This window comes from Candoia aspera, chromosome 4 (genome assembly GCF_035149785.1).
Source record: "Candoia aspera isolate rCanAsp1 chromosome 4, rCanAsp1.hap2, whole genome shotgun sequence".
Lineage (NCBI taxonomy): Eukaryota > Metazoa > Chordata > Lepidosauria > Squamata > Boidae > Candoia > Candoia aspera.
The window spans coordinates 103456587-103527071 of NC_086156.1; the positions used below are offsets into that span (position 1 = coordinate 103456587).

The 70485-nt window shown below is 47.2% G+C and overlaps 3 protein-coding genes across 5 annotated transcripts in view; 1 reads left to right on the plus strand and 2 right to left on the minus strand.

Annotated features, from left to right (window-relative positions):
* ORAI3 (ORAI calcium release-activated calcium modulator 3) overlaps positions 1 to 1917 on the minus strand; it is a 14704-nt gene extending 12787 nt beyond the window's left edge. Inside the window, exon 1 of the mRNA XM_063301433.1 lies at positions 1655 to 1917. Coding sequence (XP_063157503.1) covers positions 1655 to 1903 — 249 coding nt within the window. The 5' untranslated portion in view covers positions 1904 to 1917. The remainder of the gene's footprint in view (positions 1 to 1654) is intronic.
* A 6925-nt stretch (positions 1918 to 8842) lies between these two features.
* Positions 8843 to 40248, minus strand: FBXL19 (F-box and leucine rich repeat protein 19). Of its 3 annotated transcripts, XM_063301434.1 has the most exons (13): positions 39485 to 40248; positions 39262 to 39312; positions 32629 to 32833; positions 31245 to 31388; positions 31048 to 31134; positions 30255 to 30464; positions 28281 to 28313; positions 27396 to 27536; positions 24234 to 24946; positions 21271 to 21434; positions 19234 to 19395; positions 16326 to 16544; positions 8843 to 13809 (listed from the first exon to the last, which is right to left on the minus strand). In XM_063301434.1, exons 3-13 carry the CDS (start codon positions 32800 to 32802, stop codon positions 13592 to 13594), a joined length of 2265 nt encoding a protein of 754 aa, XP_063157504.1. In that variant the 5' UTR covers positions 32803 to 32833; positions 39262 to 39312; positions 39485 to 40248; the 3' UTR covers positions 8843 to 13591. The 3 variants fall into 3 exon arrangements, with proteins under 3 accessions (XP_063157504.1, XP_063157506.1, XP_063157507.1); XM_063301436.1 differs by lacking the exons at positions 39262 to 39312; positions 39485 to 40248 and adding an exon at positions 38129 to 38331; XM_063301437.1 differs by lacking the exons at positions 31048 to 31134; positions 31245 to 31388.
* Positions 40249 to 49901: 9653 nt separating this feature from the next.
* LOC134495787 (zinc finger protein 629-like) lies at positions 49902 to 54633 on the plus strand. Its single transcript, XM_063301439.1, has 2 exons — positions 49902 to 50200; positions 52458 to 54633. Exons 1-2 carry the CDS (start codon positions 50101 to 50103, stop codon positions 53369 to 53371), a joined length of 1014 nt encoding a protein of 337 aa, XP_063157509.1. The 5' UTR covers positions 49902 to 50100; the 3' UTR covers positions 53372 to 54633.
* The last annotated feature ends 15852 nt before the right edge of the window (positions 54634 to 70485 follow it).

Below are 70485 nucleotides of genomic sequence, written 5' to 3' on the forward strand. Positions count from 1 at the left end.
CAATTTCCTTTTCTGCAGTTTTGTTGCTGCGATGGCCTATTTGGTGGCAACAGGCAAGCAGTCTCCCCTCTTGCCATAATTGCCACTCATCTGAATATTTATTTTTTAAAAAATCCATTTTCGATCAGGATTTTTTTCTCCGTCTTGTCAAAGCAGCTTCTGATTCTCTAGACCAGTGTTTTCAAACGTGGCCACTTTAAGCAGTATGGACTTCAGCTCCCAGAATTTCCCCAGCCAGCAGTCTACAACTCTTAAAGTTGCCAACTTTGAAAAACACTGGTCTAGATAGATGGAAGATGCATTCCTTGCTGTTAAAAGAAAATCAACAGCAAGTGTACTAAAAAACAAAAATCAAAGGTGCTCGTGGGAAAAAATGACATTGGAGGCTGTTGTGTTCTAGCCAGCCCTGTTCTTTTAGAGCTAAAACTGGTACGTAGGAGAATAAATAGGATAACTGGGAAGCCATTCTTAAGCACTTATCAATAACTAGGGACCTGAGAAAGTTTTCTAGCACTCTGAAGCAATCTTTCCACATTTTGGTTCATAACAGACATGCCAGGCAAATAAGGAACCGAAAAGCCAGATTCACTTCCTCCATCTGCCGCTCAGCTCAGTGATTGTAATCAGGGCTGGCCCTGTCACTAAGAACACAGTGAAGAGCCGGCCCTTCCTTTTGACTGGAACCAAAGCCCTACAATTCATTGGTCCATCCAGACGGCTGCTCTCAGCACACCTGGACTGGGGAAGAGAACATCTCATTTTTGCTTCAGGCAACCCTCTGTAAATAAATAATTTTCCACCTGACCAACCTTATAGGACTGTTGTGACAATCAAAGGAGTGGGTGGAAAACCTTATCAGTGAACCTGAGTCCTCCCCATGAAGCGTGCCACAAATGTAATTTAAAATATACCCCCAAATTATGAAATTATGCCAAAAGAGCCCTCTATGTTCTCCACAGGCATGAGAGCAAAAGGTCCATAGAGGCTCTCGGAAGGAGGCACAGTTCAGCCATTCCTGGAGTGCAGAGCGGTGGTGTGGACAGTTGGAGGGGGAGGCTCTCTGTACATGCTCAGAGGCCTCCTATGCTTACTACATTAGCAGAAGCCTGGCACTCCAGAATTAACCCCACCCCCCCAGCCCCAAGTCAAGCACAGCACAACCACAGAGAAACAAGTTCCAGGAGACCCATTTTCAAGTCACCAAGGTTGAGAAACACTGGGTTAGCCAGCCTTGGATGGATCTGCTCCAGAGTCATTTTAAGCTCAAAAAAATAAACTGGCTCCTAAAAAATTAGACTGGGATCACCCGGGGTCTCCACAGCCCGGCCTCCGTCTGGAAGCTCAGGAAAGATGTCCAGCCACTCCAGTAACAACTGCGGGAAGAGCAACGGGGGGATGACCTGGGGTGGGAAACAAGCTGCAGGGAGTTTTCCCCCTTTACCTTGCAGGAACAAGGCGAGGCTCCCTTGCCAGGCGTGAAACACGAGCCTGGCGGCTGCCTGCATTTTCAAGACGCGATCCTTCGGACTAACCACATCCAGTTCTCTAGAATGCGCCCACCCCTGAAAGGCTTGTGGGCAAGCAAGGGCAGCGCAGACCGACGGGTAGAGCCCAGCCTTCCACCCGCCGGGCAATCTGGAAGGTGCCCACTTACCATGGCAAAGCCGGAGAGCAGAGCCGAGGTGCGGCTGGAGGCTTTCAGCTTCGCCCGGCTGAGATAAAGCCTCCGCCAGTTGAGGGCGTGCAGCGAGTGCTGGTTGGCGCTCATCAGCTCCAGGTAACTTCGCCGGACGAACTCCCGGTAGGTGGCGGAGACGCCCAGCGGCTCCGAGGACTCCGGGTTCAGGGGATCGCGCTCCCCTTCCTCGCCCTCCGGCGCCTCGGCTCCCCCGCCGGGTTTCATCGGAGCTGCAGGGAAGGGCGGGCGGCGGCTGGCGAGCTGCGCGGGGCTGCAGGCACGGGCGCCCCCGCCTCTGCCCGCCGCGGGGAAGCGAGCGCCGCGGGGCTGGGGGCGGACGAGGAGAGACGCGGGGTTCCCGGGCGGCGGGCGCCAGCCGGGCGAGGCCAGAAGCGAGCGCGGGGAGGGGCGGCGGGGCGGGCAGCCGAGGGCGAATGGGGGAGACCCCGGGGGATCGGGGCCGGCGGAGAGCGCTCGAGGACCGGCGGGGAGAGCGGGGAGGCTCCGCCAAGGGAAGCGCAGCCCGGGAGAGCCCGGACGCGGCGCGGCGCCGGAGCAAAAGTTGCGATTCGCGCACGGGCGGCTGCGCTGCTGGGAGGGGCGTGGGAGGGAGGCAGGGCGGACTGACAGACGGGGCGGGCGGGGAGAAGCAGCGAGAAGTGCTTTGTGGCTTAAAGGGGAAGCGGCGGCGGCGAGCCTCGAAGGCCGCTTCTCCGCTGCGACGTGGGGATCCTTTGCCCCAGTCCAGCGCTAGCTGGAAATGGCCAACGTGCAGGCGATGAGCAACCCTGGGCTGGGAGGCTGAGCAGGCCGGAGCCTGGTGGGGACTCGGATGGGAGGCCACCAGGTGATCCCAGGGATCCACCAGGCTGTAGGCCAACCCAGGAAGTAAACCCGAAGCCAACCAAAAAACACACCATCCGGATGTAGGCAGTGCCCCCCCACCCCTATTTCTGAAGAGCTTTACCAGTTTCACACCTTGACTAAATGCAAGCAGAAAATCAGCGGGATCCATGTGGGAAGTACTGCACTATGGCATCAGCCCTGGGTGGTGCCTCCTCCAACCTGGTGACTGTGCTGGGAATTAGGGGAGCTGTTGCCCCCCAAATTCCAAAGGTGCCCAGCCCACAGATGTGAACTACGTATGCAGATCTACTCAGAAGTAGGGCACTTGAGTCCAAAGAGGATTACTCCCAGATGATAATAGGAGTGCAGACCTGATTTTCAACATGCATATTTCAGAGCTAGCAAAACATTTTTTTTTCATCCATTCAGTTGTGTCCAATTCTAGCTAACCAAATAAAAGATTTATTCAGAAGCGGGTGCAATGTTGATTTTAAATGGCGAAACACCTGGTTGAGTTCTTGGTGGGAATAGTGCAGTGTTTTGTCAACCCTGGCAAGTTTAAGATGTGTGGATGTCAACTCCCAGAATTCCCCAGAATTCCCCAACCTTGGCATCTGAAACTTGCCAAGGTTAAAAAACACTGGTATAGTGCATTTAAACCAGTCAAATGTCTAGAAATATACAGCATGACTTTGGGAATTCTCTGTGATTAGATTAATATTGTTTGAATTATTTTACCATGATTTTGGGGTCAAGCCATTCACTGAACTCTGGTTAGAGGAAAAGGCCACATCTCTGAGTTGAGTTTGGCTCTTAGCAACTTCATGGCTACAACCATGTAGGTGTTTTGGGCAGCAACAGGGAAGTGGTTTGTCTTTTTCTTGGATATTTCAATGAAATATTTCAATATTTCAGTGATTCCTTGGTGGTCTCCCATCCGAGTGTTAGCTACATCGGCCCTATGTAGCTTCTGAGCCTAAACAGACCATCATTAGTCATGGCCACCTGTTGAGACCTCTTAAAACTAGAAGCGTGTACAGCATTTCAAGATGAAAAACCTAAGCAGGCGGTGGTCCTTCTGTTCTTCCAAGGTTGCAGTGAGAGCGAACTCCAGTTTGGGACTGAAATGCATCAACTTGGAAACCTCTTGCCCACCCCTAAGTAAAATCTTTCCTTCTTCTCTGCGGATGCTTTTGACTGCTGTTAGAATTCTCAAATGCTTCTTTCACATTTGGCTGTTTTTGTTTCAATAGCTGGAGATGAGCTCACAGAATCCTGCATCTCTTCTCTGGCCAGGGGTGTCCACGGGAAGGAGTCAAAAAAGTCAAAAGGGCAGCCACAACCATGTGACCAAAGCCCCCACCACTCCTTTTACGTCCATCACGTGACGTGTAAACAGGGATGGGGCTTTGATCATGTGATTGCAGCCATCATCTTGACTTTTCTGACCCTCTCCCTGTGGATAGTGCAACCAAGCTGGCCGAAGATTCTGGGTGTGGCAGTTGAACACTTTTAGGGCATCTGGCTGGGGAGGTTGCAGTAGAAACAGTTTTCCATTGGCAGGGAGTTTCTCACATGGGGGAGCCTTAAAACCGTGGAAATCCACCCTCTGGGTCCAATAAAGCACCTTTCTCTGCCATTTCAGTGTTTTATCAGGCTTTCATTTGTAATCTAAACCAGGCCAATGGGGGAATCCTATCTGGGAGAGGAGGAGGAGGAAAAAAAGGGGAGAAAATTAGAAAACACAAATGAATGGGGGGGGGAACAAATTGAAGAAATCAAGTTCAGTGGAAGGGAGGAATGTCTCTGTGCATGGACTGAAATGAGGTAAATCAAGAGCTTTCAAAATCTCAGGTCTGAATTAAACTTGAAACAACAGATCAATTTCAAACTGTGACTGCTCCCCTGTGGCAAAAATGGGAACTGCAGGGAACTTAGAAGAAGCTGCCTTCTACAGGTAGTCCTCGCTTAACAACCATTTGTTTAGTGATGGTTCATACTTATGATAGTGCTTACGACTGATCCTCACACTTACGACTGTTCCTGCATGCCCAGAGTCACGTGATCACGATTCAGGCGCTTGGCAACCAGTTTGCATTTATGACCATCCCAGCATCATGTGGTCATGCGATCACCAGTTTTGACCTTCCCAGCTGGCTCCTGGTAAGTAAAATCAATGGGGAACCCCATGATTCACTTAACAACCATGTGGTTCACTTAACACCTGCAGTGATTCATTTAATGACCACCGCAAAAAAGTAAAATTGGGTCAGATTCGCTTAATGACTGCTTCACTTAGCAATCAAAAGTCTGTTCCCAATTGTGGTCATTAAGCAAGGACTACCTATACAGGCTCAGGAAGGTCAGTTAATACTTGCCAATGTCCCCCCCCAGCAATGAATTTCTAATGAATTGCACATCTCACTTTGTACCTTTAATAGAAACAGGCATGAGCAGTCTATCAGAATGGTAGATACACCTTCCCTAAGCTGTCAGAGCAGAGAGATACAGATGTTACATTATGTCATGTCCCCACGTACAAGGTTATACATGACTTCCATCTTGGAGTGGGGTGGATAGTGAAATTTCTCTATTTTTCATACAGCATACATCCTGTGTGGGCTTTTTTTTTGACTTATAAGAAAACCAGGAGGCAGTATGTAACCAGTTTCCTACTGGGACTTATCAGACGTATATAGCCAGATTTGAGCCTCAGAGAAAGATCTGGCTACGTGAGTCTGATGAGTCCCAATATAAAATAGAACTAGTTACTTACTATCCCCTGGTGGTCTTTTTAGGCATGAGACATGTATTTATGTCAGCTCTCATCCAAATGGGCACCACCCCCCACCTTCTTGATCAATCTGTAACCCCACCTTTTATTCAAAAGCCTAAAGCAGCAGACATACAGCTCCCTCCTCCTGTTTTCTCCCAGAACAACCACCAGAGAAGGTGGTTGGACTGAGAGTGACTGGCCCATGGCTGAGGGTGGACTTGGGTTGGACTTGGTCCAACCCTTTCACCCCTCTACCGTACTGGCTTTCATCTGGCCCCAGTGGCAGCTAGATCCAGAGAGCTCCTGGATCTTTCCTGCATCTATTAGTCATCTTGGTTGCTCAGCCTTGCTGAAGACCAATGTTTCTTGGAGACCTGGGTTGAGGAGAAGGGAGTCAACACAGAAGAAAACCAGTGGCTACCTTAGAGGGATCTGAATTTGGTTAAAGCAACCAGGAATCTTGCAGACTCCTTATATAAGACTAACAAATTCATTCTGATATAATACTTCACTGATTGCCATCTACTTAACCAGAAATCTAGGATGGGATCCTGAGAGAAGATCTCAGTCAGGCCAATATTCATGCAATTGATGGGATGGACAGCCTTCCATGAAGATTAGGCCTTCATAAGTGTGTTTGCCTTGAGAGGCCCACATGACTCTTGGTGGTTTTTCCTACCACTTGGAAACTTCACAGAAAATGTGGGAAGAAAGAACTAGACTTGGGGCACAAGTTCAACCATTACTCATGAAAATAGGTGCATGATGGAGACTTCAGGAAGAGTAAGCTGCCTCCAAGACAACCAGACCTTCTTGTCCGTTAGGCTCAGTATTGTCGAGACAGGGAGGTGGCATCTCAGCAAGGTTTCAGAAAGAACTCTTCTCCATCCGACCTGGGCATTAACAGAAACTGAACCTAGGACCTTTTGCTGCAAAGTATGCCCTCTTCTACAAAGCTACATTAGTTCATACCTCATTTGAGCAGGCTCCTAGAACCTCATCCTACAAAGTCAGGTCTCCCAGACACCACCATTGGCTTGTAGCTTGTCACCAAAAGACCCTTGTCTTGTTCTGATAGGGCACCAATCTGATGTAGCAAAGGAAACAAGTGCCTCTGACAATTAGAAAGCTATGCCACCTCTGACTTTTTTTTTAGTTTTCCTTCCTAGCCCCCCCGCCCCCCAAAAGACCTTCTGCCTCTACTTCCTCCTTGAGGGATGAAGAAACTCCTCTGCGATAATTCTCCATTTGAGTTGTTCTCATCACCACCACCACCAAGGCATTCAATTGCCATCAGAATCCTTCTCAGCCAGTGGCAGGACCGAGGGAAAGGGTTAAACAGATTGACTCTATGCTGGCTCTAGCATTAGGCAGAGTGAGGCAGCCAGCTCGGGAGCTGATTCTGAGTTTCGTGAAATGGTAGCAAATTGTTCTATAGGAATTGTATTGCCAAGTAGAGGGAGCATTGCCCTGTGCTGAGCCAGATTGTGGTTCCTTTGTTACCAGGGCAGCATTACAAACCAGAATAGAAGGGTTCTCACATCCTCCTCTTTGGCTAAGTCTTAAGTGGGCCCAGCTTAACTAGCTTTGAGTCCTATGTGCCTTAACTTGGGGGAGAAGCAAATACTGTACTTTGAACACATCTGATCCAGCCCTGTTCAAAATTAGCACCAGAACAGGTATCCACATCTCCAGATTGACTTGAGAAGGATCGCTGCTTATAAGTTATGCATTAGAGCCACACAAATCTCTCCCAAGAAGTGCTGTGCAATGGATTGGAAACAAGTCTTTGGACACACATGCAGAGGAGCATCTTACAAAGCAGGACCATGAGCTGGGAAAAGGCGGTAGCTGCTTTAATAATTCAAGGAAAGGTACTTTGTACATGCTCCTACCCATCGCGGAACACTTCTTTGGAAGGATTGACACAGATCTACTGACAATGTGGGGCACTGGATGTTCCTTTTATTTTGCCTAATACCGCCCTCCAGCCTTCTGGCGGGATAAATTAAATACTTTTTCTTGTACCTATCATCCTACCCGTATCTTGAACATGATGCTCTCCATCTCAAACGTTAAGGACGATTGAAAATGATAGTAATAAAGCCAGCCTCGCCAAAGCATGGCATAACTAATAATGAGAAATTAAAATCGGATTATTGCTATAACGTGCTTTTTTGATCCCTTTCAACTGGAATCTCGGGTTTTAGCACAGTTGCAGCCATTACCATCTGGTTGGCCTGAACAGCACCACCTGTTCTCAGTCTTGATCAATACAGGCTGCAGTTAGGGTGGGTGGCAGTGAAACAGCTCAAACCAGGCTTTGCTAATTCAAATTTCAGGTGAGCTCCAAACATTCTTAGTGAATCTGGGCAAGTGGCACTCAGCCTCAAGGCCCTTTCGTTAATCCTCTGGACTCTCTCAGTGCTGGGACAAAGATGAAAGCGATCAGAAACTGGCCTCACCATGAACATGCAAGGGCTTTTCATTTTCCAGTAAGGGCTTGGCTAATTCAAAGGGCGGGGAGCGGAGAAGAGTGAAAATGTCAGTAAAATAGTCCTGTGTCCTTTGGGGAACCTAATCAGGTCTTTGGATCTCAGACACTTTATTTATGGGATCAGATCACGAACTAAGTGCAGGGCGTTGCTGCGCACAATCTAACCAAGTCTGTGATACTGGTTAAATTTTCTCACCTCGAACTAATCACAGCCTAGGGTAGAGCAAATCCTGCTGTTACTGCTTTTTGATTCACTGTTATGCCAATCCAGAAAATCAGGTTTGACTAATGGTTAACACATGGATGGGCTACTCATGTGAACTCATCCAGCATGTAGAATTGAGAGAGGCGTGCTTGGGTGCCAATGAATTGAGCTACGTTGCAGTAGCAACCCTCACCCCAATCTACCTCCGAGGGCTGTGGTGAGAAAATGGACAATGGAAGGAGACTCTGTCCATCATCCTTGGCTCTTTTCAAGATGAAAATTTAGTCCAAAACAAGGGCTGGTATCTTCTTGTCCTCTTCTTTCGAACTTCCCTTGGGAAGTGCCTGATTTGGGTGCAAATACAGTATGAAGAATGCTAGAATCATTTAATCTCAGATTTTGACCCTTCCTGCAAATGGCCACTACTACAGAAATCTAACAGAAGCGCTCCTTGAAGAGTCAGGTTGCTGATTCACACCTAAGGCTTTCCTCCCATTTTAATTCTGATCAAAGGCACCCCCTGCTCCATTGCTCCAGGACCAGAACCCTCAGGGCAGCATGCTAACAGTAACAGAAAAGAAAAACAAAATAAAACCTTTGAAAAAACCAAAAGAAGAGTTTATAAAAAAATATTTCCAGAAAATATAAAATAGAACCCATCAAAAAGTAAAAAAAAAAAAAAAAAAATTAACATCCCCCCTGAAACATTTTTTTATTCACAACATTTCTTTTGCAAGGAGATAAAACTGAAGATACGCTTGAATGTGCATGGGGTGTGTGTGTGTAAAGTGGGGGGGGGGAGAGGGAATAATGAAAAACAGGCTTTTAAGATCAAAACACATTTCCTTTTTTTGATTTTTTTTGTTTATATAGCAAACAGTTATTATACAATAATAGAACCCCTGAAATTCAGATTGGAACCTGGTCTCACGTCCCCCCCCCTCCCCACCTGAAGAGTCCCAAGGGGCCAGGATGGAGATGTGCAGGACCAACATCGCGAAGACACATCGCTCCAAACTGGATTTTTACATTTAAATTGTTTCACCCCCTTGCTTTCTCCCCCATCCCCAGCTGTCTTTGTCTCAATTTATAGGCGAGGAGGAGAAATGTGGGCATATGCAAGATTAAAGTTGTAGCCAAAGGATGAAGAATTGGGTCGGTGGGAGATGGTGGTGGTGGAAATACAGCTTTGGTCCACTAAATTGGGGAGATGTCTGTGCGTGTTTGTGCGTGTGTTTCTGTGGGTCAGGGAGACCTATGGCCTAGCTTAGCCTTACCCAACTGGATCTTCTCTAGGGATGGTGGACCACAATGCCTATCACTTGCAGCCAACAAACATGCTGGTTGAGGATACTGAGATGTAGACTTCAACACATCTGAGGCTCAAGGTTGAAGGTGGTCTTGGAATATTTTATAGGAGGCTACATCTTGGGGTGGGGTGGGGGGACACTGAAGATGTTTCTCCATGTTCCTTTTCCATGCTCCATTGGGATTGAGAGACAGGCCTGCACAGGGACGCAAGCATCTGTCTTTGGAGTGATAATGGGTGAGGAAAACTGAGTTGAGGGTTAGGGCGATGGAAGGGAGGGCAATCACTTGTATCTATCTCCACCCAAATCTAGCACCAAGCCATGGATGCCTCTCCACACTGGTCCAGTGGGCTTCCTGCCCCACATGTACAGACCCTAAAGCAGCAGTCTAGAGCAGCGTTTCTCAACCTTGGCAGCTTTAAGATGGGTGGACTTCAACTCCCAGAATTCCCCAGCCAGCTCTGCTTTGGGTCTCTACTCTTCATTTCTCCTTCCTGTAAAAGGAGATGTATACACTAAGAGGGAAGAGGGTTAGGGTTAGGGTGACCAGCTGTGCTAGCTGGGGAATTCTGGGAGTTCAAGTCCACCCATCTTAAAGTTGCCAAGGTTGAGAAATGCTGCTCTAGAGTAATGCAACCCTGGAATGGCATTCCCATGTTTTCCCCTCTCACTCTTCACCATTTCTTTTTAAACCTGAGGTATTTTTCTTTTCTTTCTTTTCTTTAATAGTTAAAACATCCATTAAAAACAATGGTAAAAAAATAAACAAACCCCAAAAGATATGCTTGAAAAGAGCACTTCCTTGGCCATTGCCACTCTCTTTTGAGAAGGAAAAGCGGAGGGTGGGAGGGTCACCATGGCACACAGCGTGTGATTCTCCTCCCACTCTTCCTTTTCTATTACCTTTACTGCTCTCCCACAGGAAGCCCCCACCCAAAGCTAGATGGCTCTTCCCTCTTAGTGTATACATCTCCTTTTATAGGAAGGAGAAATGAAGAGTGGAGACCCAAAGCCAAGGAGGAGGTTGGCTGTGTTGGAAAGAAACCCATTTTCCTTGTCTGAACCATGGAGTGTGTGAAAGGGGTCAGGACAGGACCACTGAATCGAGGGCAGGCCATACAGTACATATTTCTGCTGTGCCGTAGGATTTGGAAGAGGCCCACTGACACCCTCCCTCAAATGTACAATACTTCCACCCAAACTTGGCCTGAAAGCCTTCCCTCCCCTCCTCAAAATGGTTTAATACTTGCTTCATAAGAGTTTCTGAGGTGTGGCAGAAGGAGATAACTCCTCTGCGGGAGTGAAAAAAAATCCTCCAGAAATGGGGGTGGAGGAGGGAAAATTAAGATACCTTGGCCCTCTTTGGTTAATGGAGTGAGAGGGAAGGACTTTCTTTAATCCGACAAATTAAAAAATAAAATAAAAAAAGAAACAACAAAACCAATTTTCTTAAAACAATAAAAAAAAGCACCCAACAGAACCGTTAAAAAACAACAACCCAACACCGAAAACCTCGCCTCCGATTCCACAAGCTATCGCTGCGTTTTTTTTTTTCAAGTAATGCTTTAGTAATAAATGAACGTTCAAGTATATATTAAAAGAAAAAAAAAGTTATGTGACCAAATTGAAAACCAGTCTCGAGCCACCCTCCCCTTCCCCACACACACAGAAGGGCGATGCGTGTCTGGTGCCATCTGAAAATCCAGATGAAGCACCGGGCGGGAAGGGTGACAGACAGGGTGAGGGAGGAGACAGAAAGAGAGGGAGGGAAAGAGAGGAAGAGGAAGGGAGAAAAGACGGGCTTCTGAAAAACCGTTGTAGCAAGAGAGGAGGATTCTAGACTGGATGAACGAGAGATTTTCCTATTTCTTTGCTGCTCTTCCCCAATCCAATCTAGGCCATTGCTAGCCAGACAAGAGGAAAGCAAAATGGGATGCTGGGGAGGAGGAAGAGAAGAAATAAAAGACAGTGAAAGCAAAATGGACAGAATTGGGCACCTTTGAGAGACAGCGAGTCCCCACCTGACCCCAAAGACGAATGTGGCCGAAGGGATGGGGAGCAGCATTTACCACGTGCTCCCGCCTCCAAGCAGAAGGAGCAAAAATGACCGACGATGGCGGGCCCAGCCTCGGTCCAGGACATTCGTTTTGCACCACTTTTCTTTTCTACAGTATTTCTCTCCCCCCACCTTTAAAAGAAAAACGGGGTGGGGGGGATCCCACATGCACGCATACTCAAGCACACACACGCATACCCGAACAGCTGGACAGGGTTCAAGTTTGAGATTCGGTGGCGGAGAGCAGCCAGAGTTAAGAGAAGGCCCGGCTGACTCCAGCTCAACCACAGTTGGCACTGTGGGGAAGGATCACAGCCCCCTGCTCCCTCTGCCCCCAGAGTGGCTATTAAAGCTTATGGACCAAAAGAATAAAACCAAGCAAAGGAGGGAGAGGATTGGTGTAAGAAGCTGGGAGGGTGGGTGGCGGGGCTTGTGTCTGTCCAGAGTTGAAAAGGAGTTTTTAGAAGGGAGGAGGAGGAGAAATGGGTTTGTTAAAAATGCAGAGCCTCACACAACATCCAAGAGCGAAGCAGAAAACCAACGTCCTTTGAAGAGGGGTGGTCATGCCATGGGAAGGGGAAGGAAGGATGGGTGCTTCTGAGGATGAATCCAAGAAAGCTCCTCGGATGTGCTGGGAAGGAACAGGGAAGCTTTGGGGCAAAGTGGTGGGCACAAAAGCTGGGGCAACAGAGTTAAAAGAGCTGCACCGCCTGACCAGCCTGCCAAGGTGGGGTGAAAACAGCCTGGGGGAATTTCCTCCACGAACAGCCCAGGGACCTGATAGGATACTGTAGAGCGTAATGCTTCCAGGTGGGGGAGCAAAGGCAGGTGTGTTCCCCAAGTGACGAGGGAGGGAGGGGGGAGAGAGATTTCTAAGGCCTTTCCTCACCGAAGGGTCCTGAGGCCAAGTGAGGCAGGAGATGCCAGTTTACTCCTTCCTTTTGGATGGAAAGGCAGAACAGTATTAGGTCTCATCCCTCTGGTCCACGAACAAAAGCCCATTCCCCCACTTGCGGTCCACACTGGACAAAAGCAGCAAAGACGTACACGGAGACATGTATGTGGGATGGAACGTGACCTGGCAAATAAGGAGAGGACTAATGCTTGGTCAGGGACTCTGTCCATACATGTGGCTTGTGAGAGCATGCGTGTGTGGATTTAGTGGGTAAACACGACAGCAGCAGGTACACCGTGCACACAGAATGCAGCACATGAGTTTCACAGAGTGGGCATCCCGTGAGGCACACGGGTCAACGTTTGGCAGGGCTGCATCCACAGGAGGCCTCGGCTGCATCCTGGGATCAGCTGGGAGGGAGAGGGAGGAGAAGAAAATCAAAGGGAAGGATACCTGTAGAGATGATTTCTGGTCTGCAGCTAGTGGGTGGGGAGGCAGTTTTGCGTACAAAGGGCACAGATGCAGGAAGCAGCTCAAATGGATGTGCCAGTTCCAAGGACAATCCACTGCAGTGGGAAAGAGACAGCAGCGAAGGCGGGAGAGAACTCTGGCAGGTACATGGTGGGAAAAGGCAGGGCAGGGAATCTAGAAATCAGCTGCCTGGTTCCTCCTTGGCCCCCTTGGAAAACCACACTGCCTATGCAGAGTTGGGAGGGATGGCTGGGCAAGGGACAGGCAGACGAGCATGCACACACACACGCACACACGCGCACACACCCTTTAAAAATCATCAAGGCAGCATGTGGGGGGACTGATGAGGTTGGAGTGCACATTTGCATTGGGCGAGGGATGGGGCAAGAAAAACGTAATTATATCCGACCCCATAAAAGAAGCTGCCTTCCTTCTGAGCCAGCATTTCAAGGCTGAATGTCAACCCGCCCCCGCCCCCCGCTACCCCGAGAGCGAGGTGTACCAATTGCGGCACAGAGGGACATTTGGAGGTGGGGGGGGAGAAGGGGACGACGCAGTGCATGGTGGGAGGAATACGCATTTCCCCAGCATTGTAAAGCGACAAGGCTACCTCGGACCCCACTTACTCCGCGGTTGTCCAGGAACAAGTGGATGGAGCAAAAGGCCACCTGGCCCTCGGCAGGCCAGACCTGGGGAAGCGGCACAACCCCCGCACCTCTTTGCTGCACAAGTAAGGGGGTGGAGATGCCACTCTGGTTCAGTGCATGGCTTTAAGTAAAAAGGTTCTCTCAGAGTCCGTGTCCAACGGTCGGATTGGTGAAGCTGAGTCTTTCTGCGCCTCCACCCCAGGGCGAGTATTAGCTGTCCTTCAGCAGCAATTTCTCCTCGGGGCAACGAAAAGGAGGTGATGATGCACCGGGGGCGGGGGGGACGGCACCGCTGTTGGAGACCGAGTCCTCGGCAAATCGGGCACAGGCCTCCGTCGTGATGTGGTGACAGGAACGCAGGTCAATTCGGGAGAGGCGTGGACAGCGGCGGAAAAGGGGCAGACACTGGTCCGTCAGCCGGTTACATCCTGTGAGAAAAGGACAGGAAGAATGACCTTGGTCCTGTTCTGAGGCCACGAGAAAGCGCGGGCTTGATCAGGTCCTGCCATGGGGAGACAGGGCCTGGCACCGGACACCGAGCAGGAATTGGGCCTACTCTTAAGAGGGGGAGAGACGATTCACCCAAAACAAATTAACAACAGGCAAGTTCTTCGGAACGTAGGCAGTGGGTGGCACAATGTCATGGCGGCTAAACAGTGATCAAGTAATTGTTACAGAAATGCAAGTGAAAGATTCCATAGCATGTTACTGAAAAACATGCAGTCCACAGGGTGTGGGGCGGAGGCAGGGAAACGAATGGAAAACACAAGATGATACCATCATTTAGAACAGAGTTTCTCCATCAGGGTTCTGTGGCACCCTAGGGTTCCGCAGGAGGTCACTGGGGGTTCCCTGAGAGATCATGATTTATTTAAAACTTCACATTAAAGAGGTAACTTTCATTCTTTATTTTTAGTTTAAAAACTAAAACTGTGGATGCCTATATACAGGCCTACCCATGAAATGAATATAGTAATTTTGTGACTTCTGGCCTATATTTGAGCCTGACGGTGCAGGGGTTCCCCGAGGCCTGAAAAATATTTCAAGGGTTCCTCCAGGGTCCAAAGGTTGAGAAAAGCTGATTTAGGGCCTTAGGATGGACTTGCTATCTACTTGGAGATAGGAAGCCCCCCACCCCCACCCCCAGGGACCACAAATGATCTAATCATAGATTAATAATCTCACGGAGACAGGGAGCTGCCCTGTGGGACACTGTAAAGTGCCAGGCATAACCTTATGGCCCAGTCATAGATCATAACACAGGACTTCGAGTGAACAGGGAAGGAGGCCTCATGGCCAATAATGAGAAGTGACTTTCTTGCTTCCAAGAACCAGAGAAGGATGAAGAGACTCACAAAACACAGCAGTGACTTGAGGCGGTATTTTCTCACGTCAGTGCCACCAAACACAGCACAAGTAGCAAGTTACTCTTACAGCTTATACCAGGGGGGTGGAACCCCAAACCCCAGCATGACATCCTGTTCCCAGAGCTTCAAAAGTGGCCACCAACTTGTAATTTTCAGCCGGGCAGAGAATTTTCAGCCTGGCCATTGTTAATCAGGAAGTCGTCATACTCACGATACTTCTTTTTGATTCACTGAAATGAAATTAAACATTTTTCTCCTGACGCTGCCCACTTTTCTCCTGGTTCTACCTAGGTTTTGGACTCCGCTCCCCAAATGCTATTCAGAGGCTGTGCGATCCCTGACTGATGTTACATCAGAGAGGCAAAGTGATGCTGAAAACTGAACAGGTTTCCATGCTTCCTCCTCTGATCCAGGGAACTGAACTCATACCACATCTCCCAAACCACAAAGGGTGGAGAAGAGAAGGCCACCGTCGAACAGCTGTAAAACTGACAATATGGTTCTCTGACTCCTTTGCTCTTTTCCATCCTCTTCTGGAGCAGCTAACCCAACCTAGCACCTTCCATAACAGTGGAATTCTGGGAGTTGTAGCACATATCTCCGGAGGGTGACCATGTTTGGGAAGGCTATTCCAGAGCAACATTTGCCAGTGTTCAGGCAGAGTAAGGTTGGTCATCATAATAATTAACACACATGTAAAGCCTCCTTCAAGTCAACCACAGCTTTACACAGACACACTGATGTCGTTTCCTTGGCAACAATGCAGAAATGCTCTGCTGTTGCCTTCTTCTGGGATATTTTTTCAATTTCCCAGCCTAGTTTATAGTCTTGAGGTTTCCTAGTGGCCTTTCATCCAGATGCTAACCAGGCCCGACCCCTGCTTAGCTTATTCTAGATCAGCCAAAGTCGGTTAGATTGGAAGTTCTCAACTGGGGGGGGGGGCATAGGATATTTCAAGGGGACCACAGGTGAAAAACATGTTAACCGGGTGCCTCGGCACGTGCCAAGAGGGCCGCCGAACAGCAAAGCATATTATACTGCAAATACTGTCTTGCTGTCAGCCCTCCCAGGTAAACAGGACAGGAAACACAACCAGATGAACTAATTCTTCTTTATTGTAAGGCTACGTTGACAGAATCTTGCAAATCTGAACGTACAAATCTCCCACTGTCCCTATTTACTGCCTATCCACTTACGGAGGGTCCTTTCTAAGTTTCTTTCTCTCAGTTGCGGATTCCTCCCTCTTTTATCTGATCGTTCCCTAGGCAGCATCTCTTCCCCCATCTTCCAAGGTCATTCTCCCATTCCATTACAATTGCTGATGCCAGAAAACGCACCAGTTTACTGTCCCAAGTCCATATCTGGTAATGGGACCTGGACAAGGGGCCACAGGAGAAAAAAGGTTGAGCAATGCTGGGCTGGGTGATGTCACGTGATGTAAAATACAGGCTGCTATAAAATTACACCCATCTGGGTTCAACGCTTAACCACTACGCTGTTCTTCTCTCAGGAGGCTGCATCATTTTGGTGCCTGGTCAAGCAGGAGAGGCGGAATCACCAGCAGGGATTCAACTCACCGGTGAGGTTGAGTTCAGCGAGGGTCTCTCGGAGTGGAGAATTAGCAGCGGTCAGCAGGTTAACAGACTGGTCACCTACATGGTTGCAGTGGCTCAGGTCCAGTTTGGCAAGCTGAGGGGTGTGCCGGATTACCAAGCGCAGAGACGCGTCTGTGATGTCCAGACCGGAAAGCCGCAGTTCAGAGACATTCTGGAGTCGGCCCCGGCTGTCCGTCTGGCCTAGCGGGGCAGGAAAAGAGAGGGGAGTGAGCCTCGCTGGACGAGGCAGGACCTCGGCTTGGCTCTGGCTGCCCTAAATGGCAGCAGTCACAGGGCTTTGGAAGGGTATTTACCAGGCTTGGGCAGAATGACATACGTTTGTCTCACTGGAGCAACTCAGACCGTGGAGTTGATTGGATTTTCTTTGCTGAGGCAAAGAGGCCACCCGGCTCCCCCCAACCAGGCATGCTGGGTGCCCTCAAACTGCTTCCTGGCAGAACGGCTTTGGGATTGTCCATGATGATCTGCAGGGCCCTGCCAGGGCTCCGGGCTAGGGATCTCCAGGGCCCATTGCATTTGCTGGAGCTGCCCAGCCTGAAAGCACTCAACCAGCAGTGCAGGGAAGGACCCTCCTTGCCTTCTCCCACACCTTTCAGCCCTTTTGGGTTGCCCACCTCTTCCCTGCAGGAGGGCTGTGAAAGGAGATTTTATGTCCAGCTGCCTCCCCCAGCCACAGGGAGGGTGGGATCCCCCGTGTGCTGAGGGAGTTTCAGGGCAGGCACTTCCAGCACTCGCAGCATTAGAGGCTGTTCTGCAGCAGCCCAAACTTGAAAGCTCCTCAGTGCAGGTGAAGCGGACCCTGGGCTTGGTGCCCTGGACATGCATGCAGCAGGATCTGCAGCGCTCAGCCTGGGACACCCCAGTTTATGTACCAAGAGTTCAGACTGGGCAACCTGCAGCACACCCAAAGCTTCCTACACGAGCTGAGGGATCTCTCAGGCAGGATAGCTGGGGTGGGGATGGTGGGCAAGCCTAGGCGAGAGGTGGTGAGCGCCAAGCCTTTGTGTGCAGAGAGGTCTCTTAGACTGGGCAGCTGCTGCTAGGTGAGGAAGCCCTGGGCTTAGCAGCTTCAGCACACACAGCAGGATGGCCCAGCAGCTGCCTGGAGCCACGCAGCCTGGGAGGCCACTGGCCAGCACCGCAAAACCACTCTCAGCCCTCTCCTGCAGGGCTCAGACTACTTCTGTTGCGTGACCGCTGCAGGAGGGGGCTCTGGAGCAATACGGGTGCCTCACCAGACTGCCAGAGTGAGAGACCAACCTGTTTTGCCAAGCTTCGAAGGGGAGCTGTGGTTGAAAATTTGCCAAGATGCACCTATTCAAAGCTTTTCTCGGCTTTATTTTTTCACCATATTCACAGGTTTCAAGCAATGAAACCCCTTCTGTGGTTCTAGCAGGGGAGCAGAAAAGGGGCGCAACTCTACATCAAAGATGGTACCGCCAGCTCTGGACCATACGCCCTCCTGCCCCCCATCCCAGGCATTCAAGTTCCACACCCACGAAGGACATCCCAAGGCTGTCATAAAACCTAAGAGCTTTGTGGGCGAGGAAGGGAACCCACTGCAGTCGCAGCTCTGCGCCTGTAAGTTAAGTGTGCTCTGAACAAGAGCCCTCTCCTAATCACGTCCTCCATTTTCTGAAAGAAAATCCACGTTTCCAGGAAAGGCAGTGTAGCCTGAACACGGGCCTGTGCCAAAATGCTCCTGGTTAGAACAACTTACTCCAGAGGCTGCCCAGGCTAGAAAAAACTGGCAGCAGAAACAGTAACTTTTGGGGATGCATTTTGGGAAGGGGGAAGAATTAAGCCCTGGAACATGAGAGTTAACCCTTCGGGAAGCTTAATGTCCCTATTTAGCTCAAGATAACCCAAACACACAGCCCTTTCCCAAGCACAGAGCATCAACCTGCCTGCTCTGCCATTCCTTGCCCTTCTAGGGAGTTGCCGTAAAAGGCTGCTGGGTGCGGATCTGGGCCGACGGTCATCAGTTACCTAACCAAAGACGCTAATGCTCTGCGGTACTCTTCCTGTCCGAGGAAGCAGGTACTTTAAGAAATAGTCAGAGAAGGACAGGTCAAGGAGCCACAACTTCACAGAACATGCATAGTCAAAGCTGATTTAGTTTCCGTTTCCTCCATTACCAGTTTTCCATGCTCACAGAACCCAGGACCAGAAATAATGGGCATAAGTTGCACTTATCTAGGTTTTGCCTAAATACAAGGAAAAACAAGCTGGCAGTAAGATATGTACAACAGCGGATGAATCTACCTACAGATATTGTGGGTTTTCCATCTCTAGAGCTTTTTAAGAAGAGGCTGGACAGGCACCTCCCATGGATGGTTTAACTGGTTGTTGCTTGACCAGATGATCCCTGTCGTCCCTTCTGACTTTACAGTAGCCAACAACGGAATACGGGGGCCCACGGCATACTTTGAATCATAAGCTGCCCCCGTGGGTTGAGTTTGTGTGACAGGATGGGTTAAAATGGGAACGGCTAGTTTGCAACTCAGTGGGTTGTTTGAATACAGCCCATGTCTGACAGCTCAGAGCAGGCACTGGCAATTTTTCTAGAGGTCTACATTTAGCCTGCCTCCAAAATTGCTTTTAAAGACTGGCAAAGCCTTGGGAGATGTTATGCAGTGAGGTCAACACCTCACAAGATTTCAGCCATTTTTACACCTAAGGGCTTTAAGAAACGTCTTTACTTTGGGGGTGGGGGGAGGTAAAGGGTGCCGGAGGGTACGGATGGATGACCATTGCCCTGTGGGTTTTTCCACTCCCTTGGGCTGGGAAGAAAAGACGGCAAAGCTTGTCCTGTCCTCTGACTGCTGTCTGTCCTAGTGACCTTTCCCTCCGGTACACGCAGGTTTACCAGGCTTGGCATCTGTGGCAGGCAAGAGCAGCTCGCGGAGATGAGAGTCCTTGACGTCCTCAATCCAGCGCAAATCTAGGAGCTGTAGGGAGGGGAAGTTGGCTGTGCTGAGTGCTGACACGGAGCACCAAGAGCAGCCCGTTAGGATGAGCTCCTTAAGGCCTGTTGGGAGGAGAAGACAATGTTAAGCAGGTGAAAAGAGAACCCCACAAACAAGCCGTTCCCCTCTGCTTCTGAAGGACCCAATGATGCCTTCCTCTGTATTCCCATCAGGAGCTCCCTATTCTTCCCCAAAGCTCTGGTTTCTGGCTCCCAGGTCACATCCTGTCCTATATGAAGTTCCCTGGAGTGTTCCTCCCCTCTTACTTGCAGGCTAATCCTCTTCTTTTCCCCACAAAGCAAGATGGCTGTCCTGCTCGCTCTCATCCTCGAATTCCACCCCTCCCCACAACTGAACTGCCTGGCCTGCGTCAAGACCAGGCTCTTAGCCAAGTGCCACATCCCTGCCTCGACTCTAGGAGTTGAGGATGCAAGCGGAAGAAATCACCGGGTTCAGCACTACACCTTATAAAACCTTTCCTGTCCACATAGGAAGCTTAAGATTCTTGATTGTGGTTTTTGCCACATGCAGAAAAGCAGTAGCATTCTTGTATATGGCCACCACTACCACCTGCAATTCGAACTGGTATCGTGCAGCCCAGGGTCATCAGTGCAGTGGAAATTAGGCTGGCACAGGCTCTTTGCTTCTTGAATTTATTTCAGATTAAGACTTTTCTGTGCCTAGAAATTCTGGCTGTCTGTCCCTTGTCCTTTGCCTAAACTATTTAATCACCTTTTCCTACTTCCAGATTAACACAAAGTACAAGGTCTCCAAACCTTGAAAAATCTCATTCCACAATGCCTCAATCCTAAAGGGTTAAGCCAACTTCCAGAAAGGGAGCCTTGAGGACTTTGTTCAGGTTTAAGCAAGGCAACTTGATTCACTTTTCCTAGATAAATATGCAGCATGAATACCCTGGAACAGGGTTTCTCAACCAGGGTTCCACAAGAGGTCACTAGGGATTCCCTGGGAGATCACGATTTCTTAAAAAAAATATTTCAAATTCCGGCAACTTCACATTAAAAAGGTAAGTTTCATTCTTTATTTTTAGTTTAAGAACACTGTCAATGCATATATACAGGCCTACACATGAAACGAATATAATAATTTTGTAACGTCTGGCCTATATTTGAGCCTGAATGTGCAGGGGCTCCCCAAGGCCTGAAAAATATTTCAAGGGTTCCTCCAGGGTCAAAAAGTTGAGAAAGGTTGCTCTGGAATAACCTTTGGAATTTACATTTCTTGATTCAAACACATCCTTGTGCCAAATGGAATTTAAAATGTTGAAATCTGATCTGCTGAGATTTGGCTTTGTAAGTGATTTTGGCCACTTTTTTTTTTTTTTTAATGAGTGGCTACCCATCTCTGGGTGGCATCTGGGAGCTTTGTAGAAGCCGTACTGTCAAACCCTTGAACAACTGGATTTGTAAATAAAACTAGACAACCTGCAACCCACTGGGTCATCGTTTCAGAGATATTTCCTTACCAGATTCCTCAATGCCTTCAACAATGGCAGAGCTTCTAACGTACGGGAAAAGTTCTTAAAAATTCAGGGAGACATTCAGAGATGTATCTGCCTTGAAAGTAGCCCATGTTGAGCTGTGTAGCCCAATCAAACATCAGCAGTTGACCACAGGAAATGCTTTATGGCGTTTTGTATTATGTCATGAAATGTTTAATAAAATTTGCCAAATTTCTATTCCACGGGAGTCATGGATCCCAGATTTTGGACACATTCTGTAAGTTAGCCCGTTTGAGGTACCTCGGTTCAAACATGGTTGGCCTGTGATGCACCGTTTCGCCCAGCTAAAGGTTACAAGTATCAAACAAACACCAGAGTTTTAGTAGTATATCGATATAAATGCTCCAAATAAGGAAGTACTGGCTACCACCATCCCTCTCCCCTAAGGCCCCCCCCCCATTCATCCCCCAAATACCTTGCAACCTGTTCAGGAGCCACATTAGCTGCTTCTTGGAGATGTTGGTCCAGCTCAGATCAAGACTGGCTGGTTGTCGGCGAATGATACCACTCAGCATGGAGGGAGTGATAGATTTCCGATGGCTCAAGTCAATGTGCGTCCAAAGCCGCTTGTCACAGCACCTGATAGGAGCGATGTCCAGCAAAAAGGAGACAGTGGTCACTAAGCCCCAGAATCATGGAAGCACAGCGCTGGAAAGGATTATTTCTAACTTCTCAGTGCAGGAATCCCAATGAAAGCAGCCCAGACAGATGGCGGTCCAGCCTCCACTTGAATGCATGCTGTGAAGGTCGCCCACCACTTCTGTGGGTGGCTGCTTCCACTGAACTGCTTTTATTGTTAGGAAATTTTTTCTAACAATTAATTGAAATCTGCCATCTTATAACTTAAATCCGTTATTCTGTGTCTGGTACTCTGGAAGGTTTTGACTTTCTTCTATGTGACAGCTTTTCAGGTACTTGAAGAATGCTGTCATATCCCCTCTGGGTTATCTTTAGCGAAGGCTAACCATATCCGGATTTATCAGCCTCTCTCTAGAGGACTTAGTTACTAGTCCCCTGAAAATGTTTGCTGCTCTTGGAATCATTGTTGAAGCGTGGTTCCCCAAACTAGACACGGTGTTCAAAGTAGAGTCTGAACGAAGCAGGATAAAGGAAAACGATTGCTTCCTATGATCTGGAAACACTTCTTCTACTAATGCAACCCAAAACTGCATTTGTCTTTTTTGCAGCTGCATCTCCCTGCTGGCTCGTATTCCAAAATCTCTCTTACAAGTAACGTTACCAAGCCAGGTATCCTCCCTCCCACCCCTGTGCATTTGTTTGTTCCTTTCTGAAGTGCGCTTTTGGTTTATCCTCAGCTTTGTCTGTATCTGCACACTATTCCTTTAATAAATCAGTTATCTTAAAGCTCGGGCTTGTGAGACTGAGTATATTGGAGTAGGCAACCATTACAACAACTTTATACCTTTTTCGGTTAAATTTCACACTGATACTTTTCAGTAGATTTGTTCAACCTATCAAGGCAGCTTTGGATTTTATTTCTTGGGTGTGTGTGGCAGTGGCAGTTTCTTGGTTGCGTTAATAGCATTTTTTGTGATTTTGGCCCAGCTGCTGTGTGTTTTATTTTACCTATTTTTAATGTTGTTAGCCTCCCAGAGTCATGTATTTGAGATGGGTGGTTATATAAATCTAATAAAATATATAAAATAAATCATCCATGATAAATAAATCAAAACTAACTTTTGCCCTGGCCCCATCTACTATTGGGGAATATGATCTCTGATGTGCTACTCAAAATCCAAATATGGCCCTCTGCATAAAAGTTATATGTCCCTCAATTAAAGCTTTGATTCATTCATAGTCATACTATATTCCGAGGTAGCTCAAAGTTATTCAGAAGCAGGCACATAAATGACTGCATTTATCTATGTACGACAGTTTTGAGATAAGTTGGAGCAGAAGCATTTGTCTTTAACGACATACTGTATAGGTAACACAGGAAACCCCATTAGGAGACTTCACACTTGGTATGCTGTTTGCACATGGTACAGGTAGTCCTCGCTTAACAATCACAACTGGGACCAGAATTTCAGTTGCTAAGCGAAGCAGTCATTAAGCAAATCTGACCCGATTTCATGACTTTTGCGGTGGTCCTTAAGCAAGCCACATGGTCATTAAGTGAATCACACAGTTCCCCATTGATTTTGCTTGCAGAAGCCAGCCAGGAAGATGAAAAATGGTGACCACATGACCATGGGACACTGCAACAGTCATAAATGTGGATCGGTTGCCAAGCACCCATATCACGATCACGTGACTGCAGGGATGCTGCGATGGTCATAAGTGTGAGGACCGGTTGCAAGCCGTTTTTTCAGTACCATCCTAAGTCCAAAATGTCACCAAATGAATGGTTAAGCAAAGGCTACCTATAGTTTCTCCATATGAAAGAACTCACTCCACATGAAAACTGCTATGCATGAATAAGGGGCAATTTCCTGACTTTTAGGGAGGAGGCTGCTGAAGATCACAGGTGACACGATGCACAGAACAGCTCAGTGAGTGCACGCAGAGATGTACAGCGCAGGAATCCCTGGTGCATATAAATTCTCCCTCTGTATGCACCACATTGATTGCCATGACAAGTTTTTATTGTTATTAACAGTTGGCATCATCATAGATTCCTGGGTAACTTGCCATTTTTCTCCCTCCTCTCCTCTTCAGTCACAGAACGTGCTTGCTGAACGTCCAGCTCCTCTCTCCATCTTTGCCAAACAAAGTGCCTCAGGATAGCCCTGAGTTTTGATGTTCATTGCAAGGAAATGGGCCACAAGGCAGCCGCCACATTTTATCCCACAGCCTCTTCTCCCTTATTAGTCTAACACTATGGGACGCGGTGGCGCTGCGGGTTAAACCGCTGAGCTGTCGATCGGAAGGTCGGCGGTTCGAAACCGCGCGGCGGGGTGAGCTCCCGTTGCTCGTCCCAGCTCCTGCTCACCTAGCAGTTCGAAAACATGCAAATGTGAGTAGATCAATAGGTACCGCTTCGGCGGGAAGGTAACGGCGTTCCGTGAGTCATGCTGGCCACATGACCCGGAAGTGTCTATGACAACGCCGGCTCCAAGGCTTAGAAACGGAGATGAGCACCGCCCCCTAGAGTCGGATTCGACTGGACTTTACGTCAAGGGAAACCTTTACCTTTACCTATGTTCCTCAACCGGGGCGATTTTAAGATGCGTGAATTTTAACTCCCAGAATTCCCCAGCTGGCATGGCCGGCTGGGGAATTCTGGGAGTTGAAGTCCACGCATCTTAAAGTCGCTAAGGTTTGGAAACACTGGTTGAACAACATAGAGCCTCCAGTCCCCCCATTACTTCTCTAGGTTGCCCGGTCACCTCTCTGCCCGCCCGCCCCCTCACTCACCAACGGCTCCACGTCCGGCACACCCTCATGCAGACGCAGAGCTCCCGATAGCTGAGGTATTGGAAGACGGCCAACCAAATGTCCCGCTGCACAATGTGGTCAGAGCCGCTGTCCAAGGGCAGGGAGTCAGGTTCGGGGCTGTCAGGGGGAGGCCGGATCACGTGCCTCTCCAGCTGCAGCAGGGGCTTGGGAGGGGACGGCACCAGAGGCCAGTTAAGAAACTGAGTCCGGGCTACCATGCGGAGCCCTGTCTGTCCAGCAGGCCGGCCAGCCTTGCGGCCCCCTGCCTGCTGCTTGGCCCGTTCACTCCCCCTGCTGGACGGGCGGTGATTGTTTTCTTTCTCCTGAGAGTTCCGAGCTTTGGGCTGCTTGCCATTACGCGTCGTCTCGGAGCTGCCGTTACGCCGCCCACCCTCCTCTTCGTCCTCCTCCTCCTCTTCCTCCTCCTCCTCACTGGCACTGAAGCCCAGGGCAGCCAAGCGCTGGGAACGGGTGGCCGGGGAGTTGGCTCGGCTCGACACCCCTCCGCTGGAACCGTCGGAGCCCCGGGAATCCGTGTCAGAGTCCGAGTCCGAACTGGAGCTGGAACTGCTGCTGTTCTTCACCCGCTCCAACATCTGGCACATCTGCTTGAAGCGCTCCAGTTTCTCCCGCTGATGGGACTTGTCTGTCTGGGCAGAGGGCTCCAAAGGCCCAGGAGGCCCCTTTGGTTTCTGGCAGGAAAGGAAGGAGCTGCGGTCAAAGGCTTCACAACCTATTACAGAACTGCTTAATTTGGCCTTTTCCAAGCTCATGTCCTCCTCGCGACTGGCTGCACCAATAAAGCCACAGCCATCTTGGCGGGAGGAGAGCACCAGGATGGGGAAGCGACTTGTACTGTTTTCAATCCTCCTCCTGAAAGATTTTGTCCTTAAAGTGATCACCAAACTTAAAACTAGGCATTTGGACTCTTAAGGTGAGATACCTTGATGATCCCTACACCTTTACTTGCTCATATAAACCACATTCCCTTCCCTGGAAAACATGAAAAAGACAACACCACTGCACTCCAGCCACGCCTCATCGACACTGCCTTTGATTTTTGTGTTGACAGGAACAGCAGGGTATCGATGTACTCTATAAATAAAATTTCCCAGGATGAGAAGAATGCGCCCTTTGGTCAGGTCCCTAAAGGGGCCAGCCATGGTTCATGCCTAGATAATGTCCTGACTAGGTCACTACAGATGTGCTGTCTTTGGGATCGCCCAACAAAAAGCATTTTGAAATTCTGGCTGGTCAGAATACATAGCAGCTTCTCCCTTGGATGTTAGCTAGCTGTCGATGTGTCTGGATGCAAAAAATGCTACTTTAGATGTATTAAGGTCTCAAAAGCCTGGAAACCACGCAGTGGGAGGATGCCAGGTCCTCTGTGAATCTCCCTAACAGTTAGGTTCTTTGGCAGAGAATCCTGTCCATTTTGGTTATATCTGACAATACGTATTTTAAAGGCAATTATCTGTAAGGGAAACATATGGTTGAAAGGTAAAGGAAAGGTAACCTTGAAATCAGCAAAACTGCCAGGAACTCACCAGAGCTCACCTTATAGAAGCAGTGGCAACTGTTAAAACTGACAGCAGACATGAAAAAAATGAAGGCCATGAATTAGGGTTTTTAAAAATGTTTTCTATATGTTACTGCCTGCCTGAAGGATCTGTGATGGTAGAAACTATAAATCAAAAACATGTAAAAGATCAGTTAATCACGCTGTTCTCCTACAGACTAAAATGCTTACATCCATGGTGGCCTTCAAGAAGGAGAGCAGGCCTTTCCCGTCTGGTGCATCTGCACCCACCTGAGATTGTTCGGGAGGGATGCTGGCAAGAGCCTGAGAAACGGGCTCATCACAGCATCCAATCTTCCCACTTCTGCAATGGCTAGTGCTACAAAGGGCCCATGTTATGTGGCTACAGCTCCATCTAGCAGCCCAAGAAAAGTGTGAGCAGAGCATGAAAAACCAACACCCCACTGAAAGCCATCTAAGCAACAGAGAGACACGTTTGAACCACTGGTCTAGTCTCTTGCTCAGAATGTGGCATGTGAGGGCACTGTGGAAGCACTGGGACCGGGGTGTGTGAATCTAGGATAGTCACTGGAATCACGCCCTGCACTCTTGACGGATTGGTGAAACAAACCACAGCTGGATGGGTTCACAAACCTATTAAGCCACAAACCGGAAGTGGAGAGCCAGCAGCCTTCAAACCCACATTTTCATGTGGGAAAGACATGCAGGCTATAGCGCAATGTCCGAAAGAGCTGGCAAGTAAAAAAACAAACAAGATCCCCCAAACCGGCTCTGCCCACACGAATGATGTGGATTCGCCCACTTTGTCTCCATCACACACACACACACACACACACACACACACACACATGCACAGCCTTGGGCCACCAAAAGATTGCCTGCCCCTGCCACCAATTACAACTGACAAAACAGCTGGGGCCCCCAAGAGGCTAAGCCGAAACCAGGCAATGTGACCCAACGAAGCTAAGCAGGCCTGAAAGGGAAACAGCAGCGCCCCCGCCATGCCAGCCAAGGGTGAGGAGCAGCAATAGAGGGCAACTCTGAGCAGAGACCACCAACCCCTCTTTTGAATCAGTTCTGAGAGCAAACCCTGGGGGGCCAGACACAAACTCTTACGTGGTGCAAGGCAAGGACTGACCAGAGGTGGGCCAGGGGCACAGGGACGCCTGCACCCCCAACACTGAAGGCAACACAGCTTAGCAGCCAAGTAGTCATTTGCGGGGGGGGAGGGGGCAATTTGGGAGAATGCTAGCGGTCCACACCTGCTCTTTCCCCTGTTCCCATCCTACTCCCTGTCACACATAAGCCCAAACTTTTCCTTTCTGGTGACACAGTCAAGTGGCTGAGCTGCATCCCCAGTTCTCCAGGTTAAGAAGTGCTTTTAAATTTATTAATCAGTTCAATCAATTAACTAAAACTACCATTGTTTTCAGAAACCTTCTCTGGTTGGGTTTGCATGACTTGGTCTGCCCATGCAAAACGAATCGGATTGTGGCTTAGAGCAATGTGTGAACGCAGCCAACGCCTCTTGCCCCAGGCTCTGCCGAGGTCTTAGGGAACAATTTGTCCCTGGGGTGCAGGCTGGTCCCCTCCCTGCTCACCTCTAAGTCACTGGCTGTGATCTGGCTCAGGTGAATTGACGGGTGGGAGATGGCGCCCTTCACCTCGAAGTCACCGCTGCCCATGCGGCTCCAGGTCTGCATGGAGTCCAACTTGTTTCCATCAAGGGGTTGCTCAGTGCCCTGAAAAAAACAGAGGCGTCAATCAAGTGGGATGGTGGAAGGAAAGGGGCAAGTGGAAGAATGAGCGAGAGGCGCCAGTCAGCTTCTTACACGCAGTTGCTTTTTTTAAGAGCATGGCATTCCATCAGCCTGTTGGCAAAGCTTGGCGCAGCAGCTGCCAAAGAGGGCTCAGCGTTCCACCCTGCAACGGTGCCCAAGATGGAGTCAAGGGACCCCTGATGGCCCATGAGGGCTGTGCAGATAGCTTCTGATGCAAGCGCCAAAATAAAAATACATTTTTTTATGACTCAAATCTTGGGAAATGGCCAGAGTTTTGCAAGAATTGGCAATGAGATTTCAGCCATTACTTAATAAATAAGTAAGTACATAGAATGGGAGGGCCTCATGGGTGCCATGAGGTGAGGGAAAATGTCACTGTGGCAATGATCCGCCTGTGGGAAAAGACTGAGAACCACACCATACTGCAGTCTTCCTCAGCCTCCAGACGTACTTAACACCTGCTCTTAATATCCCCAGCACTGAAGGTTGTGCGAGTGCAGAGCTGATCTAGGCACATCTAGTGTAAGTGGTCTTGTGAGCCACACTGCTGGAGGACAGAGGATCCCCAGGTGGGCCTATGGCCTGCTAAGTGATGAGCCTGGGAGATTCTTCCTCCGTTTTGTTTTCAGTCCCCCTTGGCACCTTACCCATGGGCCCTTCTTGCATAATGAAATCCAGCCAGGTGAGAAAAGCCAAACCACTCACCTTTTTCAAATGTTTTTCCCGGGTACCTTTTAACTGGAAAAGAGAACGAAAGAAGACAGTGAGAATTCTAGACCAGAGCATGTTAATTAAAGCAGCCTGTTCCAACATCAAAAGTAAGGAATTTGGGGATGAGATTCAACTCAAATTAAGCACTTAAAAAGTTCGGAGATCCAGAATGTCTCTCCACTCTAAAACCCCAACCAAGGATTTAGAGCAAAGGCAAAAAAATGTGACTCGCTAATACCCTTTTTGGGGTTGGCAGAGCTTTCCCAGAATGGAAGGGACAAAACACCCTGGAAAACTGGGGTCCTGGTCCCACCATTTTTGTTGGACTGTGACCCTCAGCACGCTGCACAAAGCCCAGGGTGGCCCTCAAGTCCACAGCACTTGCACAATCTTAATCCAGAGATTCCTACCTTTAAAACTGGAATGGAAAGAAGTGCAGTTTGTTACAAGGAGAAAAAACTGGGATAATGCATTGTGGTAGAGGCAGAAACTCATAAGGCAAGAGGAAGTGTAACCCTGGTGTAGTTACTATGATGACTTCAGAGAATCTGAAAGTTTAATCTGATCATCAACTTTGGAAGTAGTAGTACAGGGACCCCAAATTAGGATCCAGCCATGTGATCTCAATGGGTATGGACCCAAGTCCCTCCCCATCAGCATCATGTGACTCACTGGGGTATAACACGAACTGAGTAGCCAAGGTTCCCAAGTGTTATTTGTTAACAATTATTTGTATGCTGCCTACTCAGTTTGCGATGCTAAAACAAGAAAAGCACTGATAAAACCAGTTAACAACCAATAGCATAACAACTTTTGTTGGCCAAGCCAACAGCCCCCCAGCAAAAATGCTATCCACCCCCAAAAGCCTTGCAGAAAAGCACAGCCTTAACTGCTTTGCTAATTAACAGTCTCAGTTCGAACAAGGGAAGATAATTAAATTGGGATCAGCTAACAACTGTCAGTGGAAGATCCCATCCAGACAAAGTCCCCATTGTTAGCCTTCTCAAATGTAGCAAAGGACATTTCGGACAAAAACTAGAGGTGTCAAGAACTCTGGGGAGGGGAGCGGGGTCGACAATGCAACTGCAGTGGCCCAGGGGCCAACCAGACACAGATCTGATGGGTAAAAAAAGTGGGGGATTCTTGGACTGCATGGGAAAGGACAGAAAGAGATGAAGAGAGCCAAACAGACCAAAAAAAAAAGGGAAAAAAAAAACTTTGCCACAATGGAGAATTAAGTGATGGAAAGGACCACCACAAAATGCAATCAAGGTTGCCAGACTGAGGTGGAGTGGATGGAAATCCGTGCTGGAGGTTGGGCCTAACAAACACCTTCCTGACGACTGCTTTCATACCCTTCTTGCGCGTCTCCTGAGAGCCCTCGGCTGACTGGCATAAGAAACGGGACCTTTGGATCATCTAGGACAGGGTTTCTCAACCAGGGTTCCGTGAAACCACAGGGTTCCGTGAGAGGTCCCTGGGGCTTTCCCGGGAGATCACGATTTATTTAGAAATTATTTCAAATTTGGGCAACTTCACATTGAAGAGGTAAGTCCCATTCTTTATTTTTAGCTTAAGAACACTCTTAGTGCAGGCCTACCCATGAAACGAATATAATAATTTTGTAACTTCCGGCCCATAGTTGAGGCTGAACGCACAGGGGCTCCCCGAGGCCTGAAAATATTTCAAGGGTTCCTCCAGGGTCAAGAGAGTGAGAAGGCTGGTCTAGGAAGACTCTTCTTATGGCAGTTTCCCTGTTCCATGGGGTGAGCTGGAGGACACCTCCTATCATCTCTAGCCAACATACCCAGGCTGGCTGAAGAAACGGCTAGTAACAATCTCAGACGTCAAGAGGGTTTTAGGCTTGCCTAACGGGGCTGGATCGAGGGAGCCAGAGGAGGAGGAGGAGGAAAGAGAAGGCTCTCAGACTCGCAGACGCGTGGGGCTTCACGGTCAGTGGCCATTCACCTTCTTCTTGGGTCCCGTCTCGGGGGCTGGGAGCTCCTTCTTGCGCTTGTGAGCACCCGTCTGGACTTGACTCTCCTCGGAAGGTGGCGGGGGCAAAGGCGGCACTGGTGGCAACTTCTTCTTGTTCTGAGCAGGCTCATCAGTCAGCTTCCACCGGACCCCTTCCTCGCCATTGTCAGAACGCCGCTTCCCTGTGCCATCCCCTGAATCCTGAGAGTGTGGGCAGAAGAGAGGCAGAAACAGGCTCACAGACTGTGCGTAGCTGGCCATTTTTGACCCCCCCCTCTGCTGAATAAGCCAGAAGAGGATGCCTTCACGGGGCACACTCAGTCCAAACCAAAGGGCCACATGATGGCTTAACCCAGCTAATTGTCTCTTAGCCAATCCTCCCAAATGCTTTCAGGACATGAAAAAAATTGCTCAGAGGCAAGGAAAAGAGAAGCGTGCCAGAGCAGGATTTTCTGGACAGCACACCAAACAGAGACAACCGAATTGTTCTGCGCAAAGACCCTAGGCAGAGGGGTCTGAGAGGCTGTCCTCACCATTAGTGGCTATGGAGGATTACTGTTCATCGGGAGGACTACAGAAAGAGGGTGTCAGTCCAGGATGTGGATGAGAGTAATTAGAGCACGGAATAAGAAAACACTCCAGGACACACAAATGGGTCCTCCTGTGTCTCCCCTCCCACTTCCCTTGTCCAGCCATGGCTTCAGGGCAAATGACTCTGTGGGGCTTCTACCCCACACACTCTTTGAGCCCCCCTCTCTATGTCGCCCCCCACCAAACCACATACTTTCATTGATTTGCCTTCTCTCTTGCACTTGGGACATTCCCAACAGTTTGGAATTTCATTGTTGATGACCCCTTCAGCGATTCCCATCTGCAAAGAGAAAGACCAGTGCGGGTGAAGGGGGAGTGGGACTGTTGGGGGGGGGCGGTGGCGGCTGTGCCACGGCCCTCCTCTCTTCCTCCCTCTTTGAGCTCCCTCACCTTCAAGCAGCCTGGATGCACAATCTCATTGCAAATGGTACACTCCATGAGTGACAGGTTGAACTTCTCCTCTTCACCCTCCACTGTGTCCTCTTTCCCGGCCTCCCCACATACCAGGCACACGGCCGTGTGAGGTAGAACTGGCTGCAATGAGAGAGAGCGGGGAGGTGAGCCATAAGAAATAAGAAACCAAGCAGGAGAGATCTTCCCACCCGCAGCAGACATCAACCACTTGGGTGAAGTTACCTAGAGTCAGCTGATTCAGGGGTGGCCAGCCAGGACACTGGCAACGAACCCTCCCCTGCCCAAAGTTTACCAGGATGGGACAATAAAGCTGCCCTTAAAACATTACAAATTCAAAGGAAAGGGCGGTTTCCAGCTCTAGTCTCATAGGAAGCGCTCTAACGCAGCACGGAACAGGGAGCTCCCAGCTCAAAATATTTTCCAAGTGAAACATTTTGCGCCTCTTTATTTTGAAATATGGGACACAGCAATAGGAAGGAATAGGACCAGATGGGAAAGGAAACAGAATGGGGCCTTGCAGCAGCCTAATGGGTGAAACATGACTTCTGTCTCACAGGTACCAGAGGGGCCTATACCTGATTTTCCAGAACAAATTCAAACGTGCAAAAAAGGCCTCTGAGGACTCAGTTTCTGGGCTGCACCATGTCAGGGAAGGGGAGTGGTACGTGGGAATATTCCCCTATGTGTACTCAACAAATAAATGCCTGCATACAAAAAGCTAACATGTGAAGTGGGAAACCTCCCTAACACGCTAGCTTTTTCAGTGTGGTGTGGATTGTTTATCCGCTTTGCGCAGTACAACTCTTATTTTCCTCTGGCTTTACCCGCAGCTCTCAACAGGCTTGAAACATGCAGAGAAAGCTAAAGATACACAGTGTTAAACCACATCAGTCTGCAGAAGGGAACTATTGTAAAAACTAGCAAGTCAAGGAAACTGGTGGAAACTCTCTCTTCCTGCAAACTAACTTCCCACGAGCCTGGATTTCTAAAGTTATTCCTTTAACTTACCAAGAAGCCCTTGTATATGCAGTTCCTACTACCTGCATCCTGAGTACAGGCTAGAGATGAAATATATCATGCATTCTTTCCCTTTTTCATTGTTTCCTTTCCTTTTCTATTCCAATTTGAGGAAGCAGGAATATTTAGAAGGCAAGAGGCAGAGAGGATCTGGGGCGCATTTTTCTTTGTCATCGTAAGGATCCAAAACTGGTACCCTTTCAGATGAGACTTCCTTCCTGTGAAACTTCACCAGGTTGATCTCTCTGCCATACCAGAGTAGAAAAGCCAGATGGTACATTCAGACAGAGACCCACCACAGACATCACCACGAGCATCGGTCACCCCACCCTCTCTCACTCACCGCTGTGCACTGCCTCTGCAGGCAGGACTGCTTCATGCGTCCAGGCCCCCCAAACTTCTTCATGTCCTTACAGAAATGGCACTCCCCACACTCTGACCGCAGGCACGCTTTACACTTCCGGCACCGCGTCCGCCGCCGGCGAGCTCCAGCCCCTGCCCCTTTGCTGGACGACATTGGCTATGTCCCGCTTCAGCTACTCTCTGGGCTGCAAGGAGGAAAGAGGCAAAAGAGGCAAACCAGGCAAGTCAATATGGGCTCCAGATTGGGAAGAGGGGGCTGATAATAAAGGTTGGAGGTGGGAGAAGGACATGCAATACAAATGAACCAAGATTCCCATATACAGGCAGTCCTCACTTAACAACCATTCATTTAGTGCTGGTTCAGACTTACGGCAGTGCTGAAAAAAGCAACTTGTGACCGGTCCTCACACTTACGACCGCTGCAGTGTCCCTGCAGTCGCATGATCTCGATTTGGGCACCTGGCAACCGGTTCGCATTTATGACCGTCACAGCATCCCACAGTCACATGATCGCCATTTTCAACCTTTCCTGCAGACTTCTGGCAAGCAAAATCAATGGGGAACTGTGTTATTTGCTTAACGACCATGTGGTTTGCTTAATGCCTGTGGTGATTCGCTTAATGACTGCTGCAGAAAAGGTCATAAAATTGGGTTGGATTCGCTTAATGACTGCTTCACTTAGTAACTTAAATTCTGGTCCTAGGTGTGGTTGTTAAGTGAGGACTACCTGTAAATGCAGAAGGTGGGGGGAACATAATGCAGGGAGAAAAATGTCCTGCAATCAAGTGCAGAACATGAGCAGCCATCACAAACTTTGGGGAGAAAAAAAAAATCAAAATACACCACAGTGAAATGAATTTAAGTTAAGAAACGTTGCACCAATTTTTTATTTAAAAGAATGGTTCAAAATGAGTAGTACATTCCCATACAAAATAGGCAAAATGATAAAAACTAGCACACTGATTCAAGAAAATTAGTTCTAGGAAAAGAGAGCCAAATCTAGGTGAATATAAATCAGGATCATTGGATTTAGCTCAACCGGGCCATTCAGCTGGACTTTCAAATGCTACTCTAGTTTTCAGTAAGAGCCAGTTTGATGTAGTGGTTAAGGCATCAGGCTAGAAACCGGGAGACTGTGAGTTCTGCCTGAGGCACAAAGCCAGCTGGGTGACCTTGAGCCAGTTCCTCTCTCTTAGCCCTAGGAAGCAGGCAATGGCAAACCACTTCTGAAAATCTTGCCAAGAAAACTGCAGGGATTTGTCCAGGCAGTCTCTGAGAATCGGACACAATTGAATGGATTTTTTTTTTAAGTTTTCAGTTGATCAAAGGGCACGAGTTGCCCAGTGCCAGTGTGAACACAGAGAGTGGTTCATGCAAAGAGCTCCAAGGCAGGAACCACTGGAAAGCAAAACAAAATCCCTCTGCTGCCCCAGCCATGGGTAATTTAGGAGCTTAGCTAGGTGAAAACTCCAGCCTTGTTAAAGAGCTTGGGGCTGGCCAATGGTTCTTTAAAAGGACATTCGTTTAATCCAGTGTTTTTCAATCCTGGCATCTTTAACGTGTGTGGAATTCTGGGAGTTGAAGTCCACATATCCTAAAGTTGCCAAGTTTGAGTAACACTGATTAATCCAAAGCAGAGTAGGCTATTCCTTGTGCCATTACATACAACGCTCATTCCCCTCTGCAACAGGAGAAATTATCCAGATTCACTGGAGGAAGGTCTCAACATGCACAAAGAAACACTTTCCATCTCAAGAACAACAACAAAACTTTGTGTGTGGCTAGGGTTCTTCGACTGTGCCCCCCAAAAACCTATTCAAGTCTTGGGAACAAACTTTTGCTGGAACAGAAAAAAAATGATTTGCTTATGGCCTATTTTCTCTACTAGGATATAGCCAGAATACAGAGGGAGGCAAACATTAACCGCATTATGATGGTCACAAACACAAGCCAAAAATGAAAATAGATTTTTGACAGGTATTTAAAGTACTGTTCTCCAAAGCTGAACATACTATGGCAACTTCTGTTGCCCTGGTGAGGTGAATAAAATCCAACCATGTTTTCCCCAAAATTGCATCCACAGCAATGATGAGTATGAATCGAGTATGGAGAAGCAAGGACATCAGCCTGGCAACTAAATGGAGATTAGTCCACGCTATCGTGTTTCCCATAGCTACCTTTGGTTGCAAAAGTTGGACCATGAAGAAACTAGACAGGAGGAAAATCAACTTGTTCAAGCTGTGGTGCTGGAGAAGGCTCCTGGGCACACCTTGGTCAGCAAAGGTGACAAACAAGCAAGTACTGGAGCGTATAAAACCAGAAATATCGTTGGTGGGCAAGATCACAGAATTCCGCTTTACTTATTTCGACCATGGCATGCGATCAAACGCACTGGAAAAGGCAGTTATGCTCACAATGGTCAGCAGTAAAAGGTAACGAGGCCACCAAAAAAACACAGTGGCCAGACACCATCAAAGCTGACACCAGCCAGAGCATAAACAACTAAAACAGCCATGCAAGATTGGAAAATGTGGAGAGAGCTGGTCCACAGGATCGCCAAGAATTGGACATGATTGAACGGGTGGCATCATCGTCCAAACAAAACCTCTGTATAATTCATTCTGCACACCTAGAGGAAATTCTGGCACGCCATTTTTTAATTTAAGGGGCCGTGGAGAAGCGGTAGGTAGTTCAGATGAATTTAATAAAAAATGGAGTTCTTTTTCCTGGGCTACCAGTTTTAGAGACACAGTCTTAAGTGCATATGATGGGTGCAACCAAGCATATTTGGTTCTGACAGCCCCTTATGCACAGCATCTTCAGCTCCATTGTGGGCAAAAGATTTGGTGCAATTGTATTACATAACAATGAATATAATATATAGCCATCATGATAAGCAGCAGCTGATTACAAACTAGCTCCTGCTACCTTCATTAAAAGCATCATGCAAATAATGGGTATGAACAGGGGAAAAAGAAAAGCCTTAACAAAAACCAAGGACAAGCACAGTCTAAGGGGAAAACAGTATCATGCAGTGAGTGTCAAAACTATGATAAAAATGAGAGCATGTGAATGTGAATTTCAGGAGCTGAAGTCCCACACCTCCAAAACGCTCAGGGTGGGGAAGACTGATATAAGAACAGCTTTCTGTGAGGGATTCTGGAATGGCTAGAAAGTTGGATCTGGTTTCAAATTTATGTCTGCCAGAGACTAAGGATATAGGTGCAGTCACACCATAACTTGGGTTTAGATTTGAGCCAGGTACATAAAGCAGTTAACGCCATCATCTCTCGCCGCATTAGGAAGTTCAGAGAGATAACCCCATAGAGATTACAAGCCCTGTATAATAATAAAGCTGCAGCGGATCAAAAAGAAGTTGGACTTAATTAAGGCTACCCAATGGATCTATTATATTAAATGAAGTGATGGGACTCTTTTACTCTTCTCCTCTTGCTTAAGTAACAAAAGACACCATGGTTTATAGATATTCCACTGTTCATAGCCCTTGAGATACAGATTCCCCCACGGACACAGTTTTATAGAAGGAGTCAAAAAGAAAATAGGCCAATTTTTCCCTAGACACAACAAACAGGAAGGAGGAAAAAGAGGGGACAAGAATCTAAGAATTAAAAAGAGCCGCTTTTTGTACCGCTTTAGAACGGTTTAGAGAGATGCAGATCCTATTTTGATGTCGTTATCCAAAACAGGACTCTTTCAGAAAAAAGGAAGATTCCTGGCAACAGTTGTTTCAATCTTATGAGAGCCAATATAAAGAATTTTTTTTTTAAAAAAAGGAATTCCTTGCACGAATTGAGAAGGGTAAGCGATGTCCCAAAGTCCCCAGAACCAACTTTTTAAAAAGGAGTTTTCCAGGGGCACAGACATGCCAAGCTGGGGGCTTAAGAGTGAAACAGATATAAAAATCAGACACGAAGCTGAGATATTCTGGACCAGCGTTTCTCAATCCCAGCAGCATTAAGATGTGTGGACTTCCACTCCCAGAATTCCCCAGCCAGCATGCTGGGAGTTGAAGTCCATATATCTTAACAGAGCTGAGATTGAAAAACACTGGTCTAGACTGACGACAGAGACATAAGACCTTGAGTGCTACCTTCAGAAAAAGAAAGTGCAGCAGGAAAGCTGAAGGTGGAATTGTAGGAAAGTGTCAGGAAATTGAGATAGTGCAGGCAGGCGAGGACAACAATGGAAGAAAAAAACGAGTGGAAATCCTGCAGATCAGTCCCCCTGGTCAGATACCCTGTAGACCTGTCAACAGGACTGTCTGGGAATTATGGAACCTGAAGGCCAAGCCATCTAGAAAGCAAAAGATCTCTCTCTGCCTTTTTTAAAATAGCATGCTAACAGAGGAACAATATATTTCTCAGGACCTTTTTCTGACATTCAGAAAGATAAGAGAAGAATAGACTTACAGAAAAGCAGAAACTCAGAAGGAAATGGGCAAAGCAACATTCTATTAACATCAACTGCAACTACCACAAGAACATGCTCATATATAAATACCACCACTGATGAGTGCACGGTTTAGCAATGTTAAGGAAAAAGACAAAAGTCCCTGTTATAATCCAGGAGCCTCTCCACCATTATTACTTAGGCCCGTCAAGCTAGGTCTTAACCAAACACCAAAGATTATCAGCTACGGATATGATTTTATCCTACTTTTCATGTGAATAACCAGCAATGTTTAAGTCTGACCACTGCCAACCAATGCTATGAGGGGGACAGGGGAAGGTAGAATACCACCTGATCAGGACAAAATTATTTCAGACTTTATGAGCTGGAGAGCAAAAAATACAGTTGCCATTTTCAAACCCAAAGCTGTTTTTTCTGTTTCTATTCTTTTTTCAAAGAAACATGCAATTTGTTCCTTGGATATTTGACCATGAGAGGGGAGGGGAAGGGCCATAGCACACAGAATCACCTTTCTTGGGAAATCATCTCATCTGAGGGTCAGAATTGAAATCATCAAATCCCAGACAGAAAAGGAAAATAGGGAACTTCTAAAATAAAATGGAAACATCATGAAGAGGACAGCCCTTCGTAAAGTACATGGGGTCTGCATGTTCAGCTCAGCAGTATCCCAACAGAGCTGGGAAAACCTATTAATTTCTTATAGGGAAGAAGGGGAGAGGAAGACGCTCGGGGGTAACTCCAGTGAACGGAAGGTTTTCTATTTCTGAAAAAATCTATCTGCGTGTTACTCTGAGGATTAATCCAGGAGAGAGCAAGGAATAGTTAGGTAGAAGAAGGCATGTAGAAGAGAATCAATGAGGGGGAAAGACTATCTCCCTCCTGCTTGATCTCCCCATACCTAGCACATCCACACACGTTCTATTGATGGAACATTTTGTCTCCTACCATCCTTTTACCCCACCCCTACCTCTTTCTTCCAAGCATTTAAGAGCAGGCAAAACACTGGAAGGGAAAACAAATATACGTATAAGGGAACTTGGCTTCAATACCTCATCACGCCCCAGCCTGGCTTCAGAGCTGACAGGCCCAGTCTTGGCAAGGGTTCCCACACGCCTCAACCTGGCCTTCCATGATGCCGGTTGCTGGGTTCCCCCTCAATCCTGTCCGCCAGCTGCAACCCGCTTGACACATCCTTTTTGCTCTCCCACCCTTTGAAAAGCCTTTAAGTCAAGCTGTTTTGGGGCCGCGATCCTCCTCCGCTAAATCCTTCTGGACCACGCCGCTTCCTGAGGGACATAACCGGAGCCATCCTCTGTAGAGGGCCCCCTGAAATCGGCTGAAACGGCACCTCCCCTCTCTTCTCTTCCTTCCCCACCCCCCCTCCCCGGTTAAAACATGAGAAATACACAGAGCAAGAGCGTTTTACGGCCGGTAATTCCTTCCCCTGGAAATCATAGAGGAGAAACTTTGGTTCCACGTTTGCCCCCGCGTACCCCAAAGCCACTCTGCTTGTCCCCTCTTCTTGCTGACCAGCGGCCTGAGCCTGCCTAGAGGTGACCAGATCCCTCGAAAAACCACCTGGCCAAATGATACACTCTAATATTGGTTCCTTTATTTTCCTTTTATGAAGAACAACAACAAAAATCTAAACACTCCAGCCCAAGGTGACAGAACAGAAGCTGGAAAGAAAAGAATATCCAAGAAAACAAAACAACAAAGGAGATTAAAACGAATAAGAAAAGGAAAACACAATAGTAGATCTGGCATGGGGGGGAGAAGGGGAGGCCACAGTAGCTCTAGATCCCACCCTCAACAAAAACATTTGTGTAACCAGCCTGATCGCTTAACAGCCCTCCCTCGTTTCTGCATCTGAGTTGTTGTGATGCTTTCACATGCTGCGTGCGTTCACACAAGCTACCATGTACATATGTATCTTTTGGGGAGTGGGGGCAAAGGGTTATTTTGCAAAGCACCAGTAGCAGTCCTTCTCAAAACACTGAGCTCCACAGGGTCGGAAGAAGAGCTAATTAATTTGGAATGGGAAGATTAAGGTGGGGGGAAGGGAGAAAGAATGTGCCTCTAAAAAAAGAGACAAGGGTTTTATTCCTTGAAAAACATTCTTTTGCAAAGCCCAGAGAGGTGCAGGGGGGGAGGGGCCAGAGGAGAAGGGATACAGACTTACCTTTGGGAAGCGCATCTAGGAACCAAAGACTCTTCCTCATCCATCAGCAGCCTCCAAAAAGAAAAGATGCAGCACATCTTACAATTCTTACACACATCTACACACACCCCAGGCAGACACCAGCAAAAGGTGCCTGAGGATGGGAGGAGAATGGAGGCAGGGAGCCCCCCTCCTAAACCCCATGAAGGGCTTGGAAGTAGGGTAGGAGAGATGGGTTACTCACCTGCTGTGTGGCCATGGGGTGGATGGCAATTCTAATGCTGGATTTGTTGTCATGGTGGGAAGTGAGGGGGGGGGGAGAGATCCAGCCAGCTGCTGAAGGATGTGCGTGTGCGTGCGGCTCCAAGTCCCCCCCTCCAACAAAAATGAGGAGTGGGGAGGAAAAGGGAAGAGGGGCGGGACAATCTCCCCAAAGAGGCTATTACAAATTCATAGCAGCAGTTCCCCCACACCTCACCCCCTTTCCTGTTCTATCCTCCACTATTTCCTTCTTTGCCCTTGGGAGAAAACAAGGGAATGATATGTGAGAAGAGTTCTCCCCCCTCCCCCGTGCATTAATCAGAGAGAAAGCTAACACACTGTGCCACACACCTACTCGGGGACCTCCTGCACCCCTAATTTGGGATAGAGCCTTGGCATTCCCTATGCGGGTGCACCCTCCAATCCCCCCAGCCCTCCTGGCTTCCTCTTGGCTCCTCCTCCTCTTCTGCCCACCACTGAGATTTTCCTCAGTTGCCTGAACACCCACCCTCCCCTTTTCAAATGCAGGCAGACCACTCCCCTCGCTCTTGGGTCTTGCTGGAGGTGGAAGAGGAGGAGGAGGAAGAGGAGGAGGAGGAGGGGGCTCTGCCCCTTCTGGCTTGTTCCTCCAACTACATCTCCCTTCACTTCGCAGCAGGAAGGGGAGGGGGTCTGAAGCTGCGCCCCCCAATATCTGCTCAGCCCGTCCTTTTCAATTAAGGGCCCATCTCTGCCGTGGCTCGTCCCGCTCTCCTCCCCTCCCCGAAAGAGCCCCTTTCCTTAGCCACCTGGCAGCGCGGGTCCCCCTCCAAAGCAATGCCAAGGTCTGGGGGGGCGGACTGTTCACCTTGCGAGAGCCCTGCGGATCGGGCGGGATGGGGCCCTCTCAACCCTCCCCCTCCTCGTCCCCCCGACCCTCCGAAGAGAGACACGCCGGTGCCCCCCTCTGCTCCTTCCCTCACGGGGGTCTCTGCGCTGCTCGGCTGTCCCTCCCCCCACATAAGGGAGGGTTTTAAACCCACCCACCCCCCTCCAGGTTGGCAAATCGGGGAGTGGGCTTCAGACCCCGCCACAACTCCTCCAAGAGGAGAGAGCGAGGCTCCACGGTCCTGGCGGGGCCCCCTTCTCCTGTCTCTCTCATTCTCTCCCCTTCCTCCTTCTCTTTCACATTCACTCAGTCACTCGCGCATACTGATACACACATCTCACACACATATTCGCATACACACACACACACAAAACCATCATGGCGGCCCCAGGAAGCCCAAAAGGGAACACTCGCCGCGCGCGGGCAGATGGGAACGGTGGTTCTTTCTACCCGGCCAGACACATCCGGCCCTATGAGAGCTAGAGGGAAACAGGGACTACAGTTAAGATGGCGGCCAAGGATTCCGCGCAAGGCAGTATGGGGAGTGTGGTTTTATTTCCCGGCTTAACGCCTTGGATGCCTTAGTTGCTATGGCCAAAAGAGGTGTTTTGGACTACAGCTGGGATGGCGGACGGCAGCTGGAGCGCCGCTGGCTCATGGGAAAGGTAGTTTTGCTTACCCGTCGTGTTGCGTCGTGATCTCAAAGCGAGGTATTTCGACTCCATTTAAGATAGCCACTAAGCATCATGGGAATGTAGTTCTCTCCTCACGGCCTATTCCTCCATATCTTTCTACCATTGGTTCCTAAAGTCTCAAGAAGAGTGCTTGGATTACAACGAATATGGCGGGCGAGGAGAGAGGAAAATTCAGTCGAACGGAATTGTGGGATGTGACTTTAGCGCTTTCCAGGTTCGCTAGGTTCTCACTTTTAATTGAAATCAATAATGAACTGTGGCTTATCTTCATTAACAATTTACACCGTACACTAATCCACATGTGTAGAACCGCCCCTTTGTTTTGATCTTGAGTATGTCTGAGCATGTGCAGAGTTTTTTTCCCCAAAGGGTATGAAAGTTGTAATTTTCCTTAAAGAGGAAAGAACTTGCAAATAAAAAGACTGGTTGCCAAAGTTATATATTTTTATTCCAACTGATAGGCATAAAATTGCAAGCACAACAAATCATGGGGTGGGGAGAAGAAAACTTTTGCTGGAGTTTCGAATAATAAAAGACTAAGGGAAAAGAATTGTTTTTAATACCATTGCATCATTCCATGTTCTACAATAGACAGCTCAGTTCCAACATGTTGAAAACTCAAATTTATAATGGCCATTTAATTTGGACTAAGCAATAAATCCATCTAAAATCATCAAATTATCTATTTCAATGGCTTTAGATGAGATGCAATGCGATTCGTGAGCTATTTTTCCAATGTCGAGAGATAAGCATTTCTATTGATATCCTAATTGCAACTGAATAACAACATCCCCAGAGGTGAAACCTGAATCTGGCAATTTAAGCTTCTTATTTTAAGAACATTTTAAGACTATTCAAGCCTCTGGTCTGAATATTCCAGATAAGAGTGTTATTTGTTTATCTAAGAATTAGCTGGGAAGACAACATTATGAAATAATGAAAACCTCCAGCCTAATATGTTTGTGTGAGCATCCGTGTGCGTATGTGCGGCTTTGATGTTAAAATGAAACCAGTACTGACTATGCATAAAGTGAACTCAGGATAAGCGATAACTATGTAAGCGTAGAGAATTGGTGGAGTGCCCCCTTTGAGTAGAAATACAAATGAATATTTGGTGCGGGTGTCTGTTTTATTATTATTAATAGTTATTTATAAAAATAATAAAGGCGGGGTAAAAATTAAATTAATACTAATACTAACAAAAAATCAATGTGCTCACCTGCATGGGCCTCCAGTACCTTGCCATTTTCTCCCGCGAATCTGATAGAGGTAAATCCTAACTGAATGTTGTCTCCTAGTGGTGAAACCTGGCAACTTCCAGCGTGAAATATTTTAAGTCTGAAAGCGCTGTTTGAACCAAGTTGCAGGGTTGAAACACCTGTTCTGAATGTGGAGCTAAGCTGTTTGGACTTCGAAACATTTCTGGACTGTCAGGAACCTGTAAGGACAAACGCCCAATGATATCTTGCATACCACCACTGCCCCCTCCCAATACTGGCTGGTCCTGTACCTCTGTCCCTGTCCTTCCCATCTGATAGGCAGGCTGAACATGGTTTTGGTGCTCTCTGAGCCTGGTTGTTTGCCTGCAGACATTTCATTATCCAACCAGGGAACATCATCACTGTTATCAGTGGCAAACCTCACAGTGGTATTGATGATGTTCCCTAGTTGGATAATGAAACGTCTGCAAGCAAACAACCAGGCTCAGAGAGCATCAAGAACTCCACAGATCAACTCTGAGCTATGAATATTCTACTAAAAATGTTCGGATGATGCTTCCTTGTGACCAGGAGACTGGATCATTCAAGATTCCTGACTGGAGAAAAAGATCAGGAGCGTGGTAACACCTTTTCTGACTAACAAATTTTATTAAAAGGCATAAGCCGAGCTCACTAAAACTTCTGCCGGTTAATAAAATGTATTAGTCGGAAAAGGTGCTACCAGACTCGTCCTGATTTTTTGCCACCATAGCTCTCTTTCTACAATGTCTACAACTGATCGGGGGAAGGCTGTAACCCATTTCAGTTTGGACATGTCCTTTCTGAAGATCCCTTCTGCAACCACACAGGAAACTCTGCATGTCTACAGCCCTCTTGGGTCCATGCATTTGGAACACTTGAAAATAGCTATGGAGTCTTCCAACCCACAAAACCTGTGGTAGAGGTTTCATGCTGCATTGACCCAACATGCTAAGCCACAATTTGTTTAACTGTGGTTTAATGAATAAAGCACCACTGGCCAGATCTGCACAACACACTAAGCCATAAATCATGGTTTTAAAACCACAGTGGCTGAATTTGCACAGTGGGCTAAGCTAAATCCAACAAACCACATTATGGTTTGACCTGATGTCTGATCCAGGTCATACATCCGTTGAAATGTATTGTCAGCAAGACAATGTTATTGGAACTGCTTACATGGATGCCTTGCTCCCATGAAGCTCCCCAGGACCTTAAGAAATTGGTCCTTATTAAAAGAGAGGAAATTCCAAGGGAAAGGGCTTCAGGCCAGACTGACATGCTAATGGCCCCAAAACTGCCAAGAAGCCCAGGAGAAGTAGTATCTGAAGATTGGTTATAAAGATTTGAAGTCTGAGTACTACTAATTGCACAGATTTGTAGTTCAGTTGACTATTACTAATCTCCTCTCTCCTTGCATGCATTCCTATGGTTGGTAGGCAGGTCTGTTCTCTTAATTCTCCAGTGCCTAATCAGATAGGCACGGGCATGGTATTTCTTGGACATGTTTGAAATAACAGGCGGTAAGGGTTCAAAACACACTAAAGCTGAGAATTAAATGAGAAGGAATAACCTGCTTGTTGCAGCCTATAGCTCCATGCAGGGTTAGTAGGCGAAGCCACGTTCCCTCCTTATTGACAGCAATGTCTACTCCCTGCCCTAGAGTAACCTGGGGAATAACAGAAGACATCCTGTTTGGGGGTGGAGGCTCAGCAGGGCCTGTTCCTGCCATGTGTCTTGATTTCCCACAATGCCCCTGGATATAGTACAGTGCTGAGGAGTCTTCTGCAGCATTGTGGTGGCTTATTACTGGTGGCTTATTACTGGACCCACATGGAGTGATGCTGTTACTATTAATCTTTCTGGGAGACTACACATGTGTCAGTGCTCTGGAAAATAAGAAGCTGGCTCTGATCATCAGATAGTGTTCCAAGAAGCGGGTCACGTCTTAATTGAGGTGTTAAACTGAGATGGGAAAACTGCTGACTTGGGTTCAAATTTTCACTCAGCCATGAAACTTAGGGATGATCTGGGGCTGGTTACTGTCTCTTAGCCTGATCACTCCAAGAAAAAAATAGATCAACTATTCACTGTACCTTAAGTAATTTAACTTCCTTGCTGTAACTTAATTAACTTGCTCCCTAATCATTTTTGCAAGCTAAAGCTCTATCTTTAAGGAATAAATAGGAGAGAGGATGCATTCAATTATCTTTGGAAGGGGAAGGGGATAGGGAGGAAACCGGGATATACATGTGAGCAACGTTTTTGACAATGGAAAATAAAGCTTCTTTTTAAGTGGGCATGATGCTCCTGCAGAAGGAATACTGATCCTTAATTTTTAAATAGTTCTCAACAAACAGGTGGACTTGGTTGGACAAACGCTGGGATGAGGATATGTGTTAAGCTAAAGAGGGATCAAGGTAAGCTTCTACCAGCCTGATGCTCCCTGTACTTGCAGATTGGTGGCTAGCATCATCTTAAACCAGTTGATCAGACTTCCAAAGGAATAGAGGGAGACATTCTCCACCTGCATGGATCCATCTCCGGATGGATGGAGCTGCAGGATACCTGCTGGGGACAGTTGATTAAGGCAAAGGTATGTAGGCTACTACGAAGTGGAACAACTATCCTGAAAGAAGACAGTGGCAAACTACTCTGGCATAGTGGTGTTGCTCCATGGTAGGAAGACCCACATTCAGGAAGACCCTGAGCCACAGAAGCTTATTGGGTGATTTGGGGCCACTTTTTCTCAGCCCAGCCTACCAAACAGTGTTGTTGTGGAGAAAAATCTGGGGAAGGGGTGCAGTGTACCTTGCCTGGGCTCTGAAGGAATGGCAGAATATGAACCAAATAAACATTGTTGTCATGAGAACGATATGGGTTTGTCTATGGAGTCCCTGGAAGTTGAGTTCAGCTCAAAGAAAACTTTATCTTTAGCAAGGGTTTCCCACCTTAATACAGGTTCACACGCCACATAAAGGCAAAGTGTTGCTTCGCTCGTTTGGTTGAGCAAGTCTTGTGGACGCTGGCTCAGCGTTGCTCCCCAAAGTCCCTTATGGAGCAACCCTAACCCGCAAGCGTCAAAAATTCATCAGTGGACATGTTTCTTCACAAAGTGAGAGTGTGCACTGCAGAAATTCTGCATGCAGGATTTGCATCCTTTCCCCCAAAATCTGGGGCTGGAATACAGCCCCCGCTGCTAGTGGACTTCTCACCAATGCTGGGGGAAGGAGGAGTTAAAGTGATAGAGCTGCGGCCTCCTCCACATCCTAGACCGAAAGAAACCAGCAAACGAAGCTTGGAGGGACATTGAATCGGGATGGGAACTTCCTGTCAGCGGAGACAGGGACGTGCTCAGGCGCGCGCGCGCACACCGAGGAAGGTAGGGGGCGCGCTTTTCCAGCTCCCGGGGGTGGAGAAAGGGGCTGGTCCCTGAGATCACAGCCTTCCGCCCCCCGCACCGCTTGCCCAAGAAGAAAGGGGGCCAGGTGGGCAGGGGGCTGGATCTCACCCTCCCACCCCAAAGGAAGACTTTTTGTGCGTGAGTAGACTTTTCCTAGCAAAAGAGCCCTGCAGAATCTAGGCTGGAAATTTGGGCACCAGCTGGAAAATCGAGCTGGGGTGGGCGAGGGGGAAATCCTTGCTCCCTCCGCCAAAGTGGGATGGGATCTAGGGAGGCAGATTGCAAATGGGGAGATCTCTTTCTCTGTCTCCTGGTTGGACTCCAGGGAACAGTGATGGGGCAGGCAGGACCAGCGATGGGACCCTGGGAATTTCTGTGGCTTGATGCCAGGCAGAGGGGCAGCTTGTCGGTCCCCCCCATTGGATGGTGGGGCTACCCCATACGGTGCGTGTCAGTGCAACCCACCTTTCTGTGCAGTGGCCATAAAGAGGAATGTGACCCACTCTTCGGCACTTGGCACCCATTCTTGGGGGCAGGAATGGGAGAAGTGGGACCGTAGCGATGGGCAGGGCTGGGCGAGCCTGAGAAAAGATGCTCCAAGGGGCCTTTTCGGAAATGGGCAGGATTGGAATTGGGGAGACCCTGGTGCAAATGCCACACCGTGGAAGCCTGGGGGAGGCCGCGGCTGCTGTTGGCCCCCTGGAGTTGTTGTGGGGTTCATGTGAGAAGAGGAAGCCCGTGTAGTCCACTTCAGGCTCCTAGAGAGAGGGTGGAAATCAATCAATCATATACATCTTCTTGCTGGTAATAGCAGTCTTTACATTTTCATCTTCTTTCCAGATGCTCAGGATGGTATTCCTAGTTCCTTGTTCCCAACATGCATATATACATATTGTAACTCACGGCAGACCTATAAGATAGGTTAGGCCAGTGTGTCTCAACCGTGGCAACTTTAAGTTGGGTGGACTTCAACTCCCAGAATTCCCCAGCCAACAAGGCTGGCTGGGGAATTTTGGGAGTTGAAGTCCAACCATCTTAAAGTTGCCACGGTTGAGACACAGTGGGCTAGGCCGAGAGAGAGCATGCAATACATCGTCCTCTAATGTTTAATAACTGAGTGGAGATTTCATAGCAGGATTCTCAGATCCTTGTTCAGCATCCGAACTCAGCACCTTCAGATGCATGTATGACCAATCCCATAACTCTGTGGTAGTGCGGGGGATGCCAGGGGGGGAAAGGCTACCCAAGGGATTACCCTGTTCCAATCTAATCGTTATTCTCTCTTCTCTTGACTATCCTTTTTCTTTCACTTCCCATACCATCAAGACTGTTTCTCACAATCTTTAATGGCTTCCTGGCTTTGCTTCAGATAGGCACTGCATCTGCTTTCCAGAGATCTTCCTAGACTGAAAAAGGTTAGTTTGGCCTGGTTTAGTTGTTGCTGCAATGGCCTGTTTTGTTTTCCCAGTTAGAGTGGGGGGAATTTATTTCCTTTCCTTAGAGGTAAAGTTGGGATCTCAACCTGCTTCTTTATTTCTGGTATATTATAAACTATTATAAACAGTGGCATTGGTGTAAAAGACAGCATCATCTTGTGGTTGGATTCTTACATTGCATTAAACCAATGTGGGATTTGTTTTACTTTGGCTTAGTATGTTGAGTGAAGCCATCTTTTGTGGTTTGTGAATTAGGGTTTTCTGAATTAGTGAAGATGTGAACCCAGCTTGTGTTTATTCAGAGGCAATCTTGATAAAATGAAATAAGAGGTTAATCTTAATCTGGACAATGTGAGTTTGTCTGAGCATGCTTTAAAACTTCTCATCCTTATTAATTTGGCCTTCCCCTTGCATTTATAACAGGAACAGGAAACATTTTATTTTGTAGCTATTCAATTTATCTACTCCCTCATTTTAGAGAGAGTGACTCTGCCTTCATCCTGCGATCCAAATGTCATCTGCCAGGCCTCCCAGTCTGACTTTCTACACACTTTCCCACAACATGCTCGGTTATCACAAGTTTTGCCTTCTGCCAGACCTTTTCAACACAATTGGTATTATTTTCTCTGTCTCTCGATCACAAAACAGATGGAGGGAATCTTGCAGGAGTTGAGAAAACACACATTTTGCATGTTGAACAAAGGAAAGGTCAGAGGCATAGCCCTTGATTCCCCCCCCCCACCCATGGATTGGTTGGTTTGTAGACCTGGATTGGCTTTGATTGATGTAAGGCGGACCTTGATATGAAAAAGTTTCCTCTCACCAAACAAAAGAGGGATAGAGCAAAATTCCAGGATCTTGGAAAAGACCCCAGATTTGATCCTTGAAACAGACCCAGTTTGTAGGACCAGGAGAGAATTTTTCCTTCAAACACCTTAGAAGTGGGCTAAAATATTTTTCTGTAGGGGTACGTGCAATTATATTAATGAGAGTTTTTAGTAGATGGGAATTGCAGGGGACATGCTGATTAGGTAACTATGCTTAAGAGATGGTCCAAAACACCCTTTTACCTTTATTTCCTGCTGAAAATTGGTGGGAAATTGCCCCACTGAAATTCAGTGATTTCCCTGCTGAATTTTGCTGGAACAATCTGGGGAGCTTCTAGCCCCCCCCCCCCCCCCAGGATTCAAAAGCCACATGTGGCCTACAGATTATCCTCCTTGTTCTAAAAAGTCTCTGCTGCTAAGAATAGAACCCTCCTAAACTAGAATTACTTGGTTAATCTCTGGGTGATTTATGTTAAATGATCAATATTTTTTTAGTCTCAGAGGTTTCATAACAAAGTGATGAGCCCCGTCTCCCCTTTGAGAAATTAAAACGGTTAAAATGTTTGATTTCATGTGAGCTCACATCTCTTCAGACTCTTCATCGTGCTGCACTCCAAAACCAGCTAATAGTGCAGCCTTCAAGAACGCTCCATGGTTAGATAAAAGCTGTTCTGCCAATTACAATTTTGCCAATTATATCTGTGCAGAAAATCAACTCCTACAGAATACAGAAATTCAGCCCCTGAGTTTAGCTCTCTGGTTTCCTTCTCCCATTTTTTTGTGGTAATTTTTTTTTTTTTCTTTTTCTCAGACTGTAACATAGAGGGCACAACTGTGTTTACACGACCATCTTGGCTATCGCAAGGTACTTTGTTCCTGGCCTTGCCAGCTTCAGCCCTCACATAAAATTAAAAAAAAATATGAAGAAAAAATCAAGAGTGAATTTTGTGTATGCAAGGACTATGAGATCAGTTCTAATGCCAGTCTTTCAATCCAAAGTCTGCCCAATCCTGTTAAAACCAACAGTTTGTTTGTTTGTTTATTTACTATCCCGCCTTTATTATTTTTATAAATAACTCAAGGTGAGGAACATATCTAATACTGCTTCCTCGTATTTTCCCCACAACAACAACCCTGTAAGGTGAGTTGGGCTGAGAGAGAGGGACTGGTGCAAGGTCACCCAGCCAGCTTTCAGGCCTAAGGCGGGACTAGAACTCTCATACCACGCCTGATTGGCTTTTGGGCTGAGAGAAAGGGACTGGCCCAAGGTCCCGCAACCGGCTTTCATGCCTCAGGCAGGACTAGAACTCCCGGTCTCCTGGTTCCTAGTCCAGCACCTTAACCACTAGACCAAGTTTGCTGTGGATAAGGCAGCTTTATTATGTTGTCCTGTATTCTGATTCTATTTGGTCTCTCCCTCTACTATCCTACCTCTGACTCTCCTCTGTGATCCTGTCTTTGTTCCCTTACTTTCTGCTGAAGCTTTCAGTTGAGATTCTTATTTATTGTGATTGAAAGATAAGGAGGACCAGTAGAGGACCAATGAAGCCTCATTTCAGGCTTGGACTAAGCCAAAAGTCTGGTTCTAAATCATCACTTAGACATGTAGCTCTCGGTAGACTTTTGGTAGTACATCTTCTATCCTAGCTAACTTTCAGGGTTGTTGAAAGGATAAAATAATCCCTGTAGAATGAAAAGAAAAGCTTTTTATGAAGCAGTTCAGTAGAGAGTATTCAAATATAGCTGGAACAGCGGAAAGTTTGCTCTAAATTCAAGTTTGAGATTGGAAGCAAATTTTCTATGCTTGTTAGAGGTGGCTTGACAGCCAGTAAGAATGTAATTACCTTATATGAAGACAATCTTGCTATAAAGAGTCAGAGCTTGGAGGTAGTCCTTGATGACTGAGTGACGATTTGAGTTTGGGAGTCTCTAGTCTTCATCTCCCACTCTTGCCACTATATTACGCTAAGTTGGATAATGGTCCATCCATTCCTGCATCCCAGAGGCTGGCTGACTAGAGATGCTTGTGGAGAGGGAAGAAGAGGAGGGGTAGTCTATAGAACAGGGGAGCCATTTTTCACAGCCTATTTCTTTTTCACTATTGGGCAGGATTTCTTGGAGGGAGACCCAGCATGATTTCTTTGATGGAGCAAAGGGAAGAACTACAGGTTGGGAATGAAGACCTGGGCCAAGAACCGGAAGAAAGGGAAAGCAGGCAAGATGCCCACACAGGTGAGGGAACAGCAAAACTCTCTTGGATCAGGGAATGGCCAGCAAAGTCCCTGAAACATTCTGAGATCTATTTCAGTGTTTCTCAACCTGAGCACCTTTATGATCTGTGGACTTCAACTCCCAGAATTCCCCAGCCAGCTGGGGAATTCTGGGAGTTGAAGTCCACAGATTTTTAAGTTGCTCAGTTTGAGAAACACTGATATCTGATCTCACAGGAGGGAGCTCAGTGGCATAATAAAGTCTGCTCCCACTTTTATGTAAGTATTTTAAAGTTCAGGAAAGTAGATGAACACACCTAACATCTTCCATACCTTCCTTATGTCTTGTGAATAGACATCGGGTGTGTTCGTTTGAATGGTGATGTTGGAAGAAACTTTCCCTCCCTTCCCAGCACCATCCGGGCTCTTAACAATACAATTATTTTGCCAGATGGTTCGAGCTGTAAGTCAAAGCCATTCAGTAATGTAGCATTCATACTCACTGACTTTCAGAAGCCTCCAATTTTTTTTTCTGCTCTGGAATTTCAAGCAGGACCAGGTGCTAAAAGTACTCCTGTTTTAATTTCCCAGCTTTCACGATGTAGTATTGCATCAGGTTGTGGTAACTGGTTAAGATGGTGCCCCCCTCAAGCACTGAGCAGTGCGATCAGAAAAGCTGCCAGATTAATTTGCCCAGAAAAACAGGAGTTGCAGTCCAGCTTCTGGGGAGGATGACATGCCCAACCTAGCCTAGTCCAGAATTCAGAGGAGTTCTGATTTAGAGTGTTGTGTGAACCAGGCCCTGCCCTTCCAGAGAAATTCCTTGACCAGATTCAAAATCTGATCAGTCTTCCTCTTCTTGCTGTCTTCTACCAAAAGGATAATTCCTGACCAGCTTGCATTATGCACTTATTTCCATTTTGTAAACTTTCTCTTTCATCCTTCTGCCTTTGTGGTTGCTGGAAAAAAAACTCCTAAGGATTTTTCCAGATTGCTAAGAATCTTCTCTGGGGAAGGATCTGCCCCCCACCCGCCGAACTTTTAAAAATTTGAATGTGTCCTGGGATTGTGAGATGGCTTGGATTGTTGGGAGCTGTTTTGCGTTGCTTTTAGAAAAGGTGGCTTCTGCGCTGCTCAGAATGGGCTCCTCTCCGAATCCATTTCCTGAATTTAGAGCCAGCTTGTGAGGTCCTACTTCAATCCCCACATTCTATAGAAATCAGATTAGCTGCCCTGAGATATGAGGCCTCTTTGATGGTCAGCTCAACCCTTGGATTTCCCATCTGCAGCATTCCAGAAATGGGTTAAAGCCTGATTGTTTTAGTATAGGGTATTTAGGATTAATCCTTAATATTGAGTATTTTTGGTTTAGGGATATTTTTTGGAAGCTGTATTGTAGTCTGTTGGCTGTTTCACAGGTGCTTTGATGAAGTTGTGTTCTTTTTTTAAGGTTTTTAGAATTGTTTTTATGTAATGATTTTGTGCACAGTTTGGAGGCTGTCAGCCAAAATTGCCCAGAAAAATAAATCTGTGGGTTGCTATTAATCTCAAACTGTTCCCACCCCCTACTCCCTTTGTGCATAGAAAAACAAGGTTCTCAGTGCTGAATTCGTATGAATCTAAAACAGTAAGATTTGTATCAGGCTAATTGTGTGAATTTAAACATTACTGTATTGGACAAGCAGGAGGCCACAGAAACATTTAGTTAAAAAGAAGGATTCTTATTTATATTGTAGTTAACCATAAAGCTACCTGGGTTTTTCATTCCCTTACTTACAGGACCATTTCTCCCCAATTGTCTCAATCCATCCTACCTGATCAGGCAGGACAAGCATGACCCAGAAGGAGAGCCTTTTCTGCCATGGCACCCACCCTTTGGAACATGACCCCCACCCCCAAAAAATTAGATTGGCCCCATCCCTTTTGGCCTTTTGTAAGGCCTTGAAAACTTTTGTGCCCGAACCTGGCACCCTGGGTATGGGATAGAGCCTGTCACCTGGCTGTGCAGATGATTCGTTGGATAATGCCCGGCTGCTATGTGTTTTATTTTTATTTTCTATATTGTGTATTTTATGTGTTTTTAAAATTTTATTGTAAGCTGCCCAGAGTCACATAAAAGTGAGATGGGTGGCTATATGAATGAATGAATGAATGAATGAATGAATAATATCTACGTGCTACTGCCAGGAGTAACATAAAATGGATTTTAAAATATAAACTTTTTACTAAAAAATATACATTCATATTCAATTCTTTATCATCTTTTTGGGTCTTGCTAGAAGATGGAAGGACCAGTGAGAATGAAGACTGGGAAGAAGAGGAGGAGGAGGAGGAAGAATCTCCAGTTGCTCCTGAAGGCCATGACCCCGAGGATCCGCTTGAGGTCACCCCACAAGTCCTAGACTGGGAAGAGGCCTGTGAGGCTCTACACAGCAGGAGTGACCAGGATGGGGACAGGAATGTCAGGCCCCAAGGGGAAAAGCCCACACCGGGGAGATGTTCCTGGGGTAACCAACATTGTCGGCTCAGCTACCGTCATGCGGGTACCATCTCCCCGAGATTCTTTGACTGCCCTGATTGCGGGAAGCGGTTCACACTGAGTTCCCACCTGATCCGGCACCAGCGGGTGCACACCGGGGAGAGGCCGTTTGGGTGCCGATCCTGCACCAAGAGCTTCTCTCAGAGGTCAGACTTGGTGCGCCACGAGCGGACACATGCCGGGGTCAAGCTGTACCGGTGCACCCAGTGTGACAAATCCTTCTCGGAGAGCTCCCACCTCATCCGCCACCAGATCATCCACTCCGGGGAGAAACCTTTCAAGTGCAATGTTTGCGGCAAGCGTTACGGTGACAGCTCCTACCTCACGGTGCACCAGCGAGCCCACACGGGGGCTCGGCCTTACCGCTGCGCCCGCTGCGGAAAGAGCTTTGGCCGATCTTCGACTCTCATTCGTCACCAGCGGGTGCATGGGGACCCAGCGCCTGTCCCTGGGGACAAGCCGCGCCCCCGAGGCATTTGGACAGCGTTTGCCTGCCTGCCAAGTGATGGGGATGCAGAACAAATTCTTTCTCCTCAGAGGGCATCGACATCCCCTGAGCCATCCCTGGCATCATCCGTGCTGTCCCTGCCACCTCCTCCACGGATTGACCCACGTTCCATGAGGATTATGGGGTGGCAGTGGGGGGTAGAATAAAAAGCAGAAGGGTGGTCAAGTGGCAGAGAATCGTAGTGGAGCTGCGCCTGCTGGAAGGAGTTGGCCAGTGCTCAAGACCACAGGATTGGACTGACAGGTGGACATCATCTGCCTGGTTGCCAGGGTTCCCTAAGGTGATCCAAAGGAGGAAGAATTACCATGGTTACAAAATAACTCCTAATTTTGTAAGAGCTGATGGACCCCCTCAGAAAGGCTGGCGGAGGGCGGGAAAGCTCTTGGCTGAGCGTATTTCATGGTTGGGAATGATGTGGGTTAGGTAACTGGAGGGGGTGGCTCTTTTCTTACCAATAATTCAGTTTTGGGGAACATCAGAACGGCACAACAGAATAGTATTCCAAAGCAAAAGATCAATTGCCTGAGTTACTAAGTTGAGTCCCTTGGTTTGGCTGGGGTAATTAATTGCCAGGGGGAGGGATGTGCTGATTGCCAAGGTAATCCGTGGGGCGATAATTTGGTTTCTGGGGCAACATCAAAAAAAGGAGAATTGGTTGACACATCAGTCAAATGTATGTTTGCATCCTAGGGCCAAGATTACAAAATAGGTTGCTTTAGGCAGCTGGTTGCTAAGAAAAGAATGTTGCCTTGGTATCCAGGTAACTAAAATAGTGGAGGTTTTAGTAAACCTTTGGTTGTTGAAAGAGGAGGATAAAGAATTGGCCATGTCGTCTTACTTGACTGGTTTCCATGGTGACAGAAGAACATTAACGGGTTGATGGCTAATGGAGTGAAGATCAAGGGACTTGATGACTAGCTTTATTTGGCTACTTCACCAAAGGGAGGACGTGGAGAACAGCTGATTGGGATGAAGTGCAGCAGTTCTGGAGTTGTGTTCATGGAAACATCAGCATATGCTGACCAAAGAGCTGGCATTTGCTGATTCGGAATCCAAGTGTGTCTTGGAAAGACTCTGGTTTTCCAGTTCATTATATCAATCTACCCCAATTTGGTGCCTTCTAGGTGCATTGGGCTACAACTCCCATCACTCTAGGTCAGCACGGGCAGTTGCTGAATGGCCCGAGCAAAGTGGAAAGTGGAGGAGAGCTATACTACACAATTGTCAGGCTAGTTAGATCTGTGTCTGAGCTTCACTGCTTTTGATTGTCCTTCTGAAGAGGGCTAGGCTCATGGGAAGGGGCAGATCATTGGTCCATCAACTTCAGTATTGTCTATATTGATTGGTGGTGGATTTCCAAGAGTTCAGGCAGGACTTTTCTTGACTGTGGAGTCCTTGGCGCTCTCTGAGCTTGCAGACGTTTCATTACCCAACTAGGGAACATCATCAGCTCCACAGTTCAACCCTGAGCTACAGATATTCCCTTCTATTGGAACTTTTCCTGACCTCCTCCTGGACATGTCAAGGATGGCATGGGGGAAGAGTTTCTGCCCTGCCCCGCGGGATTCCTAAGTTGCATGGCAAGACTGTATGTGCAGAGCTGCATAGAGCTACAGAGAGGGTTGGGCGGGCACAGTAGTGCTCCCTACCAGTGGATTTTGAAGCGGGATTAACACGTAAGGAAGACTGTAGTTGTCCCTTTTTGCTGCCAAGCTAGTTTTCTGCATGCAAGGGTTTGCTTGTTTCATTGGAGCAACAGTGCTGCCATCAGATCTGGGTCAGCCCATAAACTCTACCCATTCCATCAGAACTAGGCATCGGCTGGAAAAGGAATGGAGTTGGGTTTTCCTCTGCTGGGCCTTGCTCTCTGTTATCCTGAGAACGGGATCAGTATCCCCAAGGGCAGATGACTCCTAGAGGAAGAGCAGATGCGTTGATTTGAAAGGAGCGACACTGGATATTTGAGTTGGGTTGGGAAAGAAAGAATTGGATGATGAGGGAGGAGGTAGAAATCTAGTCCCCGGAGGTATAAGGGGTGGAACGTGCAGTTGTTGCTTCAAAATGGGAAACCAGCTGCAAGTTGGTTGTTTAAAATGTTTCATTGCTATGAAGCCAGGATATCCCCAGGGAGTTACAAGACCAGTTTGTCTGAATAGGATGGAGATTTTGCAGTGTGACTCCCAGGGCAGTTGGTTGTAGGGTGACGACCCTAAGCAGAGAAAGGTTTGACTACCATCTGTGCCATGCACTACATGGCTATTTTTTTCCCTTCTAATTTCGGCTTCCCCTCCTACAGTTGTTAAATTTCCAGTGCCCTCCATTCTGCAAAGTGAATGAGTGTTTCCTGCAATTCTTCTAGAACTCCCTACTCTAACCCAGTGTTTCTCAACCTTGGCAACTTTCAGATGCGTGGACTTCATCTCCCAGAATTCCCCAGCCAGCCCATGCTGGCTGGGGGATTCTGGGAGATGAAGTCCACGCAACTGAAAGTTGCCAAGGCTGAGAAACATTGCTCTTATCCATATCTCCAAGTTATGGTGAACAGCAATTCGAATTGTCCCCTAAATTATGGGAGATGTAATCCAACACACCTGGAAAGTGCCACTGACTCTAGCTTCTAGGAAAAGGAGGAGGATAAAGTTTGTTAAAGTATTAATGTTGGGGCCGGTACCCAGCTTGGGAATAAATCACTGTTCCTTCCATGTTTTTTGAGGAAAATGGGGAGGCTTTGGACTTGCTCAGTTCTGGAAGACAACAAATGTATTTATTGGTTGGTTTGGGTGTTCTTTGCCCTTCTTATTCTCCTGTACAGTGAATTCTCAGTTTAACAGACATCAGACTTAACATTTGACAGACGAAATCTGTTCTTTCTCAATACGTGTTTGCCCATGTGTAAAATCCCGTCTGCCCCTTGTAAAATACACACACACGAAATCCCACTTGAATTTAATGGACATTCTGCTTTAATGGATACCCCTTCTCTCCCATTAGTCCATTAAATTGAAGGTTGCTCTGTTTGTGTCCTAGGCATTCATTTCGATTTATAGTCTGTTTGGGAGGGGAACCTTTCATTGGCCAAGTTACAACAATACAAGGACAGTGTCTGAAAAAGCCGCTGGAGGGAACTATAGTGCAAAGAAAAGACTATAGTAAAAAAAGAAAATAATGGTGTTTTTTTTAAATCACAGCTAAGAATCCTTCCAGTCTGGGGCCTTTATCCTTAAAAATAATTTTAGTTTCTTAGGTTTTACCGTTGCAGCATCCCCATGGACACGGGATCACAATTTGGGTGCTTGGCAACCAGGCCGCACGACCGTCACAATGTCCCATGGTTACATGATCATCATTTTTGACCTTCCCAGCAAGCAAAATCAATGGGGAACCACATGATTTGCTTAACGACCATGTGGTTCACTTAATGCCCATGGTGATTCGCTTAATGACCACTTCACTTGCAACCAAAATTCTGGTCCCGATTGTGGTCATTAAGCAAGGACTGCCTGTACAAGCCACCTTGAAAGGTCTGAGAACGTTTACATATAATGCCTGAAGCTCCAAATTCCAAATTGCCAATGGTCGTCTTGTGGTAGACCTTCCATGCAGTATTTTTTAGCACTGTGGCAGGAAGGAACATATCAAAAATCATGCTTCTCACCTATTCCTCAGAGGCTCCATCTTTTGGTCTTGGTGTTCACAATTCAGTCCCCTCCAGATGTCTTAGAATTCAAGCCCCATGGTCCTCAGCCAACAAAGCCAGTCTGCCTGGGAATTATGGCTGGTGTAGTAAAGATCCAGGATGGAGAAGGGCTGCTGTTTTCCTTGAGTCTCTTAATTCTTGGCCAACTTTGGGCTCAGAAGCTAAGGAGGCTCTTGCTGGCTTAGGACTTGGATGAGAGACCACCAGGTGTGTTTTTTTTCCCTGGTCTCCACTTCTGCTTTTCATTCCTGCTTGTTGATTTGCTCCCTCCCTCTATCAAGATGCCCTAAGGAGAGAAAAGGAAGTCAAAATTTCCAGTCATGCCTCCCCCGAATTCTCTCCTTGTGTAAAACAGCTGCCCTGAGCAAGTGAAGCTACTCGGCTTCCAGATTGCAATCACACCAGGGGAAGGGCTGCTGGTTCTGTTTCTCTTATCGATCAGTTAATACGGTACAGTATTTTGTAAATAGGCCCCCTGCCCGGAAAAAAAGACAAAAGGAAGCTGTCCTGAAGGCTAAGTGAGGTTGGGGGAAGCAGGCTCAATTGGCTCAGGGACCTGGAGCCACATCCCCAGCACTGCAGCTCTCAGAATGCTACCAGATGTGCCCACTGGCCCCCAAAGGTTGGAAACCCAGGCTGTTAGGCTCCTGTGTAGACCACATCATAGTTCAGCAATTCAATACCTCCCCCCACGTCCCCTCCTAGGCTGGTTTTCCTTTAAGTAAGGGGGGAAAAAAAAGCAAGTTAGCAAATGTCAGGAGGGTTGGGAGAACCCAAAAAAGCTTCCCCCTCTGAATGAAATGGAAAACTTAAAACCCTCTCAGCTGGAATCAGCCTTCCCCCGGGTGCTCACAAGGTGATCGATCAATTGAACTTGTTATGGCTGGGTACCAAAAAAGTCAGCTCCCAAAATTAATGAGAAATGTGGTCTTTGCTTGTGGGATTTTACCGGAGCTGATGGTTCATCTATCTGGAGGTCACCAGCGTAGAGAAAGTTAACTTGAATTGATGGGATGGAATTGATGGCCTAGCAGATTGGGGGTACTGTAATGAACCTGGTGGAGGAAAGAAAACCAGATGTTGTGCAGCTGGGCCACAAGGGGGCAGCACTTGGACATTGCAGCTCAGAGATGTTTCACATAATTTGTATAGTCTGCACTAGCAAGGGGAAAAAAGGTGGGGAGAAAGGGCCATGTTACTGATGGAAGTGCCTCTATCTCTTTGAATGAGAACCATGCATTTCCTCCCAATTAAGTCATAGAGGGTGGGAATTGTTTGGATGGGCTTCAGGTTAATGAAGTCAGCAGGAACACTGTGGCTATCTCAGTCCCTCAGGAAGAAGGGACCGGCCCATCCACCACAGCATCAGGATTGATTTGGCTTAGCAGGTTTGATGTTCCAGCCATTGCAGGTCTCAAAACTATAGTTTAGCCCAGTGTTTTTCAAACTTGTCAACTTTAAGATGTGTGGACTTCAACTCCCAGAATTCTCCAGCCAGCAGGCTGGCTGGAGAATTCTAGAAGTTGAAGTCCACACATCTTAAAGTTGACAATTTTGAAAAAACACTGGTTTAGCCCATTGGGAACCAGGATTTGAATCAAGCCATGATTAGGCAAAGTATGGCTTAGTGCAATGTGAGCATGGCAAAGGTGTGGGGTATGCTTCATTTTGAAATTCATGGAATGACCTACAAATGGAGACAGAGGTAAGAATGAAGCTGCTGGCACAGACAGAAAAGGCATCCGGATCAGCTGCTTCCCTCATGGTCCTGCAGATCTGTCTGCGGATATGGTTGGTTAAGTAGTGGGGAGACCCAGGTTCTGGTCCCCCCTCAGCCACAGAAGCTTCCTGAAGGACTTTGGACCAATCCCCCTCTCTCAGCCCAAGCTACCTCGCAGGGTCGTTGAGGGGAATGGCATGCTACCAGCATGAAAAGCGAGATAGACATTAAATAATCCACAGCAGGACAGGAAACGGCTCCCCAGCAGCTGCTGTTCATTGTCTGCTTGCCAGTGAAATCATTGTTGGACCTTTGCTGCACAAATGTGCTGATTACTCACATCTCTGGCACCCGGGTGCAATGGCAAAACTGCGGAGCGTGCATCCAACTGTTAGTTCACTCACTGCTAGGCTCTCAGATCTAAAACACACCCACGCACACCAATCTGCACTGCCCTTAATACTGGCTTTACGCTTAAGTAGGAGGTGGTGAATAGGTTCCCATTCTCTTTTAGATCAAGAGACTTTTCCCTTGGTGCTGTGTCACCTGCGCCTGACTGAGCCTGGAGAATTTGACTCTGTCTCCCGCCCACCAGCCAGAAACAATCCTCCAGCTTCCCCTTCGTGGCTTAGCCACGCTTTTGCGGCCAGATCTACAGTACGGCCACCCCTCCAGGGTTTGCATTTAGCAAAGTACTTGTTTTTTATCATATTTATCTTTTATATTGATTTTTATATTTTTGTACTGATTATTTATGTATGTGTTCTTTTATTGGATTGTTGTAAGCCACCCAGAGTTGCTCTTCTGTGAGATGGGCGGCTATACCAATTTGATTAATAAATAAATAAAAATAAAATGCAGTTTACTTTGGCTCCATCCTGAATTGGAGCTTGAAACCCAGGTCAGATTCACTGCTGATCTGTTTGGTTCAGTTGTTAATATTTCGTGCATTGAGAGGTCACCCACTCGTCAATGGATCTGGGTAGCTCACAATTGGGCCAGGCCCTCCCAGTCTTTCAAACCTGGGATTTCCAGCATGGTGGACACACAAGTGCCAATGTGAAAGGTGGTTAATTTAAGTTTGAACACAATTAAAAGGCAAGCTGGCCTGTCTTGGGCTGCAGAAATGTCCTAAAATTCCACAGAGGTCCCTTGTGAAGCCATTAGTGACCTTCTAGGACCACAGAATGGAGCAGAGCTTAACACAGCAGAGAAGCTGTGCACAGAAAAAGAATATCTTAAATAGCTTTAATGAACACATTAGAGAAACACAGGTTATTGATCTTACACACTCAGCCCTCCCAAGAATAAAGAGTTACATGCTTAAAGTAGGTTTAAGATAAGTAAAAAGAGTCTTACTGACTTTATTCTTTGGTTCAGTTACATCCATCTTCGGTGGAAAAATGATGTTCCTTGTTTCTTCTGTTCGTTATACTTAGTGATCTCTTAGCCCTATAGTTGCTAAGAGCTGCGTGAAAAGGTGGCGGCCACATGGCTCTCCAAGATGGAGAGAGAAGCAAAACATGCTTCTTCTCAGATGGTGAAGGAGGAAGAGAGGAAGTAGGAGTGGCAATAAACAGCTTTCTCAGAAGCACGAAGAATTGCATTGTGGGATGAACTCAATTTACATGCTAATGCACATGCTAATGAGGCATGCTGATTTGTTAACATTTCCAACACCTCGGACCTTCCTAGAAAAGAAAACAGTCAGTGGCTGCAGCCAAACGCTTTGCTTATAGGCACCCACCTCTCGGGGATTGAGGCCTGGAAGAAACAAGCTGTGATTTGCTATCTGAGAAATAGGTATATTTTGTGGCTGTACATGGGAACTGTGGCTCCCCCATCAGCTGTGGTAGCCATTTTCTTTGCCTACTTTATTAACTTGCTAGGATTGGAGATCCGGTCTTTTAGCCACAAATTATGGTTTACAAGCCATGTTATCTGGATTAGCGCAATGTGCTGAGCCCCAACCCCAAATAAAGCCAGGCTGTAGGTTTTTCAACCAGGCCTGGTCAATCCAGTGTCTCACCACCACTCACCTTAGTTATCTTCTGCACCTCAGGAGACTCTCTAACTCGGTGTATCTAAGCATGTAGCCTTGCACAACACAGTAAACCCAGGTGATTACACAAATCAATCATTTTATGACTGAACATGAGGGTCTGGTTGACCTAACATGCGAAAGCAACAGCTGGGTTCCCAACAACTGCCAGCTACCCCTTTTTAGATTAAAGCATTGTACCTTTTAACATCCATGGACAGTAGCATTTGTGAGCTTTAGAAAACCTGACCTTCAAAGTTCTTCAGATCCGCCTTCAATAAGTGGTGGTCCATCACTGACCTTGAGAAGCTAACCTGGTTAGTCCTTGGATGGGACACCATGAGGAAATCCCAAAGATGTCAGCTAGATTAGGAAACTGGGGAAAAAAAATGTCAAGGGGCAAATAGAAAAAGCTTCCCAAGAAAACAATGTGAATGTGTGACTGTGTCTATGCAGACACCAAGACTCAAGCTTAACCTGAGATAATTTTGGCTTTTTTATTAGATGTTAAAGCCAGTGTTCTCTGCCCCCCCAATCAGTTGGCAATTTTTTCTTTAAACCAGTGTTTTTCAAACTTGGCAACTTTAAGATGTGTGGACTTCAACTCCCAGAATTCCCCAGCCCAGGAGGAACACATCTTAAAGTTGCCAAGTGTCCTGACTTAAGCAAAAGACCACGCTGAGACAAGATTGTCTCTAGTGTTTATTAACTGCTATAGTAGACAGAAAATCCGACCAAACTGAAGGAGCGTGGGAAACCCAGACAGATAAACCCCAAAACTCAAGGTGGGTCTGATCTGTGTCTCTTTGAAGGACAGTTCAAAGCCTCTAAACTACGCATGCGTTTTCCCCCCTGGATAGGGGCCCGCTCCTGCTCACCGTCTGTACTCATGACACCAAGTTTGAAAAACAGTGCTTTAAACAGTTGCTTTAGGAGTAGAGCCAGTGCTGCCTAGAAATCAAAAATACCCAGTAGTTCACCAGGTAAAGCCTTTCTGAAGAGGTGCTTTTACATTTCCTTATTCTAAGCCATTTTTTCCTAAAGATGTAATGATGATTCATTCTGGTAAAAGGAAAAAGAAATCTATTTTTAGCTGCTTTACATTCCATCACAGTGCTGAGGGACACTTCAGTCATTTGTTTCTCTATTAAATCCGCACAACGTTTCCTGCTTTGGGGCAGTAAAGAATGCATTGAAAAATCTGCAGCTCCTGCCTGTGCTCTTAATCTGAGATGTTGATTGATTCTTGCCTCAGCAATTGTAATCAGCTTCGGGGGGGTGGGGGGATTTTTAGGGAGGGAAATGGGCATTTTTTTTCATTTTTGAGATAATGCAAAATAAGTGTGTTAAACCAAGAGGATGTCCTGGACTCCTTTTCTGAAGAGGAGCAGAGGTTCAGTGGCAAAAAAAACAGAGGAAACTAAATGCAAGGACCCAACCATAGCTCTATGATCTTGGAGGACTGGCCCTCTGCTGTCTCCAATCCTACAATGCTGGGCGCAGGTTGTGGAGTAGGGATGCGGCTGCTAAGCCTGCGACAGCGTTGCTGCCACCTGAGTTGAACACCAGACAGCTGAAGAAATGTCAGATTGTTTGGAAGAATGCCTTGGTCTACTCAGAAATTATTGCTCCTGAGTAAACCAGAATCTTTAGGTGGATACTAGGAGCTTCTGGGCTGAGCGTGTCATCCTGGGCTTGTTCAAAGAGTAGGATGACCTCTGTGATCGCTTGCCTGTGAATATTCTGTGCCCTGAAGTTTGAGTTGACCACATAGAGCAGTGTTTCTTACCCTTGCCAACTTTAAGATGTAGGGACTTCAACTCCCAGAATTCCCCATGCTGGCTAGGGAATTCTGGAAGTTGAAGTCCACACATCTTAAAGTTGGCAAGGGTGAGAAACCCTGACCTAGAGGTATTTTGACTTCTGCCAGATCCTCCCTCCCTCCCTTCCTCCCTAGATCTGGCTGTTCCCCAGGCATTTAGGCCAGGAGGTTGAGCAAGCTTTGTCTGAGGATCATCTTTTTTTCATTGTTCCTGCAACCTCAGACATTTATTATTTGGATTGCTAATTTTTATTGTTGGTTTTAATTCTTGTAGACTGCCAGAGCCATTGCTATGGGAAGGGCAGCTGTACAAATTGTTTAATCAGTGTTGCCAACCTTGCCATTGGGGTCTGTCAAGTCTGGTTTGTGACAACCTTCCATCTGAACTTGTTATGTCTAGTTCAACACACGTGGGTTAAAGCCAATTATGGTTTATAGTTGTTTGTGAATCAAGAAATGTCCCATTTTGGGGGCTACCTGTTCCAGGCTTAACTGCTGTCTTAAATGCTCCCCATCTCTAGGGCAACCAGACCTGAACTGTGAATGTCTAGATCAGAGTTTTCCAACCTTGGCAACTTTAAGATGTGTAGACTTCAATTCCCAGAATCCAGAAATTCTGGGAGCTGAAGTCCACACATCTTAAATTGCCAAGGTTGGGAAACGCCGGTCTAGACTGCCAAACAATAGTGGCCAAGAGATAGATATCCATAGCTTTTGCTGCCATCCACTATCATCCAGATCTTTGCAGACCAAATATGGTTGCCCCCTCCACTTCTCTTGTAACCAACATAGTTGCCTTTGCCACCAGCATCACAGGAAGTATCCATCAGATACGCTGCCCGAAAAGCCCTCCCCACCTCTTATCAGCACAATGCGGAGAAAGTGAAACCCATAAGGAATATAAACTAATCTTTCAGGAATTTAACATTAAAGGGATGTTGTTTGGCAGCTTGTTTGTTTTACAAGCCATAAAAACATAAACGCCTTTACTCCTTGGTGCAGACATAAGTCCTCTGAAAGTCATTCATGACAACCATCAGCGTCCTTTTGACCCAACAATGGCATTAAGGAAGAACGGGGAAGGGGGAAACTTTTTGTAAAAGTCCCTTCTGCTTTACTAGCTAGCTGAGCACCACAGGAACCCCAGGACTTCCAGACAGTGGAAATTAATTCCTTGTTACCCCTGGCCTTTCCAGTTCCTCTTAGATCTGCCTGGGCCCCTTGAATTTCACATTTGCAAAGTGACCCTATTGGTGGATACTCATCCTCTTTCTGTGGCATTCAGTCAGGCTTATTCTCAGTGTGAGTGTGGGGAGAATGTATGTCCCTCTGGATATTGGATAACAACACTCATCCTCCCCAACTCTTCCTAGAAATGCTGGGCCGATGAGGGGCCCACACATTCCTTGTCTTTTGTAAAGCAGCTTGTACCCTTAGACCAGTGTTTCGCAACCTTGGTGGCTTTAAGATGTGTGGACTTCAACTCCCAGAATTCCTCAGCTAGCAAGCTGGCTGGGGAATTCTGGGAGCTGAAGTCTACACATCTTCAAGTTGCCAAGGTTGAGAAACACTGCCTTAGACAGTAAATTTTTCCAAGAAGGTTCCTATTTTTATGCTTATCAAGCTGTCTAGTTAATATGATTATTTTGTTTGGTCTCAGGACATTGTGTACGCCCAAGGATATGGTTTATGATTTATGACCCATGATTTATGGATCTGCACAAACTATGGCTTATTCAGCACACTGTGGTTAAAACAAAACATGGCTTGCTTAGTATGATATCTGATTCCAAAATCTTTCCATATATAGGATATTATGCATTTGTATGATGCTATATATACACTGTAGAATTAAATAAGAAGAAATAAAATGCCTAAAGATACTCTTTTAAGAAAGTGTGAAGCAGAGCTAGGATGCTATGGCCAATATAATACAGAATTAGCTTGTTAGTATTTAAGGTGCAACCAACTATCTTGTTGCCTGGACATTATTCATACAGTTATTATGATTCAGTAGTATTTTAATCTTCAGCAAAGGATCGTTACCTTGTCATGGTGCTGGAGCTTGAGCACCTCAATGATGCCGTGAGCTAAACCGTGAAGGGCCACCCAAGACGGGAAGGTCATGACGGAGAGGTCAGACTAAATGCGATCCCTGGGGAAGGTAATGGCAACCCACCCCAGTATTCTTGCCATGAAAACTAAATGGATCAGTACAACCAGAGATATGTCGGTATACCATCGGAAGATGAGACCCCCAGGTTGGAAGATGGTCAAAATGCTACTGGGGAGGATGAGTTCAACTAGCCCCAGACATGATGACGCAGCTAGCTCAAAGCCGAAAGGGCGGCTAGCGGACGACGGTGCTAGTGGTGAACGGCGAATCCGATGTTCTAAGGATCAACACACCATTGGAATCTGGAATGTAAGATCTATGAGCCAGGGCAAATTGGATGTGGTTATTGGTGAGATGTCAAGATTAAAGATAGACATTTTGGGTGTCAGTGAACTGAAGTGGACTGGAATGGGCCACTTCACATCAAATGACCACCAAATCTACTACTGTGGACAAGAGGACCACAGAAGAAATGGAGTAGCCTTCATAATTAATAGTCAAGTGGCTAAAGCAGTGCTTGGATACAACCCAAAAAACGACAGAATGATCTCAATTCGAATTCAGGGCAAGCCATCTAACATCACAGTGATCCAAATATACGCCCCAACCACAGATGCTGAAGAAGCTGAAGTAGAGCAGTTCTATGAGGATCTGCAGCACCTACTGGACAACACGCCTAAAAGAGATGTTATTTTCATCACGGGAGACTGGAATGCTAAGGTGGGCAGTCAAATGACACCTCGAATTACAGGTAAGTATGGCCTGGGAGAACAAAATGAAGCAGGACATAGGCTGATAGAATTTTGCCAAGACAACTCACTCTGCATAACAAACACTCTCTTCCAACAACCTAAGAGACGCCTTTATACATGGACTTCACCAGATGGAAAACACTGAAATCAGATTGACTACATCCTTTGCAGCCAAAGGTGGTGGACATCTATACAGTCGGTTAAAAACAAGACCTGGAGCTGACTGTAGTTCAGATCACAAACTTCTTCTTGAACAATTTAGGATCAGACTAAAGAGATCAGGGAAGACCCACAGATCAGTTAGATATGAGCTCACTAATATTCCTAAGGAATATGCAGTGGAGGTGAAGAATCGATTTAAGGGACTGGACTTAGTAGATAGGGTCCTGGAAGAACTCTGGACAGAAGTTCGCAATATTGTTCAGGAGGCGGCAACAAAATAATCCCAAAGAAAGAGAAAACCAAGAAGGCAAAATGGCTGTCTGCTGAGACACTAGAAGTAGCCCAAGAAAGAAGGAAAGCAAAAGGCAACAGTGATAGGGGGAGATATGCCCAATTAAATGCAAAATTCCAGAGGTTAGCCAGAAGAGATAAGGAATTATTTTTAAACAAGCAATGCACAGAAGTGGAAGAAGACAATAGAATAGGAAGGACAAGAGACCTCTTCCAGAAAATTAGAAACATCAGAGGTAAATTCCATTCAAAAATGGGCATGATCGAAAACAAAGATGGCAAGGACCTAACAGAAGAAGAAGAGATCAAGAAAAGGTGGCAAGAATATACGGAAGACCTGTATAGGAAGGATAACAATATCGGGGATAGCTTTGACGGTGTGGTCAGTGAGCTAGAGCCAGACATCCTGAAGAGTGAGATTGAATGGGCCTTAAGAAGCATTGCTAATAACAAGGCAGCAGGAGACGACGGCATCCCAGCTGAACTGTTCAAAATCTTGCAAGATGATGCTGTCAAGGTAATGCATGCTATATGCCAGCAAATTTGGAAAACACAAGAATGGCCATCAGATTGGAAAAAATCAACTTATATCCCCATACCAAAAAAGGGAAACACTCAAGAATGTTCAAACTATCGAACAGTGGCACTCATTTCACATGCCAGTAAGGTAATGCTCAAGATCCTGCAAGGTAGACTTCAGCAACTCATGGAGCGAGAATTGCCAGATGTACAAGCTGGGTTTAGAAAAGGCAGAGGAACTAGGGACCAAATTGCCAATATCCGATGGATAATGGAAAAAGCCAGGGAGTTTCAGAAAAACATCTATTTCTGTTTTATTGACTATTCTAAAGCCTTTGACTGTGTGGACCATAACAAATTGTGGCAAGTTCTTAGTGGTATGGGGATATCAAGTCATCTTGTCTGCCTCCTGAGGAATCTGTATAACGACCAAGTAGCAACAGTAAGAACAGACCACGGAACAACGGACTGGTTTAAGATTGGGAAAGGAGTACGGCAGGGCTGTATACTCTCACCCTACCTATTCAACTTGTATGCAGAACACATCATGCGACATGCTGGGCTTGAGGAATCCAAGGCTGGAGTTAAAATCGCTGGAAGAAACATTAACAATCTCAGATATGCAGATGATACCACTTTGATGGCTGAAAGCGAAGAGGAACTGAGGAGCCTTATGATGAAGGTGAAAGAAGAAAGTGCAAAAGCTGGCTTGCAGCTAAACCTCAAAAAAACCAAGATTATGGCAACCAACTTGATTGAGAACTGGCAAATAGAGGGAGAAAATGTAGAAGCAGTGAAAGACTTTGTATTTCTAGGTGCGAAGATTACTGCAGATGCTGACTGCAGTCAGGAAATCAGAAGACGCTTAATCCTTGGGAGAAGAGCAATGACAAATCTCGATAAAATAGTTAAGAGCAGAGACCTCACACTGACAACAAAGGTCCGCATAGTTAAAGCAATGGTGTTCCCCATAGTAACATATGGCTGCGAGAGCTGGACCATAAGGAAGGCGGAGAGAAGGAAGAGAGATGCTTTTGAACTGTGGTGTTGGAGGAAAATTCTGAGTGCCTTGGACTGCCAGAAGATCCAACCAGTCCATCCTCCAGGAAATAAAGCCAGACTGCTCACTTGAGGGAATGGTATTAAAGGCAAAACTGAAATCCTTTGGCCACATAATGAGAAGTCAGGACACCCTGGAGAAGATGCTGATGCTAGGGAGAGTGGAGGGCAAAAGGAAGAGGGGCCGACCAAGGGCAAGGTGGATGGATGATATTCTAGAGGTGACGGACTCGTCCCTGGGGGAGCTGGGGGTGTTGACGACCGACAGGAAGCTCTGGCGTGGGCTGGTCCATGAAGTCACGAAGAGTCGGAAGCGACTGAACGAATAAGGTAAAGGTAAAGGTTTCCCTTGACGTAAAGTCCAGTCGAATCCGACTCTAGGGGGCGGTGCTCATCTCCGTTTCTAAGCCTTGGAGCCGGCGTTGTCATAGACACTTCCGGGTCATGTGGCCAGCATGACGACTCGGAACGCCGTTACCTTCCCGCCGAAGCGGTACCTATTGATCTACTCACATTTGCATGTTTTCGAACTGCTAGGTGAGCAGGAGCTGGGATTAACAACGGGAGCTCACCCCGCCACGCGGTTTCGAACCGCCGACCTTCCAATCGACAGCTCAGCGGTTTAACCCGCAGCGCCACCGCGTCCCCTGAACGAATAAACAACAACAAAAAAAGTATTTTAGTATTAGTATTACTTGCACTTCTGTCTAAATGCAGTGCAAGGCCAATGCTCACCACTAATCAATGATCATGAGTTTATTGTTCCAAGGAATTCAAAGTTGTCTGTCTTTCATCTTCTACTTTTAATGCTATAAATAGAGACAGTGAGGTTGGGGGAACATGGCTGAGCACCCACATCTCCTGGTCCTAGACCAGCTCTCTAACCCCTCACCACCCATCCTTGCTGCATCTCTGGGCAACATCCTTGACTATTGGGAGATGCCCCTACTTCTTGCTTGCCTTCATCTGTCTGGTGGCAAATCCTGATTGATTGCATAGGTGCACAAAAATGCTGTCTAAAATGCACTGTCCGTTTCTGACATTTGATAGCAGCTGTGTCCCTCTGAGATAGACCCTCTCAGAGCTGGGCCAAGCATTCATCAGTTTTATCCTGTTCACAGATTCTCTAGTGCAGTGTTTCTCAACCTTAGCAACTTTAAGATGCGTGGACTTCAACTCCCAGAATTCCCCAGGCTGGGGAATTCTGGGAGTTGAAGTCCACGCATCTTTAAGTTGCTAAGGCTGAGAAACCCTGCTCTAGTGGAACCTGATTGAGTTCACTCTGTTTCCAAGAACTGGGGAGGGGAAACTGAGGCTGCAGATCCTGGGGACAGGGTGGGCGTATTTCTGCTGGCAGACTTGGCATGCTTTTTTCAAAAGAAAGAAACATCCATGCTGACTGCCGAGATACACACACACACACACACACACACGTGCACACGTATAGACACGAAGTGATGGAGATCAGAGACGGGACAATGACACGATCTATCTAGGATTTTCTGCCAAATTTGATTAATCTCTTGGGCAGACGAATCCAGCCCTTCTCCTTTCAGAAGTTTGCAGTAAATAATGCAGAATGTGGAAATTCCATGCGACTGTTTTTTTTTTTTACTGCTCGAAGTCCAGGAAGTTAGTGAAGTGAGATCACTTGCTTCTCCTCTTAGGGTAGGGGATGAGCCCGAGCATGTAAGGAAGTTTCTAGCAGCTGGTTTCTGTTGACGGATATGGGGAATGTGGCCCAGTACGTCTGGAGACCTTTGTCCGAACAAGGAATAGAAGGCCAGTAAGAAAAGCCAATTGCAGCATCCCTTGGTGGGTGGGTAGGTGGGAATAATCCACACCTGTTAGATTTCTGTCTGCCATGCAGGCCTAGGAGTCTGGCTGGGGAAGGGGTAGGGGGAAATGGCAGCCCGACCTTCCATTTTTGTCTTATTCATGACCTGCCAAGTCCTTCCCTCCCACCTGCAGGATCTAGTTGTCGCCTGGGCAGCCTTGTGGCATCGGGAGCCTCTTATCACCTGCTGACATTTGCTTGGCTGCAGGAAGATTAAGCAGGCGGGGATCCCCTCCTCCTCTGGGGCCGGGCCAGGAAGGCTAAGTGCTTGACCCCCCTGGGCCCCCCCACATACCCCTTGGATTGGAATAAGACTCAGGTATGGCAGCCTGCCCAGCTCTCGTCAGCAGCTCCTCGTTCTTCAGCTTCTCTAATTTCTATGCAAATAGTAACCTGATGCCAGGACGTGCCGAGAGGCCTGTAACTGGCAGCTGGTACGGCCCAACCCGGTCCGGGGTTATATGTCCGGTTTCACCTCCCCGGCTCTGATGCCCCACGGATTCTTTCCTGCTCGGAGGGGATTTTTCCCCCCCTCTGCTAGTAAAAGTTGTATTTAAACTTTCCCCCATTTCACCATCATCCAGGAAGACCCTGAATTTATTCAGAGAGATGTGAAACGACAGTCCTGCTTGCAGGGGGAGGGAGTGAAAGTATCTGAGTCTTGACACCATCGGTGGCAATAACATGCCTTCCTCGAAACACCTGGAGCGCAACACCAGTGGGGTTTGGGTTGAAGGCTTGGATCTGAGATGGCTCAAATCAAGGCTGGAAGGTCTGGTGGGTGTTGTGGCTTTATGGCTACTTGGCAAGCAGAAATCCGACAGGGTACTCCCTGGCTGGAGATGCAACCACAGGAAAAGCTTTGCCTGTTGGAGTTCTGCCTGTCAGGTGCCACTTGCCATGTGGGAGCCTTTCTGCGTCATTGATTGCAACTAGAAATTAAGAAAGTAAGTTGTTCCCACTGTGTGGTTAACCCTGGAAGTTGACCTCCCGTTTATGACACAGTTCTGAGAAAGGAATCGGCTGCTTTTATAGATAGGGAGCAAAGCAAACTGCCCATCCTCAGCCCAGGATGGAACAGGCTGGCTCCGTGCCACTTTCACACCCTTCCGAGGCGGTCACCCCACCTCCGGAAATTGCGCTTTCTCTTCTTTATCTCTGGCTGCTCCCTGGGGACACAGAGAGAGACCCGCCAAGTCTCTCCTTATCCCTTTCCCCCAATCTACCCCAGACCATTTGCAGTT

Bases quoted from the DNA above. Each gene is read 5' to 3' on its own strand.
- FBXL19 (XM_063301434.1), bottom strand. From the start codon at position 32,802: ATGTCGTCCAGCAAAGGGGCAGGGGCTGGAGCTCGCCGGCGGCGGACG. The intron at 16,545-19,233 runs GTAAACCTGCGT...CTGCCCCGCTAG, and splicing joins TGCCACAGATGCCAAGCCTG to GCCAGACGGACAGCCGGGGC. The intron at 13,810-16,325 runs GTGAGTTGAATC...CTTTTCTCACAG, and splicing joins CGCTGAACTCAACCTCACCG to GATGTAACCGGCTGACGGAC.
- LOC134495787 (XM_063301439.1), top strand. From the start codon at position 50,101: ATGATTTCTTTGATGGAGCAAAGGGAAGAACTACAGGTTGGGAATGAA. The intron at 50,201-52,457 runs GTGAGGGAACAG...GGGTCTTGCTAG, and splicing joins CAGGCAAGATGCCCACACAG to AAGATGGAAGGACCAGTGAG.